This window comes from Pygocentrus nattereri, chromosome 3 (genome assembly GCF_015220715.1).
Source record: "Pygocentrus nattereri isolate fPygNat1 chromosome 3, fPygNat1.pri, whole genome shotgun sequence".
NCBI lineage: Eukaryota > Metazoa > Chordata > Actinopteri > Characiformes > Serrasalmidae > Pygocentrus > Pygocentrus nattereri.
Window position 1 is genome coordinate 44,256,021 of NC_051213.1, and position 72,089 is coordinate 44,328,109.

Consider the following 72,089-nt stretch of genomic DNA (forward strand, 5'->3'; position numbering starts at 1 on the left):
ATCGGTTTTAAGGTAAGGTATAGTTAAAACCATGCAGAGCAAAACAGGGTTTATGAACACTGACATAAACAGCTGCAAAGCTCACCTAGTTAGCCCTTTGGGTTAGTTAGCATAAACAGCTGCAAAGCCGAAAGGTGCTACAGCTTTGTTCAACATGTAATATGTTTATATAATAATTCTGTATGTATCTTAATGTGTGTTTGGGGTCATTATCTTTCTGAAAGATCTATTCCCAGCCACATTTCAGCCTCCTGACTTATTCAGGCAGACATCGGGCTTCAATCTCCTGGTTTTAGTGGAATTCATTGTGCACAAGATTTTTTTATGTGATCTGACCACATCGCACGTTCTTATCTGTAGTTCCAGTGAAGCTCAGTTGCTTGTTCTTGTGGCTTCTTTCATGATGGGGTAATTTTAGTTGCCAGTAGTCTGGGGTGTTTTCCACTCTAAACTGGGTTTTTGTCAGTGCTACATCCTTTCCCACAACCCACAGCACCTCAGATTCAACGATTTCCTGACCCAAAATAGGTGTATTATACAGAGCGACACAGGACCCTGAGTGTGTGTTATAGTATTAATAAATATAATTAACGTTGCTCATAAAGTCAAACATGTCAGTTCAATCTTCTCTGGAAATACTACACTAGTATGAAGTGTTCCACTATGTTCGAGGCAGATCATAGCTCTCAGAGTGGGCATGTCCACATATTCAGAAGTGCTGCCACTCCATATCAGCTGCCCAATAGAAAGTGCATGTAAACACCCTCCTTTAAAACTGTTTATTTAGAAGCAAAAAAATATAATCAGCAAATAAAAAAGTATAGACTAACCAAATAAGCCATAAATTTATGTCGGAATGAGAGAAATTGAGTAGTAAATTAAAGGCTGTACACAGCCACTGGACTCAGTGGTGTAATGAATAACACTTCACTATCTGGTAATATGAAGGACAGATGTGGATATGGCACATACCAGGAGAATGCTGCATACTGGAATGCATAGTGCCAACAGTAAAGTTTGGTGGAGGAGGGATAATGAGCTGGTGCTGTTTTTCAGGCCCCTTAGTTCCACTGAAGGGTAATGTTAATGCTACAGCATGCAAAGCCCTTTTAGACAGTTATATGTTTCTAACTTTGCAGTAGCAGTTTGCGAAAGGCCCTTTCCTCGCCGTCTCACTTTGTGCAACAAGAGGTCCATAAAGGCATGTTTTGATGGGTTTGGTGTGGAGGAAACCCAGTGGCCTGCGTAGAGTACTGACCTCAGGACTCTTTGGGATGAACTGGAATGTCGATTGTGAGCCAGGCCTTCTTGGCCAACAGCAGTGTCTGACCTCACAAATGCTCTTTTGACTGAACGGACACACATTCCCACAGACACACTCCAAAATCTTGTGGAAAGCCTTCTCAGAAGAGTAAAGTGGGGCCAACTCCATACTTCAAACTCCAGCTGCTGATGAAATTTGTGTGAGCTTTTTAAATGATATACCAATAATTAAGGACCAGTGTATTTATTTTTGATGTGACCATTCAACAGACAGATTGTAATGTCCATCTGATTTTTTCTGACATAAATTTCAAATGTGTAGTTAAAAGGGGGCTAGATCTGGGCTTGATCCACATCATAGTCTAATGCAGTTGCTTCCTCTTAAGATTCTTAAGTGGAGATGCAATGGTGTAGATATTGAAATTCTTATTCTACTAGCAGATTTGCAGCGTTTTAGTGATGCTCCTCCTCATTCTCATGTGTTTGTCAGAAACAACCATTTTCATTTTACATTATTGCCTCATTAAGTTTATTGCATTAATAATTTAGCCTCAGTCAACAGAGCCATTCTCATCAATCGAATAATTTAGTTTTTGGATGCTTTCCACAAACAAACAACCTCTTAGCCAGATGTCTAGAATGGAGGTAATTGTTGTCCTGCGATAAAGTCCTGTAGGTATTTTGGTAGCCGCCCTGATCAGTGCCTCCCTTTCCTGTGTTTTTTACTTATTTAACATCTGGTCACGTTAAAGATGGAAAAAGTCTGATACAAATGACTTCTGCTCTACATCAGATAAAACATTGCAATCAAAAGGATTTAAACATTTCACGTTTACTGTTAGAATAAAAGGCCAACATTTCATTGCAATGAGATAACAGGTAAAGCACTGAGTCTCTAATGAGTCAAGCACCAACACTGTAAAGTGTACAGGGCCTGACTATTTGCAAACACTTGTATTAGAGCAACAGCAAAGCTTTTATCAGAACGCAAACCTGTTTGAAGTTAAGACCAATTGGCAACCTTCTATTTGGAGTTGGTCCAGCTTGCAGGAACACATACTTGGCTAATATGACAGCTTGACAAGTCACACTGCTTGAACAAAAAGCCAGGCGTTCTCAACCTTTTCCACCTCAAGGTTCACCTGTCTTGAAGAGATGGAAGCAAATTATTTTCATTCATATCACATACATTCTGCTTAAAATTTCAGCCCCCCAAACTTAAAACGCTTCCCTGAATAACTTTGATTCATACCTGTTTTCAGGCAAAAATGGTTGCAAAGTAAGCAACATTTTTCACTCGCAAGTGGGCAATTAAAAACTTGGCCAGGAGAAGTGTGGAGGAGGAGGAGGATAACACCCCTGCCTGCCACCGGAGAAATCAGTGCGACCCTTGGCTTCCCTGACATGCTGGCCTCCAAGACTCACGACCAGCCACTCATGGAGTCCCTACCCAGGTAGTGGCTTTGTTCTCTTCCCACCGTCCTCACCAGGGTTCGTCACCGCTTGATGTTCGGGCCCTGACGCTGAACATCAAGCGGTATAGATAGATAGATAGATAGATAGATAGATAGATAGATAGATAGATAGATAGATAGATAGATAACTTTATTGATCCCAATTCTGCCCATATGCATGAAAAGCTCCATGTCCATCGTATATACAAAAACACTCTCATACAAAAATATGCTAAACATGTCACATAGTTTTTCGAAAGTGGTGACTGAGCCTTTTGTTAATGCTTCTAATATACTCCATCATGGTAGCATCACCTGTTACCAGGTTTGGGAGGGTTATTTTAAAGTGCATTCCATTAAAGATTACTGACTACCTGCTGAAAAATGGAACCTAACCCAAAGGATTACTATATTAAAGTAATGTAATCTGACCACTTTCATTTACTTTTGGAATGACTTTTCTTTTTAAAGTCATATAATTAAAGACAGAGAACGATCATTTTAATAAGACTGTAGCTTAACACAAGCCAAGCATAAACTGCACTGTTTTAAGAAACAGAATGGTAGATTTTAGATGACATAAATATTGTGCCTCACAGAAATGCCCACTGAGCTCACATTTAGTGAAACAGCCACATATGAGTGGAGTATACATGTGTAACCCAGACCCTCTCCCAGCCTCACTGTGATTTGTGTTTAATGAAACAGGACCATGACGGAATCTGCGTCGGTTTATTCTGCACAGAGCTACCTCACACGCCCATTAATCCTGCTACACATGTCTATAAGTTTAGACATGTATACTCATCGGCAGGGACGGTTCCAATGAAAAAAAAAAAGAGTAATTTTAACAAGAAGATTAAAAAAACATAGTACACTGAGACTAAGGGAAATACCCAGGGAAATAACACGGTTAAATGCTGTACTGCTCTCCTGGACCCATATGTGGACAGAGAAGTGAATGGTACATTTTAAACTTAAACTCTTGCTGTGATTTACTTCAATATTCACTTAAAAAAAAGCGAAGGAAATTCGGTTTTCCATTCTGGGACCTTTTAATTAACGGAGTGTGGGACACGGTGGCATGTACTGTCCACGGAGGGAAGGGGGCTTTAAAAAGTTTGAGATCTGTTTGATTGATTTACACCAATATATAAAACTTTGTTCGTTTTTGACTGAAAACAATGTTTTCCAGTGGCCTCCTAATGCTCTATTCAGTGTGAAATAGTATCATGGGGCACATCCTGGCTCTCAAACAAGCTGTCCAGACAGTTCTAATAACTCAAAGGACCTTAATTACGTCTCCACTGGATAATCATACCTGTCCACTGAGCTACACACCCTACAGCTGTGCCATTTTCCAGATTCCTGGACGTCACCTTAACCCTAAGGGCCGCTGCTAATGCTAGTGGGCATTGCATATGTTTTTTTTCACTTGGCTGTGGCTCTTAAAGAGGCAATCTGGCCAAAAGGAAAATTGTAACCATTGCTACATCTGTTGTAAACACGCTTCCTCGCCTCCTACGTGGATGCCTAAAGTAATTGTATCTGATTTAAAGACGAGGAAACCCCCTTTCTGTTGGAGGCAGGCTGTTTTAAATGTCCTTCTCCTTCTTTCTGGCTAAAGAAGGAATCCAGCAGGGCTGCAACAACTAATCAAGATTATCAACAATGCTGATAATCTGTAATTTCCCTTCTGGATCGATAAAGTTCTATCTATCTATAACAAAAAATTATATTCGGTTATGGTGCTGGAAACAAATTGCAGACCCCATTTTGTCTAACCTGAAAAGCAACGCAATCCTTGCTGTTGCTAATGTGCTTACGTCTACAGACCTGCTTGTTCTCATGGAAATGGACATTTTTTTTGAAAGCACCCTTTTTTTCTCATGCCATTGGCCTCCCACTTGCATGAAAACAGTGTTTTAGGCCTCTGAAAACCATACTGTTGGGAGATGATCTACTTGGTGGTTAAAAGCTCGTTTTTCTTTGTCATCATGATGATGGATGTTGTTGAAAGTGATAATATCACGCACATATTTACTGCTGTTTGACCATAATCATGCTTTATGGTCCTACATGTCAGACATGGCTAATAACTGGGTGACAGCACACTTTCATTAATTCATCTTTGTGTTATTGTTAAAGGAGAAGTCATTTGAAAAGCAATGCATGATTCTTATAGAATGTAAGTTTTGTAGTTTTTTTTCCATGTATTGTACCTTTCTTGCATCTGCTCCTCTAAAACAGCATGTCTGGCAAGGAAGAAGTTCCCTTGATTTCAATGAAACTATCAGAAAGACGAATCTCATCTGTATCAGTGGCTGAGCTAGCGGTCAGGATTTCTTCCTGGCTGGACGAAAAATAAATGGACGATAAAAAAATCATGAATGCTGTCAAAGAGATGAGGCTGAATTAGCAATGCTGCGCTACAGAACGCTACATGGCACAACAAATAACATTAATGCTTTTAGGGCAAAAAGCCCCTTTGACTGTTATTTGGATGAAAACGACTGGTTGTAGATAAGCAGCTAGAATTAGTTTAGATTCAAACTGTATTTCAGTGTACAATATCCTGCTGTATTGTGCAGTCCACTGTTACCAGAAAATAATAACCTCCTTTTGAGCCCTGGTTCCTCTCAAAGGTTCCCTTTCATATTCTTGGGAAAAAAAAACCCTTCTGCTTTATTCAGGGTCAAGCAAAGTTGAAGTTGAAGTAATGAATGTTGAAAAAAAAATCCTCAAAATACTTATTCAAGGTTTTTTGCAGGATATTTAGGATATGGCATAAAATCCAGTAAGAGCTTGTGAAAAATAAGGTTTGGCATGGCAACCACAACAAGATGGTATGTCCGATAAAGACCTTTGCACGCCGTTTCCTGTCTCCTTTCACCAAGAATGCCCAGAAGGAAATTCATACAGTGTCATTCATTGTGCCTGTAAGGTTCATAAACATGGATCACTTCACAAGGTGGTTTCTTGAAAACCAGCCAAGGTGCAAAGATGATGTGATGGATAACTTAATATGGTGTTAGTGTGCATATGAAGAGGGATTGCACTGATTTTTCATAATTAAATGGTTAGGATGTACAGAGTGGTTTAAAGAGAAATGCTCCATTCTAGAGAAGCTCAGAATTACAGAGCTTAATTGTGTTGTAAAAAAAAATAATATTAAATTAATGACATTGAGTTCCCTCGCAAATGTTTTGAGTTCCCTTGGAAATAAAATGCATTCCCTTCCAAATGTTCAGCGTTAGGATGCAACCGGTCTGCACTCCCTCGCAAAAGCTGTGCTTTGCTTAAGCTCAGACATGAAGCAGCTCATTGAATTTTGCGTTGAGCTTGGGTTGAAATATAAAGACGAGTTGCTTCTCAAAATCAAACATGATTCTATTCACACGAAGTCAAATGCTTTTTTAAGATCGAGTGCCCTCGTATAGTAAAAGCTACACTTACAGAGACGGCAGAGAACAACTGCTGAATAAACTCAGCACAGACTGGCGAAACTGGGGGAACAGCAGATATACAGACAGACATATAGACAGACATATAGATAGATAGATAGACAGACAGACAGACAGACAGACAGACAGACAGACAGACAGACAGACAGATAGATAGATAGATAGACAGACAGACAGACAGACAGACAGACAGATAGATAGATAGATAGATAGATAGACAGACAGAGACAGACAGACAGACAGACAGACAGACAGACAGACAGACAGACAGATAGATAGATAGATAGATAGATAGATAGATAGATAGATAGACAGACAGAGAGACAGACAGACAGACAGACAGACAGACAGACAGACAGACAGACAGACAGACAGACAGACAGACAGACAGACAGACAGACAGATAGATAGATAGATAGATAGATAGATAGATAGATAGATAGATGATGGTGATAATATCTATATCCTGAGATGAGAGATGTGGTGATAATATCTATATCCTGAGATGAGAGATGCAGTGCAATAATGACTGTAAAAAATTTACAGGTGACAGCATATAATGACCACAGAATGAATAAATAAATATCTGCATATATTGTACCAAATAAAGTGTCTAGTGTCCAGATGTGCAAGATGCACAGTGAGGTATGCAGAAAGTGCACTATGTGCACAGTTTATCAGTTTAGTCTATCCATTGTGAGGGAACGCAAACCATTTATGATGTAACACATTTTTTGCGAGGCAGCGCTGTGATTAACTGTTCTTTCTTTAGCCACAGTCCCTTAGAGGCTCTGTACAGAATTGATCAGCTAAATGATAAAAGATGATAGACATAAACCGTTAAACCAGAAATTATTTTGGATTTTTTCCAGTTAGGATGTTTCTGGGATACTGTGTCTTATCTGCAGCTATGGACAAGACGTCCTAAATTCAGTCCTAACTGAAGCTGACAAGGAAGATAAACAGATCAGAATCAGAACCAGAATCAAGCTTTACTGGCCAGGTATGCTACACGCACACGGAATTTGATTTTGGTTACAGGAGCTCACAGTGCACAGTATCAGACAGACATTCACATGTAGGGAAGAAGATAAAATAAGTCGTCTCTATTTTCTGAGGCGCCTGAGGTCCTTCAACATCTGCCGGACTATGATCAGGATCTTCTATGAGTCTGTGGTGGCGAGTGCTATCCTCTATGCTGTTGCATGCTGAGGAGGTAGGCTGAGGGTGGCAGAGGCCAACAGACTCAACAAACTTATCCACAAGGCCGGTGATGTTGTGGGTGTGGAGCTGGCCTCGCTGACGGCCGTGTCGGAGAGGAGGGCGCTGTCTAAGCTGCAGGCCACTGTGGACAATGGCTCCCACCCACTCTACGACACGGTGATGAGACACAGGAGCTCATTCAGTGCAAGACTCATTCAACCGAAATGACCACAGAGCGCCACAGGAGGTCATTCTTACCTGTGGCCATCAAACTCTATAGCTCCTCCCTTCACAAAGTGTGATTCATCTGTGCAAAACTCAATACCAAACAGTTCATATATGTAATAATAATAACTCAGCAATAACTCAGAGGTACAATAATTTGAACTGCTTTATACTAATGTTTAATACTTATTATCACAGTCACCACCACTTTACTGTATTCATAAGAATCTTAATCTTAAATCTTGTGTACATCTATTGTGGGGTGGGAACTGGCCCTGTGACCGGAAGGTTGCCATTTCGATTCCCAGCGCTGACAGTCCAAGACTGAGGTGTCCTTGAGCAAGACACCTAACCCCAATTGCTCCCCGGGCACCATGGATAGGGCTGCCCACCGTTTTTACTCTTTTACATAAATGGTTGCAACTGTAACAACTGCAATTTCCCTCTGGGCTCAATAAAGGATTCTGATTCTGATTCTAAATACAAAATATAACCAAAATAAAATCAAAACCTGCATTCCTGCCTCACTCAGACACACACACACACACACACACACACAGTCATACCATAACCTTACATTGTGCAAAGTATGAGTCTAAAGTTAAAGTGCTGAGTGCAGCAGCAGATGAGATGTCAGGGTTTAGATGTTTCTCGTCTTTTTTCAGCAGGGTGGTGACTTTACACCAGCATTTTTCTAAATGTTTGCAAACAGCGAGGAAAAAAGGAGAAATCAACGTGAAGCAAAGAAGTAAAAAAAAAAAAAAAAAAAGTTAACTAATTAAGTATGCGAAGATGCGCGAACTGATTGGTTGGCCCGCCCGTGACGTCACAGGCGCGGAGACTCGGAGAAGTTTACTAAGTAAAAAAACTTTTCGGAGCGCCGCAGAGAGGAAGAGCCAGGATGCAGCTCGCTGCCCTCCATCAAAGCGCTGTGCTGAATGAGGCGTAGCTGAGCGGGACGTCTTTGCAGGAGTTCTGGGGATTTATTAGCGCTAAAGCGGAGGACTATAACGGTAAGTGCTGTGACTGGACGGAGGAAAGCGCCGGGTCGTGTTTTGGAGTCTTAGCGAGTAAAACTTGCGCGTTTCTGCAAGACGCTCTTCTGTTTTACGCCCAGCTGTAATGTGAGTCGTTCATACTGTACATGTCAAAAGTTTGGAATCAACCATTTCCTCAAAAATATGATTTATTTGGCTGAGAAAAGCTTGAAATGATACTAATATACTAGTCCGGTTCAGCTTCATATGAGGAGCACTCTTAAAAAGGTGGTTCTTCAAGGGTTCTATTTAGAACCACGAGGTCTAGCTTATATAAAACCATTTGCATGCTGAAATGGTTCTTCAAAGTGATGCAAAATGCACTGTATGGTTCTAGAACATATTTTTATACATAGTTAAAGATGGTTCTTCAAGGGTTCTTCAGTAAAGAAAATGTTCTATATAGAACCATGAGGTCTGTATAGAACCATTTGCATGCTGAAATGGTTCTTCAAAGTGATGCAAAATACACTGTAGGGTTCTCTATCGAACTTTTTTTTGAACATATTTCTAAACATATTTAAAGATGGTTCATCAAGGGTTCTTTGGTAAAGAAAATGGTTCTATATAGAACCATGAACACAGAAAGAACCTTTTGCATAATTAAAGGGTTCTTTGCATCACGAACCTGATGAGAATGTGTCATGCATGGTTCTGTTTCGCTGCTGTTGGAGCAAAACCTTGTAACTCCAAAATGACAACTTTACAGGAGAAGGAAAAAACAGGCTTTGCTTTTAATGTAAGTCAATGGAACCAGAATTTTTTCCCAAGTCATTTTGGGCCGTTTCTTGTGATCCATTCGTCATGAAATGGTGCAAAAATGGAGATATGAAGTTAACAACCCTTTTTAGTGCTATATGCAAAGAACCATTTAAGCATGGTTAAATGGTTCTATATAGTACAAGTGCATTTATTAAAGAAGTGCAGGACAAAAAGTAAAATAATTCTGTACAAAATGATGAACTGAGCTGTATAAAATTTTAAATGACCGGAAAAAAACAGTTTCGCTTTGAAGTTACAATAAAAATGAACATCCATTCATCAAAAGTGGTGATTAAAATCTGGAGGCAGCTAAAAGGCAAATAGATAATAACGGTATATTATTTATTATTAAGTAACATTTTATTCACAGAATCCCTGAAATATGGAATAAATCGTAAAAATTATGTTGGTGAATAGTTTGGAACAGTTATATCCAGATTGTATAATTTATTGTTGTATATGAAAATAATAAATGTGGGAAACCTTTGTGTGCTAACATAGAGTAAGCATTAACATATACCATATGATTGAGGCTGTTATAAATGCATTATTGGTGACGTTTGCCACTTATTTTTTGTGATTTTTTTTTTTTTTTTTTTTTTTTGTTCTGTAAAAAAACGTAATCATTTAATCAAATGTACAACAAACATATCTGATGGAATAGGTAGGGAAGCAAACCAAATGGCACCAAATATGTTGAATACAATAAGCAAATATGTGATTTACAAAGTGTTTTTCCATTATCTTTAAAAGCTGTTTGGACGTATGAGTCCCACCCACACTGCGGTGAGGGAAAATCCAAATGCCCATGAGTTTCAGAGAACCCACTATGATTTAGGTCTGTGTCAAGGAGACCAAATGCATTATTGTTCAACCCTTGAGTGTTTAAACTTGTAGTGTTACACCTGTGACCTCTAGTGGACAACAGTAGAACGGCGTGTTGAAGTATGTTTACTTACCGAGTACTCACTCATTCATCATCTAAGCTACTTATCCTCTTGTGTCGGGGGCTGCTGGAACCTATCCCAGCGCTTTTTGGGTGGAAGGCAGAAAACACTGTGGATAGGTCGCCAGGCCAGACAAACAGACATGCACATTACTTGCTGTCTATCACTGAAAAATTCCAGAGGGTCATTCCACTCTAAGTTATCCAGAGTGATCTCAAGGATTTCCATGGGAAAATAAAGCAAAAATGTCAAGTCATGTCAGCATGGAACATCTCAAAATTGTGCTTCAATGACGTTTCAGCTCAACAAATGTCTAAAATGTTCCCCTTTTGGTTCGAAATTGCACTGTGAATCTAAAGTTTAGCCCCTACCAGAATGACTGAACTGATTTGAAATATTAATTGGGTATACATATAACACTAAGAATAATATTAGGCTTTAAATCAACTGCTAATATGTTCCAAAAATGGGTTCATTTATTGGAAGATTTGTGTACATTTCATCTGAAATGTACGTTTTTAGGCAGAACTGTAGGTTTTAGGTTAGTATTATGCCGAAATCCTACATTTCTACACAGTTTGAAATAAAGTTTTTGTTCAGGTACATTTTTTCGTTCGCCAAGGTACAATGTAAATGTTCCCTCAAATGCACAACAGTGGTCTTAAGGCCCAACTGTGTAACTGAAGCAAGTTTTTCCAGGTGAAAAGTACATATTTGTACCTTTTCATATTGTAATTTTTAAGACTAGAACAGTAAAATAAATGTGCTATGACTTATTCATGTCATATGAAGCCCATGATGTAACTGTAAGTAGGTTTGCTTGACACTGTGATGCCTTGATCAAATGTATATTATCAAGTTACAGTAACTTCTGCATATTATTTCTCTTCTACACTAGGATATACAGAGATGTCTCTCCATAACAACTCATCTGCCGGTAACTGGTCAGACGAAGAATATTATGATGATGACTATTATGATGATGTCCATGCAGAGCTCAGGAAGTCCCTCAACATCATGTCACTCATAGTCTACTGCCTAGCCTTTGTGCTCGGGGTCTTTGGGAACGGCATAGTGATCTGGGTGTCTGGATTCAGGATGAAGAAGACGGTGAACACAGTCTGGTTCCTCAACCTAGCCGTGGCAGACTTCCTTTTCACTGCCTTCCTACCTCTCAGCGTGGCCTACACCGCCATGGACTTCCACTGGCCTTTTGGCCGCTTCATGTGTAAACTCAACAGCACTCTCAGCTTCCTCAACATGTTCGCTAGCGTGTACATCCTGGTGGTGATCAGCATTGACCGTTGCGTATCTGTGGTGCGCCCCATATGGGCACAGAACCATCGCAGCGTCAGTCGAGCGTCTGTGCTGAGCTTAGGTGTCTGGGTGTTTGCTCTGATCTTGAGTTCTCCCTACTTCGTCTTCAGAGACACTGCGCCAGAGGACGAAAACGAGAACGTGATCAACTGCTTCAACAACTTTGTCTTCTCCAACGACAACGAGACAGCAGAGGTGGAGGACCTCCGCCTTCTACGACACCGTGCCATGATCATCACACGCTTCTTGCTGGGGTTTGTCGTGCCTTTTTCCATCATCGTCTCCTGTTATGCGGTCATCATCCATCGGCTCAAAAGAAACCGATCCATGTCTGGCCGTACTGGGCGCCCATTTAAGATCATCGCTGCCGTGATCACCGCCTTCTTCCTGTGTTGGGCTCCGTACCACATCCTGATGCTGATCGAGATGGCTAACCACTTGGCATCTAACTACAGCCCCACCCTGGAGCATGTCACCACCATTGGCATTCCTATAGCCACCAGCTTGGCTTTCCTCAACAGCTGCCTGAACCCACTCTTGTATGTGTTCATCGGTCAGGATTTTAAAGACAAGGTGCGCAAATCGGTCCTGAAGGTTCTGGAAACGGCTTTCACCGAGGAGGTGTCTCGCACCAACACCTGCACAAATTCCATGATTACCAGCCGCTGCAAGGAGCAAGGGAGTAAATCTTTTTCCGATGCCGAGGTGTAAAGACACGCAAATGCGTATAGAAGAGGACATACTATAGGGTTGTTTGGTCTGTGTAATGCACCATCATAAGTAACCTGGAAAAGCCATGCCTTTTACCAAACATCTGAGGTACAATTTTATTTGGCCAGTGGCCCAAAGACATTGCTTGATGACTGCTTCTGTTAAAGCAGATGAAGATGTAACTGGAAGATGAAGAAACATGACTGGATCCTGCGATGGACTAGGGCATGTCCTGCCTTCCGCCCAATGACAGCTGGGATAAGCTCCAGAACCCCCCGCGACCCAGAAGGAGAAGCAACTTAGAATATGGGTATGACTGGATCCTCTTAATGGAGCATGAGAGGTATAATATGCATGAGAGGTATAATACATATGAAGGATGCATAAAGAACAGGGCTGTTGAAAAGTGGCACTGTCAGTTGCAAATATCCAAAGTGTTGGTAGTAAACAGCAAGGCAATTCATGTCTCACATTCTGGTTTATGGAACAGTGCCTATGGTAATAAATAACACATGAAAAATACTACAAATGTACAGTGTTTTTTTTTGTTTGTTTGATTTTTTTTCTTTTCTTTTCATGTCTGGTCATTTTTTCCCAGTCTTATAACACAAAATAACACAAAGGATTCTTTGAGTGAAGCTATAGAAGAACCACTTTTAGTTCCTTAAATAACATCATTCATTAAAGCATGCATGTTCTGTAAAATTTAATTTTTGATATCAAGAATTAAATTTTTACCTGCAAGAATTTAATTCTTGATATCAAAACTGAAATTCACTAGTGAAATAAAATTTCTGCTATCAAGAATTGACTTCTTACTAATAAAAAATATTTTTACATGTAGTAATTCAATTAAAACTTGTAAAATTGTATTTTCTACTAGTAAAAATAAAATTTTTACATGTGAAATTTGTTATTACTAGTAAAAATCTCATTTTCACAAGGGAAAATTCCTAGTTTGTATTTTTTCTAGTTCTTTACAAGTTTACATTTCTACATGTGAAATTGTAATAATTATTACTGGTAAAACTGTTTCCCCTGGTAAAATGAATGGGGAAACTGATGTCTTTTCACCAGTAAAGATACATTTTGACTAGTAAGAAAGTGGAAATTAAATTTTCACATGTAAATCAAATTCCTGATAGAAAGCTAAAATGGCTTGCCATAATTCTTACTATGCTAATTGAGTTTCTACTTCTTGAACATAATTCCTACAAATAAAAAAATTATTTTGGACGTTTTTCACATTTCAAATTTCACTCCTACTAGTGTTGATAACATTTAACAATGACCAAATAAGAAATGGATTAAAAACCCAAATGAAAAAAAAAAACAAATTTGGAAAATGTGAAAAACATTTTAGAGACTTAAAGAACCTTCACATAATATAAAAGTTTACTACCGATTGAAAAACTTTTTTCTAGAACCTTTATGTTGTGTGGGGGTTCTTTAGACTTTTTTTCTTTTTTCTTTTTTTTACAAAACGTATTCTCTGCAGAGCCATCCATTCAATATTTTGAAGAGCTACATTACATTATGTGGAGAACCATGTTATAGAATGATTTGTGCAGAACCTTGTAACGGTTTAAATAAAACAATATAAAGACTTGCAGGCTCTTCCTTTGCATTCACAAAATCTAGAGAATGATTTCTAAAAAACAAACAAACAAAAAAAAAACGATCCATTCAAACTTCGAAGAATCTCCACATAATGTGAAGGTTCTGTACCACTTATAGATTCTTTCTAGAACTGTACATCCAAGATCCAAGAACCATTCAGGAACCTTTCTCATTAAGAGTGTAGCAGTGATGCCGGAAATTAAAAGCAACAGTTTAAACCAGAACTATATTATTTTCTGTGTGTGACGCACCATATAGATTTTATTACTGGAAATTATATTATATATAATGTAGCTCAGTATGTTATATATAGTATAGTGTATTAACTTGGCTGCAGGGTGCCTTCTGCAAGTCATTATGATGCAGTATGATGACGTAAATTTAGCACTTGGCATGCATTTGCTGAATTTACCCTGTTCAGACTTTGTTGTATCACGTATCTCGTAGTAATGCTGTATATTCTTTGCCTGTCTTGTCAACCTAATATTGTTGTTTAATATATGTAACCATCCATTTACATTACAGCATTTGTAAATGTCTTGCTTTGCATATATTTTCTTGTACTTTGGAAATGTAAAAAAAAAAACCCACTAACAACATTAAATGGACCAAGTCAAAATAAAGTAAAAACATTATTAACCATCTTTTCACATTTGGGTCACCACAAGCTACATGAAAGGATACAAACTTGCGTCAAAGCCCCTTTGTGGTACATTTCAACTGGCGTGTTTGTTCACCCACTTTTTATTCAGATACAAATTGGACTTCCAGTGGAAATAACTGTGTGACAAGTTTTGTTTTATGTAATTTTATGAACCTCTTGTAAAACTGGAATTTTCTGCTAAAAGAAGTGTAGGTAAATAGAACTAAAGGCTGGGAGAGAAGAAGACAAGTAACTGATGTAGGAGTGACCGAAAGCTAAAATCAAACCTATTCTGTGATCTTTGGCACAGAATCGTGTGATCGCTTAGCTGTGATCGCTAAGCTAACGATAGGTTAGTTAGCAGGCCAAATGGGTCACACACACCATAACACGGGCCTTTTCCAGCTAACTTCGGCTAAATGACATCCATTTAGAAGATGTCTCAGAATGTAAAGACAAGTGACTGGTGTTAGAGTGAAAGCTGAACTGTGGGTTCCATTTTTGCGCAGTAAACACTGTTGTTTCGCCCCTCATAGTGATACGTGATTGACCACAAACGTTGACACGGTGCTAGCATTACTCGTGAAAATGGATGGCTATCAGAGGAGAGCTGTGGAAATTATGCACAATGCTCTGTACTCTTATTTTGAGTTGAACAATACTGAGTTCATCTGGAATTCAACAATTCCGCATCCATGGCTCCTAAAAAAGTCAACATCTGGTTTATTTCACCTCTTCACCCCTCAAACCTTTGGAAAACGGAACTCGATAGAACGTTCTGCTTACCATCACAGTCTACGAACACTGCTGCTAGTGGTGGAAGTATTTTCCATTGTGGCTACTTTGAAAACAATGTAACAATGGTTTGTTGTTATCCATCTACTGCCAACATGAGAACACAAGATTAGCTGTCAGCGAGCCACTGTCGTGCTTAGTTTTTCCTGGTTCTTTATTGTCTTTAGCCATTACCCACTGGTGAACCTTCCACACCAATGTGTTTATTTGGCCATTTTGACACAAAATCATTTTGAAATACCATCATTTTTAGTATGGTATACCTTATTATCCGAACACCAGCTCTAACCTAGTAATTACTTACATTTATTAATGTACTTGGGTGATGTTTTAAGAGTTCTGTACTCTTAAGTGTTTTAAAATCTCTTAAGTATTTTGTGTTACACAACAGTTAATTCTGACTGCTGATTTGTTGAGAAGCGTTCTAACTGTGCTGTTATTTGGTCATAACAGCATGTTTTTTCATAAACACGGTATCACTCCACTGAGACACTTTTGCTAAGCGATGACTTTGACAGCTGTAGGAGATGCTTAAGCCATTTGAGTGTTTTTACTTGTTACTTTGCCACACACACAGAAAATTGATACTTTTAAGATCGCATTTTTTCACGACCGCCGATTTAGTCAGACTCTGAAGACGAGACTACACTAAATTCCCAAACTGTCATCACCACTGAGCAGCTCTTCACTCGGCGGCTGTGACAGAAGAACAGCTAAACAACCTGGAATCAGCCAGAAATGAACCCAATACCATTCGCATTTACATTTACATTTACGGCATTTGACTGACGCTCTTATCCAGAGCGACTTACAATTTGATCGTTTTACACAAGTAGGCGAAGGTAGTGTTAGGAGTCTTGCCCAAGGACTCTTTTTGGTATAGTGTAGGGTGCTTACCCAGGTGAGGGACTGAACTCTAGTCTACAGCGTAGAAGGCAGAGGTGTTAACCACTACACTAACCAACCACTTCGCCCATTTCGCCAAACTAAATGGGCTGTAAGATGCTTTACAGACTGGCTGGAACAAAACATTAATATTGATCTGGCAAAAAAGACAACACTGAGCTAAACTTGATATTGTGGCAGTTTTATATCTCAGTCTGTAGTTCAAAAGGCGAGGCTTACAGCAGACTGTGCAGCGAGTCAGCAGAGCTTGTTACTCTGACGTAGTAACAAGCTGCTTGTTAAGGAACTATAATTTGGCAGAAGGAACTGCGAGCATTAAAACATGTTAAACGCTGTTCACAACCCAATTTAGTAATTCCTTATTTTATTTATTTAACTGTTGTAAAAAGCAATAGAACACTTGAGGTCGTGTGTTATCTCAAATAACATCACGGCTGTGGTACGAGCCAATAACACACTATCTCATATGTTATATTGCTTAAATAAAGGGCTCTACTTTTTACTCTGTCCCACTTAAGCCATTCACACATAGCTTCTAATTTTTGCTTTTATTTCATTCTGTGCTGCTTGCAACTCTAACTTTGAGGTTTTAGGATTTTCTTTTAGACCAAAAGAAACCAACAGTGTTTTCTTTTGAGTGTGGTTTTTCAAGGTTATGTATTTTTTGCACCACAGGAATGCACAAAGCACAAAACAAGAGTGCAGAGTGCTGAGCACAGAGTTTTAGAAAGAAACAAATGTTATCCCCCAAAAAAACAGAAAGCATTACAGTATTATAAAAGCAGTGCAATCCAAAATAAAGAGTCAGACAGCACTAGGATAAACCGCTAAATGTTTTATGACATGAACATTTTTCTCAATGTTATTGTTAATGGTCATCATGAAATGTCCACACAATGTAAAAGTATTATTTGATCATTAAGATATAAAGAACGTCTTTTATGGTAATCTGATGTGAAAAGTTCCCATGTAGAGAAATTGTTTATAGTTGTAGTGATAGGAACCAGACATCCAAAGTGTTTAATTCCTGCAGTCCAGTCATGAAATTTCCTCACTACTAAATATTCCAAAGTCAACTGTCAGTGGTATTATCACAAAGTGGAAGCGACTGGGAACGACAGCAACTCAGCCACGAAGTGGTCGGCCACGTAAAATGACAGAGTGGAGTCTGCGGCTGCTGAGGCGCATAGTGCGCAGAGGTCGCCAACTTTCAGCAGAGTCAATCACTGCAAACTTCCTCCAAACCTCCAAACTTCATGTGGCCTTCAGATCAGCTTCATGGAATGAGTTACCAAGACCGAGCAGCTGCATCCAAGTCTTACATGATCAAGCTCAATGCAAAGCATTGAATGCAGTGGTGTAAATTGCCGCCACTGGATTCTAGAGCAGTGGAGACGTGTTCTCTGGACTGACAAATCATGCTTCTCTGTCTGCCAATCTGATGGATGAGTCTGGGTTTGGAGGTTGCCAGGAGAACAGTACTTGTCTGAATGCATTGTGCCAAGTGTAAAGTTTGGTGGACGGGGGATTATGTTGTGGTGGTGTTTTAGGAGTTGATCTTAGCCCCTTAGTACCAGTGAAAGAAACTCTTAATGCTTCAGCAGACCAATAGATTTTGGACAATTTCATGCTCCCAACATTCTGGGAACAGTTTGGGGACGGCCCCTTGCTGTTCCAACATGACTGCGCACCAGTGCACAAATCATGGTCCATAAAGACATGGATGAGCGAGTTTGGTGTAGAAGAACTTGACTGGCCTGCACAGAGTCCTGACCTCAACCTGATAGAACACCTTTGGGATGAATTAGACTGGAGACTGTGAGCCAGGCCTTCTCGTTCAACATCAGTCTCTGACCTCACAAATGTGCTTCTGGAGGAATGGTCAAAAATTCCCATAAACACACTCCTAAACCTTGTGGAAAGCATTCCCAGAAGAGTTGAAACTGTTGTAGCTTGCAAAGGGTGGGCCGACATTGTATTAAAACCTACGAATTAAGAATAAGATGTCACTCAAGTTCATATGCACATGAAGGCAGACAAGCTAAAACTTTTGGCAATATATTGTACCTGCTGCACCGTTTAAGGTTTGAAGGATGGGAATGAAGCCACTAGCAGCATTCAGCTGGCACATACACACAGAATTTGATACATCTAGCAGCTTTATTGGACTATATAGCCATACATGTCTGAGCCACCAGAGCCAGAATCCAGTTCAGAGCCAGAGGACACCGACCTACCAAAGAACCAAACTCAATCCTCTCAGTCGGCAACCGAATGGTAGTTTTTTCTTCCCTTTATGCAAGTTAGCAACAGGTAATAGTGACTAGCATTATCTAGGTAAATAAAGTTAGGCTATCAATAAATAACACAGAACATATTCTGTGATCGAGTGGGAGCACCTCTGATGCTAAAGGTTGAGATATACCTTTGCAGAAAAGGGTCGCACAAGACTCTGAAGTGAAAAAGTTAGCACTTCCATTGCTGCAGTTTTCTCTGTTATATAGTATGATAGATGTATCACACCAGGGCCTCTAGAGGCAAACCTGCTCTAAATTCAAAATCAGGGTCGCACTATTAAGAGATAAAAAGTCGTACAGTGACATTTTTAGAATAAAGTCATAATATTTTGAGTATAAAGTTGTAAAGTTGCAAGAATAACGTTGTGATATTTTGAGAATACAGTAGGCTAATTGTAGGGGTGCTGCCATAACGTGTTGAGGTCTTGGTTGCTGTACTGGCAACGATGGAGATGGCGACCATGCATCAGTATCGATCAATTTGATTATCATTCTCATTGTCAGCTGTGAAACTACATGCCCTCTTTGAATGGCATGGCCATTTACAAGGCTAACTACCGACACTGCCTGCGAGTTCTCCTTCAACAAAACAGTTACTCTGGAGTCTGCCTGGTTCTTTATTCTAAATAAACAGTTACCTTCTTAGTCGTTTCTTATAGTAATAACAGTCTGATGCTGATGTGTCGATACAAAAGTATAACTCTACCAACTCCCCAAGGTCACTTATTTTATCAGGAGGAAGGCTACGATATCATGACTTTTCCTTGTGATATCTGACTTTAATGTTGGAATTCTACAACTTTTTTCTTGAAGTATTACTTTATTCTCAAAATATTATGACTTCCTTCTTGACATATTATGACTTTATTCTCGAAGTATCATACCGTACGATATTTTATCTTGAAGTATCTCGTCTTTATTCTCAAAGTCTACAGCATTCTAGACTCTGACATTAAAAACTGAATAACGATTCTGGATTTGAAATTTCATTACCTCTTGGTCATGCTTTAGCTTGCCAAAATGAAAATGTATTTGCAACTCTGTTTGCACTTGCCCCGCGACCCTGACGGAGAAGCGGCTTGGAAAATGGATGGATGGATGGATGTTTGCACTTGCAAAGAGGCACTCGCATCAATCAAATGCTGTGGGTGGGGCTTTTTAGTGTGGCGCGTTTTATGAGGAAGTGAAGAAAAAAGTCAAAACTTTGGTGGCACTGGAGCGTCAGCTACCGCTGCTAGTGAAATGTTAACACTCCTCATCCAGGCTGAGGACAATTCTGTCCAAAGTGATTTCCTGTTATTTGGTGTGGAAGTGATTTTTGACTGACTAGTAGAGCTTGTGGCTGCACAAGCACTAATGTAAGTGGCATTGTCGGGCAAATGTCTTGGTTTTAATTACCAAAAACAATGGCTATAATCTAGTTGCGGACATTGTAAATTCCTATCGCCACCACTGTAAACAAATCTGAGTCAGTAAGTGTGTACAAAGTCAAAGACACACCACATAAAGCACCAGCAAACAGGAAAAAATAATATCAACCAATGATATCATGTCACTGTGTGAAAGAAAACATGATTGTTTTCCAAATTTCAGTTGAATTTAATTTATAGATTTCGCTACTTACATTTGCATGTTTATTAGATTTGAATTATAGGACACAGGAGATTTTGCATTGCTCTCTCTGTAATGCTACAGGTATAATATGATGGCCAAAATTGAACAGGTGAGTTCTGGGAATGGAACTATCAAATATTTTCATTTTTGGATATTCTTTCAAATAGAAGAATAAGAAAATAAAATACAGAAAACTCAAGCTATGAATCACATTAATGAGTAAATTGAAGTTGAAGTTACTTATGGAAGTTGAGATACTAAATAACATCAATACTGTAATGAAAAATATCACTAATAAACAATTATTGACAAAAACCATATTTAATGAATAAATAAATACAAACAATACAATACAATGCGATACAACACAATAGCTGTAACATATACAAATACATGCAAATCATTCATTGAGGATTCGCTCGTGTGTGCACTATGGTATTTTGCAATTATGTTTTTAATATAATGGGAGAAATAGGAAGTGGCCAGGCTCCCCTTAAACCAGGTATTCATATTGATGTTAGATTTTTTACTGTTTTAATTATTGAGTTCTATTGAACATTATTTGCAGACAAATCAGTTTCTACATCTTTGTGGAAACAATAAACCTCTCAGGCCTGTAGCACTGCCATTAATTTGGCTTAACCTGAATAAGTCACATAGTTTAATTTAAACTTCTTAAACTGCATTTTAAACTGAATTCAATTGCTGAGTCATTTAAAAATCTCTCATCTGCCACTAGATGTCACTGTATATGAGCTTTAACTGAGGTTAACCGGTCGCTTAAATGTGCACACTTTTTTGAAGCTAAAGGACGTTTTGGATGTTATGTTATTAGTTTTTTCCCACAGTGTGATCATCTTTCCTAGAAAATTTTATGATATGATCATTCTATAAATAATTTTAAATTGCACAGTCGTATGCAAAGGTTTGGGCGGCTCTGTTCCAATTATATAGCATGCATTTGCTGAAAGTTACATATGGGGAAAAAAATATATATTTTATATTATGGTACATATTTATCTATATGACATATTAACAAGTTTAACCATCACATATACATACATACATACATACATACATAGGTGTTACATACATGTATATACTTTTTTTTGTTCACTGTAGAGGATGTGATCACTTGATTCTCAGTGGATGGATGCTCTGTTCTAGAGAGTCAGAATTGTTCACAGTGGTGGTGATAGGAACCAGACATCCAAAGTTAAATACCTCTGAAAGCGCCCTGACAGAAAGCTATGGCATTTTCTGGTTAATGTGTTTTTACTTATGTTCCCAAGCAAGGATTTGGCCTAAAACTACTGCACTGGTATTCAGGGGGTCTCATGTTGGCTGGGTACCCCAGCACTGAGGGGCTGCTAACTCACTCGCCGTCGCAGTGCTTTTGGAAATGCCCTTTGGAATTTGGCAGCTTGGTCTTTCACACATTAACTGAGATCTTACCAATTTATTTTGAGAAATGAGTAACAATGTATTATTTCCAATAACCTCTTAAGAAATGGACCACCAGAATTTTGATGGTGAGACATTCAGGGGGCCCACTGTATTTTGAAAGCCATTCATGGCAGAGCTGTACATGTAGTTAGGGCACTGTGAGGAAAAATACTCCCTAAAGAAACCTTATTTTTCCCAGATTTACCACTTTTTAGCATGACCAACATTCCACATAAAAATCAAAAGACACGTCTAGGTTTGCTGGTCGTTTTGAATAGTAAATAATATTCTTGAAGACAACAGGACCCCCAGGTCTAAGTTGGCAAGGTTCTCTAGAATGGACCACATCAAACCACCATGAATAACTGTTTACATCTCAATGACTGAATTATACAGACGTTTGGAAAAATCGGTGAAATTCCCCTTTAACTTGGCTGTATTTCTGGACGTGAGGACTCCTGGTTCCCATCACCACCGCTGGAAAGAAATGGAAGTAAATTTCTCTGCAGTGCACAATTTCACGTCAAATCACTCTGAATGACTTTGTTTGCATCTAAACGATTGGAAATACGTGGAAAAGTTTGGAAAATCGTTTAAATTCCTTCTGGACGCCTTTCCAAATAGTAGAGTAGAGTCGAGGGTGAGTAGTAGGTGGAGCGTCTGGGGCTGACTAGCGGGTAGTTGGAAGACGCGTTAGGATTTACCGCTTTCACTTCCTTCAGTGTTTTTATATCATGTTTTTATTACCTACAGCGATTGGACGTGTGTTTGTAGTAAACTGTGAACGGGACCCGTCCGACGACGTGCAACAACGGTGCAACCAAGGAGAATAAAGCGCTGAAAACGCCGAGGATCCACGCGGTTAGTTTCCCCCTTACGCCTCGAGTGTCAAAGCAAAGCACGCAGCTAGCTCAGCACTGCAGCCGTCCGCCGAGCTAGCTAACCTGGCGATTAGCTGACATTTTGATTAGCCTGGCTAGCCAGCGAAGTGGGGCGCAAAAGTCCACGAAGGCGCCGTATAAACTGAAACAATCCATTTAATTGTGAGAAGGGATGCAGGCTGGCGAAGACTGCGTGAGCTTCCCTTGACTTAACCTTTTTACTGACTAGTTAACGTTAGCCAGTTAGCGAACGGAAGCTAGTGTAACAATAGCCAAATTATGGCTAGCTAACGTGAGCTAACCGTCGTTGTGGATGTCCAGTCCTTGTTTTAAAGACGCATATTATATGTTAATTAACTGTAGTGTCTCAAATGTGGCCAGTCCTTGAAATTAGAGCTGTCGTCTATTTAGCCTTAGAATCCTTGGCTAGACAAGGCGACGAACGCAAGTTTGCTTAGTTAGCTAGCGGTTAGCTTTCATAGCTAGCTAACGCTAACTGTAAAGTTAGCTGGGTGGAAATGTTCGTTTTGGAAACCCGATATTTGTCACTCACGCACGGTCTGCAAGGTACAGACCCCAAATTATTAGCTAGCCTACATCTTACTGTCAAACAAAATCAACGCGTGAGGGAAATATACGAATTGTAGAGGCAACTGAAGCTGTATACTTGTGTGTGTGTGAGTAATATCTATCTATCTATCTATCTATCTATCTATCTATCTATCTATCTATCTATCTATCTATCTCTATGTACGTATGTATGTGTATATATATATATATATATATATATATATATATATATATATATGTATATATATATATATATATATATATATGTAATCTTCTTGTCTATGTATCTATCTACGTATGTATGTATGCATCTATCTATCTATCTATCTATCTATATATCTATCTATATATAGACAGACGTGTGTGTGTGTGTGTGTATGCTGTATGTATGTGAAAATGTTTTATTGCATCGAGCAACACAAACATTATCACTCTATTAACGTTCAGAAGCACAAAAAAAAGACGTTAAACCAATGAGGCTAATGCACAACAGGAACATATTAATTGCTAGTTTTAGGCTGCAGTGTCATTTTTAATGCACAGTTTAGCTACAGTTTGATTTGATTCAGGTAGTTGTACCTCAATTCACTTATTTTCGACCTAGAAGCCTTGCAAGTAGCCCTAAATGACCACTGGGACCTGGGTCTTACCGTTTTTAAAGGGACACCCTGCCCATAGTGAAAAATTCGGTGTTGGGATGCGGCAGTAGGTTTCAGCTTTTATTTGTGATCACTACAGCAGCGAATCAAATCTAGGCATTGCGCTCAAATATATTGGTTAAATGATATTGGTCACTTTTTAAAAATTGGAACGCGAGACATGTTTAACAGTCCAGCAGCTCCAAAGACTTTTTCAAAAAGAAAAATCTTGCAGTGTCACTATTTGCAAGACTCCAACTAGATTTTTGAGAGAATTTCCCATCATGCACCCACTGGAAATGGACACCTTTCCTCCTGCTCTATAGTGGTGTAGATGGGGAAAATACGTTGGCTATATGTATATGGCAGATCATCACAAACTGTGCAATAAATTAACCTGTAAAATGTGCAGTTAATTTTTTAAAATTTGACAAAGATTTACACATCAACAAAACATACAACGATTCAGTATTGTTTACATTTATGGTGTTTTAGCAGACGCTCTTATCCAGAGCGACTTACAATTTGATCATTTTACACAGGTAGCCCAAGGTAGTGTTAAGAGTCTTGCCCAAGGACTCGTATTGGTATAGTGTAGCGTGCTTGCCCTGGTAGGGGATTGAACCCCAGTCTACAGTGTAGAAGGCAGAAGTATTAACCACTACACTAACCAACCATTGTTGATTGGCTGTTATGAATCTATCTGTAAAAAAAAAAAACCAAATAAAATGAGAAACCACTGTAATAGGAAGCATCACTGTTACAGGTTCAGTGAACCTGAAATCATAAAACAGGCACTTTACATTTAAGTGAATGATTATTGTTTTAAAATGGAGCAGATTTGCCTTTTTTAACAGAGATTTCGGTTACTCACGCATGGATTCTCTCATTCTCTCTTGCACGCGCTCGCCTGCTTGCTCTCATGTCACTATTTGCATGAGCTAAGACTTAAAACTTATGATAATATTAAACACCGTTAATTTTGCTGCAGCCTTAAGACGAAACAGAGACTGACCTTAAGCCGCCGTCCTGACCACCTTACACTAAACAATCGAGATGACGAGAGTGCAACTCAACTCCCGCAAGACTTTCTTGATATTATACCGACAATGGAAATTTGTCTGGCACAGTGAAACCGCTTGAAATGTCGTTTGGTGTAAGGCCGGCATAAGAAGCCGGCTTTAGCCTTGTACACCTGTGCGGTTTTATAATTTAGGAGCCTCGGCCGTTTTAAGTGTCATAGCAGACTTTATCTGAAGTGTCCCCATATAGTTTCATCTGTTCTGTGGTCATTCTGGTCTGCAGGGTTGTAGCGTAAGCAGTAGATCTATTTGTAGTAGATCTATTTGTAGTAACTTTAGCTCTAACAAGTGTATGAGAAGTATAGGATCTTGCATATCTCACTGCTGTCAGAAGAAAACCTTGTATCTCCATTTTTGTCGTTTTTCAGTTTTTGATATGATTTTTTTTTTTTTTTAAAGCCTGTTGCTCTTTGTAATTTTCGTGAAGAATGGACCAAAATAAACAGCTCAGAATGACTTGAAAACATTTTTTCCTTCTCCGGTAAAGTTACCGTGTTGGAGATACAAGGTCTTCTTCCGAAAACAGGGATATGATGCAAAACACAATTTTTATTTCTCTAATAAAGGCTGTATCACTCACAGTATAGCACTGGTATATTGTGGATGCGTACGTGTCGATCCCATTCACATATTCAAAAATGTAAGAAAATTAGCGTGTTATACGGCTGTAAACTAACAGTAAACAAGTAGGTGATTTTACAGTACTGTAGAAACATCCGTTCATCATGTTAACAGCATTACAACACAAAGCAGCTTTAAAAATTCAAATGGCTAAGCACTAATCATATGAGGCTACTAATAACGTGCTGCTACTCCCAACTAGTCTACAGCTGAGAAAGTGAAACTAATTTGAATATGCTGATAACAATCAGCATGCATGCCTTTTCAGGAGGTATACTTATTATCTGAGGACAGCAAAACGTGCTAAAGCATTAATGAAATGAAAGAGCTCTAGCATCGCATTTGCTTTGGATAGGATAAAAAAAAAAGACCCAAAATAACCATATTTTCCCACTTTAAACTGCATCCCAGCATTAATTTGTCACAAAAGAAATATGATTGTATACCATTGTATTGTAGTTGTTGTTGCAGTAAACACTTTGAATCTGCTTGACAATAATTTGCTTATATCCAGGTTTACATGTCGCATAACTTTAGTGCATGTTATGGTTGTTCTGATTGGGGGAAAAAACACTTTTAAGCCAGAATAAATGCATGAATATCAAATAATATAGGTTGCTAAAATGCCAAAAAATACTGATTTCAATCACCCAGCCCTAGTGGTGTTGCATTTCTGTACACGTGCATCTTCTCTGAAACTATGAGTCTGTTATCTGAAGCATCTTCTTTCGGCTGCTCCCTTTAGGGGTCGCCACAGCGGATCATCTGCCTCTATCATGCCCTATCCATTGCCTCCTCTACTTTCACACCAACCATCTCCATGTCCACCCTAACTACATCCGTAAACCTTCTCTGAGGTCTACCTCTTCTCCTTCTACCCGGCAGCTCCATCTCCAACATTCTTTGCCCAATATATCCACTATTCCTCCTCAACACGTGTCCAAACCATCTCAACCTGGCCTCTCTGGCTTTATCTCCAAACTGCTCCACCTTCACTGTCCCTCTGATCTGCTCATTTCTAATCTTATGTTATCTGAAGCATACAGTTGTCAATTTTAGTGGCAGTGCCTTCATTTTAATCATCTTAATAAAGTACTTCTGTTTTTTTGCTGCTATAGAAATCTTCAAGAAGATCTATTGTATGTGTTGGTGTCAGTCAACTAAGTGGATAAACATCAGCACAGAAACGTCAGAGAAATTGTAAGTAACTTGAATAACTATTACTATTGAGTACAAAATTGATGCCTATGACAGCTTAGAAATTACACTAATATTTTTTGTTGAAATCCAATCATCAGGTAGGTTTGCACATCTGTACCTCTTCATGTTTTCTCTGTTTAAGAAATTATTGTATTGCAAATGAGTTTTATGGTGGCCCTAGCTACAACTTTTTACATTGATAATGATGTAGGTTAGAGATGCATACTATTTGGTTTTGTTTTTTAGTACTCACTGATACCAAGTCTGATACCATAACAAATTACCTACTTAGAATGAAGTATTTGTTAGTGTAAATAAGTGCAGCATACCTTAGCAGTTAAATAATGTCTGATTTGAAATGACATGTATTAGCTAGCTATGCTACATTAGCTACCTTAAGTCAGAGAAGAGCGGATTTTGCTCCACATTGCTGGAGAGGGGTTCAGTCCATCACTGGCATCTGGCTTTGACTGCCACTTTCTACAACTCGTCACTGTAGCACTGTATTAGTGGGATCTGCATCCAACACTAATCCAAGTAGGTTACTTGTGGAGTTTTATGTTTGAAGTTCCTTGTTAGGGCTGGCGGACGTGTAGTGGCTTCTAAAGCCAGGCTTATACCATGCGATTTTAGAAATCTTGTTCTTTGGTGACAACACTAAGGCCCAATCCCATTTCATCCCTTGCCCCTACCTCTTAGCCCTTAGCCCTCTGTTTTGCGTGTTTACATCTAGGGGTAGGGTGTCCCCGTTTTTGTTCAGATAGAAGGGTAGGGCGAAGTGTTAGGGCTACATGGCCCTCCAAACAGAGGTTTTTCAGAGGCACTCTCCAAACGGAGTGTTATGAGGAGAAAAGAAAAACCAGCAAGATGGCTGCGTGAGCGACCAAAGAAACCCACAAATGTTTTCTTTATTAAAAAAATACAATAACCACTGTATTATCTTAGTTTAATGTCGTTTCAGTGTATTATGGTCATTTTTTTTTCATAACAACCATAAAAAAAATCACTAATAGCCTGCTATCTCTCGGTAGCTAGCTAGCTGACTTTCCTGTTCCACCTTAAATAGACCAGAAGTATTAACACCTGAAGCGCCAGAATGTAATTGCTTCACCATTTAAGGTGGAATGGGAAAATTCAAACAAGAAGCTGGCAAATCGCTGACTACAGCTTCATATCACCAAAGAATTAGCGGTGGGTGATAATAAATGTTATATCTTCTTTGAAAGCATGTGATGCCCTAAATGTAATCAAAGCTCAGCAGCAAGGTTGCTGAACGTTTCCCTTCTTTGCTATCATTGAAGACGGGCCGGGTTACCTACAGAGCAGCGCTAGTAGCCTTTTAATGATGTAATGTATTTTTTTATTATTATTATTATTATCATTATTATTATTATTATTATTTGAGGTTTGTCCCATTTTTGTAGGGCTAAATTTAAACCACTACCCCTTGTAACTTAGTTCCAAGGGGTTAGGGTGACACTCAAAAACAGGGGTAATAAGAACCAATGGGGTTGGGCCTAAGTTTAAACGGTCCATCATGTACGGACAAAGCCTACGATTTATATAGTCGCACTGTATGAAAACGTTGCTACGTGAACCCAGCCTTTACAGACAACTCTGTTCATAAAATATAATAAATAAATAAAGCTTCTTTATTTAAAAAAAACACGCTGAGTACTGTGTAAACATGCTGAGCTATAGCTGCTCCCCTAACCAAACTGCATTGAAATGTACATGGTAGGACAGTATGGTATATCGACAGCCTATTTTCCGAAGTTTTAAAAAAATGTTTATACCTCACAGTCCTAGTCAGCCAAAAAGAGTAAAGTTGGTATATATGAACTTCGGTAAGAAATGTCAACCGTTTTGCCTCCATTTTGTCTTCACTCATATTGGGGAAGTGTTTGTGTGAGTTTAAAAACCACGCAGTGTATTCCTGTTGGGTATTTGCCGAGGCAGAATGTTTAAAGTGACCAACAGCTTTGTGGCCAACCCTGAGTCACTAACGCTGAGCAGACCCTTCTTTACTGCCAGCTTGAGTCGTTTGTTCATTAGAGCTGCAGTGTACGCTCTGCTTATGTCACATGGTATCAGTGAGTATTGTGTTTTAGCATCAGTTATTTTTTACGGGTTTGATTATGAGCCAATATGTAATACTTGTATCAACGCATTCATAATGGAAATACACTACCTACCAAAAAAGAACAGTTTATATTTATAAACTGCAATTATAAAAAGATTCTTTATGCGTTGTTTTATCATAGTAGTGTTAGTTTTTTAGTTGTGTTAGCTAATTCGTTAATATCTGGGCATATAGGCATACGGTCGGGTTTGTGGGTATTTGGACAGTGACGCAATTTTTGTAATTTTGCCTCTGCACACCACGAAAAAAATGGTTTTGAAATGAACAGTCAAGATGTGATTGAAGTGTAGAATTTCAGCTTTGATTCAAAGGGTTTTACAAATATTGCATCACCAGTTAGGAATTATAACCATCATTTACACTGTCCCTCCATTTTCACAGGCTCAAAAATAACTGGACAGTTGACTGATGAGCAGTTTTGTGGAGAGGTGTGGCCTATTCCTTCATTATTTCATGATGAATTAAAGATCTAAAATGTCTAGAGTTGATTCCAAGTGTTGAATATGCATTCGGTAGCTGTTCCTGAGAATTTGCAGTATGCAGTCCAAAGATGTGTTTATGCAAATGAAGGGTGGCCATCATTAGGCTAAAAAACAAAACAAATCAACTTTTGGTATGGAGCCGAGTGTGTCATTGCCGAAATCTGCAATCAAGATATGCCTTCATGAATGTAAATGCAGAGGGTTTACTTCAAAATGTAACTCTCTAGAAAAGAAAGGCCAGATTTGACTTTGCTGGAAAACAACTAAAAAACCTGCCCAGTTCTGGAACAAGGTTCTTTGGACAGAGGACACCAAGAATAACTTGTACCTGAATGATGGGAAGAGAGGAATATGGAAAAGGAAAGGGAGGTCTCATAGTCCATAGCATACCACAGCTTCTGTCAAACATGTTGGAGGCAGTGTAATGGTATCTGCATGTATAGTCACTGGTGTTTCTTGTGACTACTGATGTAGGTAGCAGGATTCATTCTAAAATGTGTAGAGCTATACTTTCTTCTCAGATTCAGTCAAATTCTGCAAAACTGATAAGATGGTGCTTCACGATACAGATGGATAATGACCCAAAATGTACTGTGAAAGCACCCCAAGAGCTTCTTATGGCAAAGAACTGGAATGTTCTTAAATATCTGAGTTAAGGCGTCAGCAGATGTCTTGTGGAGATGACGTCTGGAGATGACACATGGAGGCTCATGGCAGATGGGCGAACTTTGTGGACGAAGATGCTCCGTAGCAGAGCCGGTGATTGGTCAGTCAAAAAAGGCGTGCCATGAAACATGGACAACTTTGAGGAGATTCAGCTTTGGGAGACAAAATACTATACAAAAAAAATACAAAAATACTATTTAAATGTAAAATGTGCATTTGTTAAACAAACAATGAATATCTCCTAAATGTAAGGTGTTAAGTTCCTAGTACCAAAACATGGAGGTTAACTTATGTTTAGGTTCACAAGAGGACAAGGCTGAAGTTGGCTTTCTATTCACCAGCTTCTTGTTTAAGTTTCCCTGTTCCACTTAAAATAGTGGCAGTATTTTGAACTGAAGCGTTGGCATAGTTAAAACTATGAAAGAATTGTTTTCCAGCAATCATGTAACTTATCATAAAATGTGGAGCGTCTGCGATAGTCAACATGAAACTGCAGAAAGTATGCAAGCTTGTAAACTCATGAAGGCGCTTTTGGCTTCGTACAACTGTTGAGAATTTTGTTTGTTGCATATTAAGTATGCCGAGGGCTTAAGTCTCCTCACCTCATCCCAATTGAGCATGCTTTTCACTCATTGGAAACCAAACTGAAGACAGAAAGACCCACTAACGAAACAAAAAAAAAGTAGAAGCCTGGCAAAGCATCTTGAGGTAGGAAGTTTAGCAGTTGATGTTTTCCATGGGTTCCTGACTTGCATCATTAAAAATAACCCTTGTATTTGTAATTGTTTTTGTCCAAATACCTTTGAGCCTGTGAAAGTGGAAAGACTGTAATCATAGCTGTATTTCCTAAACGATTAATTATTTTTATTAAAGCTGCAAGTGTATGCTTTAATCACATTTTGATTACTTTGTTTCAGATCTGTTGTGGTTGTGTACAGAGGCAAACTTGCAAAAAATGTGTGGTCCAAATACTTGGAGACCTGACTGTACGTTTCCGCATCTAATAGGTTAAGAATGTTAGATGAAAAAAAATCTTTGTTCTTCATCACATTGTGAACAGTGTTGCCAGTAGTGTTTACATTTCATCAAAATTTTGGGGACTTTTGGCTAAGTTCACATTGCCAGGTTGAAGGGGCAGAAATACAATTTTTTTGCTCTAATGTGACTCAGATCTGATGTTTTCAGAGCTGTGTGGACACACAAATCAGATCTTTTCAAATCCGACCTCCTGATCCACTTTTATATGTGGTCCTAGATCAGATATGTATCCAATTCTAGGCTTTGTGAAAAATGTAAAAGTGCGTTTACATATATGATGAGCTTATATTGTATGTGCATATCAGTTTAAAAATGCTAACACTTTGTCACACGAGCCCCACTCAGGACACCAAACAACCTGGACTACTTTACCATGCATTCCTACACTATAACAATACCTCTACCATGCTTGATAGATAAGATGCATGCTTTGGATCATGAGCAGTTCTTTTCTTTTTACATATTCTTCTTTTCCGGTCATTCTTGTACAAGTTGATCTTTGTCTCATCTGTCCATGCGATATTGAAAAGCTTTAGAATTGGGTGATTATTAGCCAGTAAGGATCAGCATTGGTTTTCTTGTCTTTTATTGCTGACAAATGATTATATCACCCTATTGCAAAACCTAGATTTCAATCCAGCTCTACTATATTTTGCCAAGGGTTGTAAAAGGTTTTCTTTGGTAAAAGCAGCTAAGGCGTATTTAGCGTCCCAGCATTTCAGGATATCCTTGACTATCTGGCATTTTTAAGTGCTCTTTAATGCTGGTCGATAACTGCTATGAAGGTAGCTTTGACTGGTCAACTTTGTGCTTTGTTTTTTTGCCCAAGTCAAGACAGTTAACAAATTCTACTTGCTAGATTGTTTACAGTTACACACTGGGGCTTAATGATTTTATTTTACAGTGTTCTGTTTAAACCTTTAGCCAGCACTTGGGCAAATGTGTAATAGTGTAATTTTGGATTTTAATATTCATTACAGAACATGAACCTTACATTATAAAGCAAGATCATTTGTTTTCTGAGCCACTGCCAGTGATTTGGTGCTCTGCTATTTTGGCAGCCTGCTCAGGACATGAATCGGCCTGCTTTCAAAGAAGACTGTAACTGTATTTTAAGTGGATAAATTGTATTTACCAGTTGCATGGAAACGCCTCTGCTTTTACTGTGGTTACTGCTTATAGCTGCAGCATAATTTAAATACCTTTTGAGCAAAGTGCAAAAAACCCTAATGAAATTTAACTACATACAGAACAACTGCAGACATATTTTGTGCATTGTATAAGGCTGTTAGAAAATCATAAGCATTCTCTGACTGGCTTTTCAATGTACAAATTTTAAATAGTTGTGGAAACATTTTTTTCTAATAGGTCTACAGCATTACAAATCCTGCCTCGTTATCCCACTGTCTGACTTTTCCGTGGTTCTTCAACCATCTGGGGTCTAAGGACATTTTCTCAGTTTTTATATTATCTTAAATTTGTCTTTAAAGACACTTAATATAAGATAATCCTTTACTAGTCCCACAGCAGGAAAATTCACTTGCATATAACATGATACCCATGTGCCATATTAAAAAGCTTTGCTATCTTTGTCACTACTTTACAAAACCTACTTGGACAAAGACACCAATAACACACAGAGAGGCATATAACGTGTTTCTCAACCCCTCATTCAAAGCCTCATATCTCTGGATGGGTATCACGTGTGATCTCACAACACGCAGGTGGGTTTGTGGACCCCAGATCGTTAATATAAAACCACCAAAACAACCAGCATTCCTTACAATAATGTTCAACATCAGTGCAGTCTTCTTTGTAGAAATGTTAAGCTTACAACTCTGTACCAACCAACTAAAACAAACAAAATGAAAATTATAATCTCTACAATGTGAATTCCTCTTGACACCCACCTTAAATTTTCTGTCAGCTCATATTTATTTGCATGTAATGGCACAGTGTTTTTCAATATCAACTTCTTTTAGAAACCTTTCAGGTTTTGAACAAGAAAGCAAGTACCATGTACTTTACTTTGGTTTTCAACGTGACTACTGACAGGTCAATACATTCTCAGAGACATTGAAGTCTTTCACAAGGTATGGTGGTAGCAAGCACACAAATCTACTTCCGGACTGTCTTGCAAATCCAGTGCACCATCACCAAGCCAAAGACTCTCCTATTTGTACTATTTGTTAAACTATTTGTACATTCAGGCATATGCAACTTAAAGTTCCTGACTGCTGACTGTTTCGTCTTCAGACTTAAACTATGCAACCACGATTAACTTGTTTTGTAACAGCTGTTAAGAAGTGTCTCAACCTTAAGATTGTTTAACCCAGGTTTAGATACACAGGCTTTGATTAATCCTTCTGCGTGTCCATATGAAATTTTAGATGTTTACGATGAACAGCAAATCATGTGAAACATGAGGAGGAGCCAAGCAACTTATTTTCAGAGTGGAAAACACGAATCACTGTGTTGGCTACGTAACTACAGTAGTAGCTGCTTCCTGAACTGCACACCCCATTTCCGGAAAAGTTGGTACATTTTAAAAAATACAATAAAAACAAGAATATGCAATTCTCTTGAACGTTTGGTTCAAAGAAAGTATGTCCAATGTTTTAACTAATAACTTAATTGTGTTTTGTAAATATACACAATTTAGAATTTGATGCCTGCTAATACTCAAAATTGGGACAGAAGTATGCTTACCACTGTGTTACATCACCTTTTGTTGTAATGACTATCATTTGGGAACTGAGGACACTAATTGTTGCAAGCATGGGCAAAAACTCCACTTGATACAAGACTCCAGCTGCTCAACAGCCCGTGGTAGTCATTGCCTCCTTCCCCTCTTCATGATGCGCCATGCATTAACAGTAGGAGACAGATCTGGACTGCAGGCAAGTCAGTCAGGCACACACTTTGTGTCTATGAAGCCATGCTGACATGCAGAAAGAGGCCTTGTATTGTCTTATTGAAGCAACATGGATGTACTGGGAAAAGATGTGTAGCAGCAAATGTCTCTCTAAAATCCCAATATATGCCTCCATGTCAGTGGTACCGTCAAATATGTGCAAGTCACCCATGCCATGGCCCCTGATGCACCTCTATGAGAGATGTTGGCTGTTCCAAATTTCGCTGATAAAAGCCTGGATGGTAACTTTCGTCTTTGGCACAGAAGAACTCAGAACTCACTTTCTTCATAAAACAAACAAATGTGGGCTCCTCTGACCACTGCACACATTTCCATTCTTCCTGTCTTTTGGACCGTCCAAGGACCAGACAACTGCGCTGCATTTCTGTGTGAATTGTTGTATGGCTTTCTTTTTGCGTAATAGTTTCAAGTTGCATTTCTTGATGCAAGGGTGGACTGTGTTAAGTGACAGTGGTTTACTCCTGAGCTCTTGTGGCTATATTTAACACGGTAGCAGTGGAAAGTCACGCACATTCAACAGTGGTATCCAGCCTTGCCCTATATGGACTGTGATTTCTCTGGATTCTCTGAATCTTCTCACAATGTTATGTAGGGAAGATGGTGGAAGACCTAAATGTTTGAACTGTTTTACCATTCCCTCACAAAGTGGTGAGCCACAACCCACCTTGCTTGTAAAGACTGCACCTTCGGTAGATGTTCCTCATATACCCAGTCATGTTAGCCTCACCTGTCAGCAATTTACCTGCATATTGTGGAATGTGTAACTTGAGTATTCTATAAACTTTTCACTTTTATTTTGTCCTTGTCCCAATTTTTCTTAATTGTGTTGCAGGGATCAAATTCAAAATCTGTTTATATTTACAAATTAAGTTGGTCAGCCAGAACATTGTCATTTCTTTGTACTTTTTTTTGTTAAATAAAGGTTCAAAAGAATAAGCAAGTCACAGATTGTTATTGCATTTAACAAAATGCTCTATATTCCACTATAGGTAATTAAGTCTACCAAAAATGACATGGTCAGAAGCTCATCCTGATTTGTCGAAGAGCTGTTTATGATTTGAAATCCTAAAAAACCTAACCTGTCCTGGAGCAGGCTGGGTTTTCATCATAAGTTTGCCATAGTGAGGTATCCTAGTGGGAAAAAAAAGTGATCCATTAGTGTGAGAGAGAAAATCCCGATTTGGATCGAACCAAGCTTGAAGTTATCCAAGTATGAAATTCTTCATACTTCTGAGCTAGGTAATGCAATTATGCTTGGTAATAAAAACACCGTTCAAGGTAGGTGTAGTCCTTTAAGGGCAAAGATGGGTCAAGACTTGGCACCAAAGTGAGTATTTTCACCATCTGTGACATGTAATATCATCAAAGTATTCAGGGAATTTGGGGGAATATTCCGCATAAACAGAAGGCACTGCATTTAAAATCGGCATCTATAATTTAAGACTGTACTACGCATAGCAGAAGCCATATGCCAAGAACGTCTAGAAACGTTTCTAAGATGTAGCTCATCAATTGACTGATACACAGTGGAAATACTGTGGTCTGATGAGTCAAATCTTTTTGCTTGTTTTTGGAAACATTGCATGTTGCGTTTTATGGACAAAAGAAGGAATGGCTCTTTCAAATTGTTGCCAGTGTAAAGTTAAAATGTCATGGTTTATCAGTTGTATGGGGGTGAACATGACATGGATAACTTGCAGTAACTTACATCTGTAAAAGCACGGTCAACCGGGAAAATTATACAAACATTTTGGAGCAAATATGCTGCCTTCTAGAACAAAACATCCATGCTTGTTTCAACATGATGATGCCGAGCCATATTCTGTAGAAGTTAAAACAGCATGACTGCATAATCAGAGAATGTGAGCGCTAGACAGCTTGCAATGTGTATAATGAAAACTTTACTATGTGGATAAAAATGACTCACTGCTTCACTGGATCCTACTTTTGCTTCCTGCTCAGATCATTGAGTAGCGCACCAACACATTGCAATTTACTACCACAATGCTTCCTAGATGACTGATGATGGAAAACATCCCTAGACCTCTTGGTATGTGAAGAGAATTGATAGGGTTTCTTCACTACACCTTGTTCTTCGCAAATATGTCTCCAGGCTTTAAAGATCTCTAATTCACTTTAGGTTTTCTTAAAAGGGGGGCAGATCTTACACAAAGATTTTTGTTTTTGAGCCAGCAATTACTGTTTTATACCACAATGGTTATGTTGCTGTTTTGCACAGGCTGCAAGGCGTCCCTGTGGTTCTGGCTTGAATATACACTGTGTTCAAAAGTTTGAATTGAGCATTGAGCTGTGGAGCTGTGGAGCAGCTCAATCACTCTGGAGCATTCTCCAGAGTGATTGAGCACCAACCAGTACCTTTGTGATGAGTTTGAGTGGCATTTGTGATCCAGAATTGATCATCCAATAGCAATACCTGATGTCTCTAGTGCTCCCGCTGCCGAATGCAATCAAATCCTCACAGCAGTGTTCCACCGTTTAGTGTAAAGTATTCCCTGAGGAGTAGAGACGATTACCTTTTAATTCTCTTGATTTTGGAAGAAACATAGGATGAGCAGGTGTACCAAATTGGGAATGTACTTTCTTGTTTCTTTTCAGTACTGGCTAACACCAGAAAGACATTTTAAACTGTTCTAGACATGGCATGAAAGGTCATTTTCAGGATCACTCCAACTCAGCCAAAGTTGTAAAGTGCAAATCAGTTCAGAGATAAGTCACCCCTAAGTAAAGCCTTCACCTTTGTTTCATATGGTCATCTGTTTTGCTTTTGGATATACAGATGGGTGTCTTGGTGTGATGTTTGACCAACATGAGCCACCAGAACAGTGTTCCTGTACCTTGGTATAGGTTATAAACATCTCTGGAACTCTGCCAGAGGGAGTGCACACCATTCTTGCAAAAGATATTCCTTTAGTTTTTATTTTGATGACTTGTGTTCAGAGCATTTGTCAGACAAATAGGTACTCAACTAGGTTGAGATCTGGTGACTGTAAAAACCTTTAATCAAAGCACTTGTTCCATGGGGATGGGAGCATCGTCATCCTGGAAGAGATCACTCCCATCAGAATAGAAATATTTTATAGTAAGGTAAAGATGATCAGTAAAAATAACCTTGTATTGTATTGACCATTCTGTCTAACATCATGTTAACCAAAACCATGACATAAAAATGCATTCCCACAGTATAACAGTGGCAGTGGTGGTTGAGCATTCAGGCCTGTTCCATTCTCTTGGAGTATGCCACTAGCCCCCTTGTGAATATGGTGATTAATCTGAATGTCATCGTTTTTCCACATCTCTGTAGATCAGTGCCTAAGGATTTTGTACCACTGAACTCTTGAACGGTTTATGCAGTGCACCCCTACTACATAGTTCTTCACCTGTATTGTTACAGATGGATTGTTCTTGCTGCCACAACCTGATCATGACCTGCACTGACATTTTCAGTCACCTGAGGAATTGCACTAATGCACAAGCAACACAGTCATTGAATGTGTGCTTTCAACCACAATTTACAACCCCGTTATTACTGATGTGTTCCCCATAAGTCTAAATGTACATATCACTGTAGTCATCGTTCCTAATAAAACACTAGCCAGTTGAGCAGTCTCTGTAACTAAAGGTCCTATGATTTATCAATTATTAACTCTTTCCAAAAGTCACTTAGTTCTTTTCCTCTTGCCAGCATGATCCAAAATCAAGGTCATCTCTAAAGGAATTGAGCTTGCCAACAACTTGAGTGAACCTTTATCGGTCTTAGAAATGCAGGAGGTGACATCTCTGCAGGGTGTCAGATCTCATTTCTCATGACGTTCATGGTGGAGCTTTATAGAAAATTTTTTGCATAGAGCCAGTCTTTGCAAATATAGTTGCTTTTTCAAGAGGCTTGCTGCCAGCATGGTCTGAGGCATTAAACTTATCACTTAAAATTAGAAAAAAGGTCTTCTCCTCCATAGTGAATACAGACCAAAGTCCTGCCTTATCATCTTCAACCAGTGATGACTAATCTGCTTTAACCGACCATGTTTTATGTAAGGGCAGCAGTTTTTCTAAAAATACCAAAAAAAAAACAAAAACTTGGAAACATTCTTTCCTTTCCTAGTTCTGACTCCTTTGAAGTTTGGGCATCTCTGGTTGTTGAAAAGGTACTAGAAGGGAAGGTTTTGTTGCTATATATGACCGATTTACTCACTAACAGTGTACAGTCAGTCCTTTTCCTATATGCTTTATGGCCAAAAATGGACAAAAGAATTCGAGTGCCTACACATTACACCTACAGGAGCTTTACACCCTTTGCAGCTGTAACAGCTTTCAATTTTCTGGGAATGCTTTCTTCTTTATCTTATGGAATTTTTGCCTATTCATCCAGAAGAGCATTTTTGTGAGGTAAGACACTGATGTTGGATGAGAGGGCCTGGCTTGTAATCTTTGTTGTAGTTCATCCAAAGGCGTTTTGATGGGGTTGAGGTCAGGGCTCTGGGCCAGTCAAGTTCTTCCACACCAAACTTGCACAGCCATGCCTTTAGGGTCCTCGCTTTGTTCACTGGGGCACAGTCATGCTGGAATAGAAAAGGGCCCTCCCCAGACTGTCCTTACAAAGTTGGAAGCATAGAATTGTCCAGAATTTACGTTCACCTAGGCCAACCCCGTTAAACAACCTCATTATTACTCCTCCACCAAACTGTTCACTTGGCAAATGAGGTCAGGCAGCTAACATTCTCCTGGCATTTACCAAAGGCTACCTGATAGAGAAGCATGATGGGCTACCCCACAGAATACATTTCCACTGTTCCATAGTCCAGTGGTGGAGTGCTTCATACCGCTTTATCCAATGGTTGGCATTGTGCTAGGTGATGTAAGACTTGCATGCGGCTGCTCGGTCATGGAAACCCATGTGCACATGCATTATGCGCCTCAGCACTTGGTGACCCCGTTCTATAGCTTTACATGGTCTTGACACTTCATGCCTGAGTTCTTAAATTCTTCCGTGTTTCAGTAATACCTCTCATAGTTGATCATGACATCTAGGAGGGAAGACCTCTTGCAAACTGACTTGTTGCAACAGTGGAATTCTATTACAGTACCATGCTTGAATTCAGTGAGCTCTTTAGACTGACTCATTCTTTCACAAATGTTTGTAAAGACAGACTGCATGGCTAGGTGCTTGATTTTATACACCTTTGGCAATAGGAATGAATGAAAAACCTGAATTGTGATTAAGAGGCGTGTCCTAATGCTGTTGTTCATATAGAGCATGTGGACGCTTGACCACCTGATGAAATTCTTTGATATTCTGTTCCAAAACCATGGGCGTTAATATGGAGTTGCTCCTCCCCTTTCTAGCTATAACAGCCTCTATTCATCTGGAAAGGCATTTCACAAGATGTTGGAATATGTCTCCTGGAATTTGCGCCCACTCAGTCAAAAGACTGAAAAGAAGTCAAGCAGGCATAATAAATGGGAAGGTCTGACAACAGTCAACTTGTCTTGATGGGGCTCACATTATGCACATGGGCACAGTCATGCTGGAACAGGAAAGTTGGAAGCATATAATTGTCTACAGTGCCTTTCTATGCTGTAGATTTAACATTGCCCTTCACTGGAACTAAGGAGCCTAACCCAAACTCTGGAAAACAGCTCTAGACCACTATCCCTCTGCATATGTAATGTTCCTGTGGCATCTGCAAACCCCAGATTTGTTCAGATCAGACTGCCAGATTAGTGATTAATCACTCCACAGAACATGTTTCCACTCCTCTAGAGTCCAGTGATGGCATGCTTTATACCTCTCTGATTGATGCTTTGCATTGTGCATAGTGATCAAAAGCTAGTGTGCAGTTGTTTGACCATGGAAACTCATTTTATGAAGCTCTCCGTGCACAGTTTGTGTTGATTGTTACTTCCAGAATGGAAGAATGGAATGGAACTCTATAGTAAGTGATTCAACAGAAGGGAGGTGAGTGGTCTGCCACTTCTTTACTGCACTCTTGTTGCTCCCGATTGCTTTCATGTCACAATAATAGTACTTACAGTTGACTGGGGCAGATCTACGGTACTACAAAAGTGTGCAAACGTTTTAGGCAGATGTGGAAAAAAAATGCTGTAAACAAAGAATGCTTTCAAAAAAAATGGAAGTGTTAATAGTTTATTTTCATCAATTAACAAAATACAGGGAATGAACAGAAGAGAAATCTAAATCAAATCAATATTTGGTGTGATCACCCTTTGCCTTCAAGACAGCATCAATTCTTCTAGGTACACTTGCACACAGTTTTTAAAGGAACTTGGGTGGTAGGTTGTTCCAAACATCTTGGAGAACTAACCACAGATCTTTTGTGGATGTTCTGTCTCTTCATGTAGTTCTAGACACACTCGATGATGTTGAGATCAGGGCTCTGTGGGGGCCATGCCATCACTTCCAGGACTTCTTGTTCTGCTTTACGCTGAAGATGGTTCTTGATGATCTTGGCTGTATGTTTGGGGTCATTGTCCTGCTACAGAATAAATGATGGTATTGCATGATGGATAAGTATCTGCCTGTATTTTTCAGCATTGAGGACACCATTAATCCTGACCAAATCTCCAACACCATTTGCAGAAATGCAGCCCCAAACTTGCAAGGAACCTCCACCATGCTTCACTGTTGCCTGCAGACACTTATTATTGTACCACTCTTCAGCCCTTTGGCGAACAAACTGCCTTCTGCTACAGCCAAATATTTCAATATTTGACTAATCAGTCCAGAGCACCTGCTGCCATTTTTCTGCATATTTGAGTTGTTTGGCCTTGTTTACATGTCAGAGGTATGGCTTTTTGGCTGCAACTCTTCCATGAAGACCACTTCTGGCCAGGCTTCTCCGGACAGTAGGTGGGTGTACCTGGTTTCTGCCAGATCTTAGTTGATGGCACTGCTGGACATCTTCCGATTTCGAAGGGAAATAAGCTTGATGTGTATTCCATCTGCTGCACAAGTTTCCTTGGCCGACCACTGCGTCTATGATCCTCAATGTTTCTTTGTGCTTTTTCAAAGAGCTTGAACAGCACATCTTGAAACACCAGTCTGCTTCGACATTTGTCTGGGTGAGACCTTGCTGATGCAGTATAACTACTTTGTGTTTTGTTGCTGTGCTCAGTCTTGCCATAGTGTATGACCAGTGACATGAAATTCTTCCACAACCTCACCTTGGTACCAGAGTTTGGCTGTTCCTCACCCAGTTTTAAGCCTCCTACACAGCTGTTTCTGTTTCAGTTAATGACTGTGTTTCAACCTACATGTGACATTTATGAGCATTAGCACCTGTTTGGTATAATTGGTTGATCACACACCTGACTACAATCCTACAAAATCCCTGACTTTTTGTGTACCTATAAGAATTGATGCTGGTCTGAAGGCAAAGGGCAGTAACACCAAATATTGATGTGATTTTAGATTTTTTTGTTTACGCACTTTGCATTTTGTAAATTGATTTTAAAAATCATTATTTTATATTTTTGAAAGCATTCTTAGTTTACAGCATTTTTTATACCTGCCTAAAACAGTACTGTAGCTGGGCAGAAATTTCATAGGCTGACTTGTGACAAAGGTGGCGTCCTGTGACTGTACAACAGAGCTCTTCCTTATGTCCTATTCTACTGCCAGTGTTGTCTAAGGATAGTATAGCTATGTGCTTAGCTATGTGCTAGATTTTTGTCCTGTTAGCAGTGAGTATGGAGGAAACACCTGAACTTGACAACCAAACTAGCTGTTCACATAATGTCGGCCATAAAGTGTGTTTCAGAATTTTGCCCTGGGTACAAACTAAATCTCTAACTTTACTCCCTTTGTCCAATTTTTTTTTTTTTTAATCCAAATTGTCCCCACCCTTTGCAGCTATAACAGCTTCAACTCTTCTGGGAAGGCTTTCCCCACAGTTTAGGAGTGTGTTTAAGGGAATTTTTGATCGTTCTTCCAGAAGCGCATTTGTGAGGTCAGACATCGATGTTGGACGAGAAGGCCTGGCTCGCTGTCTCCACTCTAATTCTTCCCAAAGGTGTTCTATCGGATTGAGGTCAGGACTCTGCAGGCCAGTCAAGTTCTTCTACACCACACTTGTTCATCCTGGTGCGTAGTCATGCTGAAACAGGAAGGGGCCATACCCCAACTGTACCCACAAAGTTGGGCGCATGAAATTGTCCAAATTTTTTTGGTATGCTGAAGCACTAAGAGGTCCTTTCACTGGAACTAAGGGACCGAAGTTTCCAGTTCCTGAAAATGACCCCACACCATAATACCCCTCCACCAAACTTTATACTTGTCTGTCTGCACTGTGGCAAGTACTGTTCTCCTGGCAACCGCCAAACCCAGACTTTCAGATCAGATTGCCAGAGGGAGAAGCGTGATTCATCATTCCAGAGAACATGTCTCCACTCCTCAAGAGTCCAGTGGCAGTATTGAGCTTGGTGATGTAAGGCTTGGATGCAGCTGTTTGGCCATGTAAACTCATTCCGTGAAGCTGTTTATGCACTGTTATTGAGCTAATCTGAAGGCCACATGAAATTTGGAGGACTGTAGCAATTAACTCAGAAGAAAGTTGGCAATCTCTGCACACTATGCGCCTCAGCATCTACTGACTCTGTCATTTTACATGGCCTACCACTTGGTGGCTGAGTTGCTGTCGCTTCCACTTTGTTATAATACCACTGACAATTGACTGTGGAATATTTAGTAGCGAGGAAATTTCCGACTGGACTTGTGGCATCCTGTCACGGTACAATGCTGGAATTCACTGAGCTCCTGAGAGTGACCCATTCTTTCACAAATGTTTGTAGAAGCAGTCGGTATGCCTACGTGCTTGGTTTTATACATCTGTGGTCATGGAAGTGATTAGAACACCTGAATTCAGTGGTTTGGAAGGGGTGAGTGAATACTTTTGGCAGTATAGTGTATATCCAGAGGCAGATCCTTCAGTGCCTGCCATAAGGGTGTGGGAGGCCTTGTGTTCGCTTGAAGACAACGTGGCTAAGCCTGTCATGTCCGTAAACTCTGAGTTTACTTCAAAACATGGGTTGTGCAGCTTCATTGGGCATTTGTGGACATGTCTGCACAAAGCTTAGTCTACTCAGCTGCCCTTTCATTGACAAATACACCAACACAATTTGGACTTAGTACTTAGAAAGCATTTTGGCTTTCATAGATCACTGTCTCCTCGATTCCATTTCTACGTTATTTCTGACATGTTGCAGAAGTATCCTTCATCTGGTGTAATAATAAAAGCTTTAAAGACCGCTGAAGTAAAGAGATTTTCTCCTTTGCTCTGTTGCTGTTAAATTGTGGATTCCTATTACACAGCTTCTTTGCTCTTTTTAAGCTGGTATTACAAGGCATCCATGTGCTCTTCTATACCTATTAGAAGTGGTCTGTTACAATGTAATATCTTGCAAAGAAGATCTCAGTAATTCCAGGCTGGCAAAGATATACCTGAACAAAAGTGACACAACAGGTGCAGTGATTTGCCTGTAGAATCATGTTTTTATCCTGCTAAGGATGGTCAGAATTCTGGTGTAAAGTGTTTGATGCCATGTGCACCTGACTGGTTTTAGATTACTGCCATGCTACACCTATAAGAGTCTTTGGGCAAGGCCTAATGCTACATTCTCGTAAATCACTCTGGATAGGAGTGTCTGCCAAATGCTCAGGTAAATATTGAATACAAAAATTGTTTGTATTAGTTTACTTAAAACTCATAGATAGTCACTTTGTGGACTTTTCTTCCCACAACTTGATGGTTGATATGTTTCAATGGTTTTGAAAAGGAGTACTGTTGCCCATTTGCACTGTCTCCCCATCTCGTTTGCAACGACTCCTCAAGTAATATTGTTGCCTGGATATAGAGATGGGACTGCCACAGCTGAAAGGGATAGTGTTCTATACATCAGTTCTTTACTCCTGAGGCAAGAAACTCTGCTTTGTGCCTTTTTATGTATGTCTGACATAGGACTGTGGCATGGTTTGTTACTGCTCTGGAAGCCCGTTAAATGTCCACTGGTTTACTTCTGCTTGGCAAACTTTTTTTTTTTCCAATTTTTCTTTAACTTATGGAGTCTTCATTATATAGCCATATGAATACTGGTAAGCAAGCTAACCAAGCCAAAATTACACCAAGTTCAAAGCAGGTACTATAACTGTTAAGCTACATTTGCTTGTAGCACACCAGAAGTACAATAGTTTAAGAACATTTCTAATATACTTACAGGTCCAGCTTTACTCAGAGTTTTGCTTGTGGTAACGGGATTGTTAGAATTAGAATTAAGAACCATTTGTCACTGTGCTTGCACACTGTGAAATTAGACCTCTGCATTTAACACATCCGTGCAGTGAATCACCCATATACATGCACACTAGTGAACACACACACTAGTGTCAGTGAGCACACTTGCCGGGAGCAGTGGGCAGCCCTGTCCACGGCTCCTAGGTGCCTTGCTCAAGGGCACTTCAGTCATGGAATGTCAGCCAAGGGGATCGAACTGGCAACCTTCTGGTCACAGGGCTCGTTCCCTATCCGCCAGCCCACGACTGCCCTGTTATGACTGTATGCCTGTTTGAAGGTTATTCAGTTTAATCTTCCTTTTTGTATAGCACTTTTCACAGTAGATGTGTGTATCTTCTCTAAGTAGCTTTAGAGTGAGTTGTGTTAAAGAATTTTTCAAAAAAACCTTTGTTAAAACTAGATGTATTTATGCAACACTGTTTATATTTATTTAAATACTTGACAATGAAAACATTATTATTTAACCTAGTTTACCTCCCAATTTAGACATTGCCCATTTTCCACCCTTCAGACTCTGTCCCTCCCAACCCCCCATCCTCTGTTGCAGCTTGAACAACCTCCACTGTTCTGGGAAGGTTTCCCACAAGATTTTCACAGTCATTTCAACAGTCATTCTACTTCCAGTGGTGCAACAGGTAGCTGCAGTGGCCACTTCAGGAATAGCAAAACTGTGCTTTTTTGCTATTTTTGTTTACTGTCTGTCGTGTAACCTGACCAAAACTATATATCATGACTGTTTCAATCAGTACCAGCATCTACCATCGCCAGAGACTGCTACAGCTGAGAAATCAGCCACAGTCTCTGCCAAATCAGACCAGAAGCAAGTGAGAACCTGGCCGCCAGGAGCTATCTCTGCTCTTCAGAACTGTTTTGAGCGCACTGACTGGGAGATGTTCAAAGTAGCAGCAACTACTGGTGACTCCATCAACCTGTAGGAGTACACAGAATCACACACACACACACCGCAGTGGGGTGCTGGTAGCCTATCTCAGCGGTCATTGGGCGGAAGGCAGGATACACCCGGGACAGGTCACATAATCAGTGTTACCATACACAGAATCAGTGACTGGCTTTATCAGCAAGTGCATTGATGTTACTATCTCCAAACCAGTCACAACTCACCCCAACCAGAAACCATGGATGACTACAGAGGTGCGCAGAGCTGCTGAGAACCCGTGATGAGGCTTTCAATTCAAGGGACAAAGCAAGCCTCAGGGTGGTCCATCAAAGAGGCTATAGCGTACCTACTCAAAGAAAATCCATGATCATTTTCAAATCACTGCTGACACTCGGTGCATCCAGGCCATCACCAACTACAAGTCACCTCCACCTGCTTGTGACAGTGATGCCTCCCTTCCAGAGATGCTTAACAACTTCTGTGCTCGGTTTGAGGCACAGAACGGCACGACAGTGAGGAAAACCAAACCTCCTCCAAATGAGCCGGTACTGTGTCTGTCCAATGCTGATGTGCGGAGAACTCTACACAAAGCCAACCCACGAAAAGCACCAGAATCCGACAGCATACCTGGCAGAGTGCTCAGAGAATGCGCCGAACAGATGACTGATGTTCTCATGGACATATTCAACATCTCTCTGAGCACTGCAGTCGTTCCAGTGTGCTTCAAGTCCACCATCATCATCCCTGTGCTGAAGAAGTCTCCAGTGTCCTGCCTCAATGACTACCGTCCCGTTGCACTCACTCCCATCATCATGAAGTGCTTCGAGAGGCTTGTCTTGAGGCACATTAAAGACCAGTTTCCTCCTTCACTGGACCCACTGCAATTTGCATATTGCCCCATCCGCTCAACAGACGACGCCATCTCCACCACACTCCACCTGGCTCTCTCCCACCTAGACAATAAAGACACCTACGTCAGAATGCTGTTCATAGACTTCAGTTCAGCATTCAACATCATCATCCCTCAGCAGCTTATTGGAAAATGGATCTGTAACTGGATCCTGGATTTCCTAACTGAGAGACCTCAGTTGGTCAGGATAGAAAATAAAATCTCCAGCACCACCACACTGAGCAGCGGTGCCCCTCAGGGCTGTGTGCTCAGTCCACTGCTGTTTACTCTGCTGACTCATGACTGTACTGCAAAGTACAGCTCAAACCACGTTATTAAGTTTGTTGATGACACGACTGTGGTGTGTCTGATCAGCAAGAACCACTAGTCAGCATACAGAGAGGAGGTGCAATGGCTAACGGACTGGTGTGGAGCCAACAGCCTGTCTCTGAATCTAGACAAAACTAAGGAGATGATTGTTGACTTCCAAAGAGTGCGAGGTGACCACCTACCACTGAACATCACTGGCTCTTCTGTGGAAATCATCAGGAGCACCAAGTTCCTCAGTGTCCACATCATAGATAACCTTAACTGGTCCCTCAACACCATCTCCATAGCCAAGAGAGCCCAGCAGTGCCTCTACTTCCTGCAGAGACTGAAGAAGGCTCATCTCCCCCCTCCTATCCTCACCATGTTCTACAGGGGGACTGTGGAGAGCATCCTGAGCAGCTGCATCATCGCTTGGTTTGGGAATTGCACCGCCTGCAGACTGCAAGACTGAATGTAGACAAAACTAAGGAGATGATTGTTGACTTCTGAAGAGTGCGAGGTGACCACCCACCACTGAACAACACTGGCTCTTCTGTGGAAATCGTCAGGAGCACCAAGTTCCTCAGTGTCCACATCATAGATAACCTTAACTGGTCCCTCAACACCATCTCCATAGCCAAGAGAGCCCAGCAGTGCCTCTACTTCCTGCAGAGACTAAAGAAGGCTCATCTCCCCCCTCCTATCCTCACCATGTTCTACAGGGGGACTGTGGAGAGCATCCTGAGCAGCTGCATCATCGCTTGGTTTGGGAATTGCACCGCCTGCAGACTGCAAGACTGAATGTAGACAAAACTAAGGAGATGATTGTTGACTTCTGAAGAGTGCGAGGTGACCACCCACCACTGAACAACACTGGCTCTTCTGTGGAAATCGTCAGGAGCACCAAGTTCCTCAGTGTCCACATCATAGATAACCTTAACTGGTCCCTCAACACCATCTCCATAGCCAAGAGAGCCCAGCAGTGCCTCTACTTCCTGCAGAGACTAAAGAAGGCTCATCTCCCCCCTCCTATCCTCACCATGTTCTACAGGGGGACTGTGGAGAGCATCCTGAGCAGCTGCATCATCGCTTGGTTTGGGAATTGCACCGCCTGCAGACTGCAAGACCCTACAGTGTATTGTGAGGACAGCTGAGAAGATCATTGGGGTCTCTCTCCCCTCCATCATAGACATCTACATCACACGTTGTATCCAGAAAGCCACTAGCATTGTGGACGACCCCATCCACCCTTCACACTGACTTCATCATTGCTGCCGTTTGGCAGAAGGTACCAGAGCATCCATGCCACCACTGCCAGACTGCAACAGCTTTGCTCCTCAAGCAATCAGGTTTTTAAACTCACAAGGACTGAGCTAACACTTTGTACTTTGCACTCGCACTTCATACTTTTTGTTCCTTGTTGCACCATGTTGTTCCTGGAGGAACGTAATTTCACTCCACTGTGTACTGCGACTGGCGAGCTGTCCAGGGTGTTTCCTGCCTTCCGCCCAATGAGTGCTGGGATAGGCTCCAGCACAAAGACTGCCACACAGTCATCATTCCAGGTAATCCCAAAGTTGTTCACTAAGGTTGAGATCAGGGTTCTGTGTAGGTCACTGGAGTTCATCCACACCAGACTTGTCAGACTTGCCATGTTTTATGGACCTTGCTTTGTGCACAGGGACACAAGTCTTGCTGAAGCACGGTGAAGCCTTCTCCAAACAAGCATGTCATGGTCTAATATGTATTTGTATGCTGAAGCTTTAACATCACGCTTCACTGGAACCAAACGGCCTTACCAAAACCCTAAAAAACAGCCCCAGATCATTGTTCCTCTTTAACCTAAATTTATTGTTGGCACTATACTTTCTGGTAGGTAGTATTCTTCTGCCATTTGTCAAACCCAGATTCAAAAATCAGACTACCAGATAATCAAGTGTGATTCGAGAGCCCAGTGGCGGCTTGCTTTACATACCACTTCATCGGACACTTGGCATTGCACATAGTGATCTTATGCTTTTGTGCAGTTGCTTGGCCATAGAAATCCAGTTCATTAAGCTTCGGACACACAATTCTTGCGCTGATGTTGGAGTGCAGTTTGGATCTCTATAGTGACTGATGCATCAGAGGATCAGCGATTACATGGTGTGTGATTCAGTACGCGTAGAGGGACACTGAATTTATGTGGTCCCTTTGTAGCTGAGCCTTTCTTGCTCCTTGATGGTTCATTTCACAATAAAAGAAATTTACAGGGAAGAAATTTCACAAACAGAGTTGTGCAAAGGAGGCATCTTCTGAAAGTGCCACATTTCTAGCATTGAGCTTTTTAGTATGACGCATTCTACTGCCACTGTTTTGCGTGGCTATGTGCATGATGTTATACATCTGTAGCAATGGGATCGCTGAAACTCCTGGGGTGTCCACATACTTTTCTCCATATAGAGAATGTCGTCCAAGACATGTGAAGCCGACCACCATATCTTTTCAAGCTTCTGTTCCCTTGACGTCACTGAAAGCTTGAAGGAGGGCACTAACTTCCCAGTTCTGATGTGTGAACTAAGACAACCTCAGGGTAGCTTCACAAAGAACAATCGAGGGATAGGGGAAACAGTCATTCATCATTTGCGTCCAAAAAGCAGAGCCAGTTATTCTCTCCTAAACTATTGTCCATGGATGGCTAAATTACCAGAATCACCAGGATTATCTACCAATTATAAAGTGAATCCTTACAGAATGATACCACTCAGGAGCTCATTATAGTATAACCTTAACATCTAACAAGGTATTCTGTAGCAATTCCCAGAGATGTAGGACACTTGAAGGGTCCTTTTCTTTTGTCTTGTTTGTCCCATAGAAATTGTGTAGAGTTAAGGTCTGGTGATTGAGCAGGCCAGGTCAGTAGTTCGGATTGTCCAAATAAATTATCCTGCATTCTGTCGAGTCCACGTTGCTTTGAATAGCATGTCTCTAAAATCTGCTGTGATGGTTTTGCTATCATATGATGGCTGCTATGTGATTGTCAAGGATCACCAGAAAGGAAATGTTATGGGATACATCTTGTACATTTGCCTGGCTTTGGTGAAAATGTGATTGGGTAGAACGTACACTTGCCAACATCATATAGAGGCTTTGCTTGCAATGTGGCACACGTGGCAGCTGGGCGAACTTCATGGACAAGCACACTATGCAACAAAGCCTGTGGTTGGTCCATGCAAAAGAGGCACAGAAAGTATGAAAGCTTCATGAATCCCTCATAAGTTTAATTTCACCAAGCCCTTAACCCCCTCCAAGCTTGACAGAGGGAGGTCTCTAATCTTTTGGTGGGTCTCTTCCCATAGCCAGCTTTACACAGTCCACTGTGAACAATGGAAGGTCTGACATCTGGTTTCTGGTTTCAGGTTTCTGTTATTGTTTGGTTGTGATCAGTTACAGGCACTTGCAAAGCTCTTGGTATTTCTAGCTGTGAGTTTTGCCAACTAAGTGATTTGTTCCAAATGGAAAGGGAGAGCCAGCAAACCTAGATGAACCAGTCTGCAAGATTTGCCAGAGAGAGAGAGAGAGAGAAAGTCCAAAATTCCCATCTGAAAATTAAGCTCCCTGTAATTGCTTCAGAGACTTTTTTCAATCTGATGTGTAGCTAAATTAGTACCAAGAAATACCTAAGAAAAACTGTACACTGCAGAGGTTCATAGATGGTTAACAGCTGCTAAATCAGAAACCATTGAATACCTAAAAAAATATGCACAATGGAGTCTCGGAACTGTGTGTGCAAGAAGTGTATAAGTAGTTACTAACCCATTTTCCACCAAAGAGCTAGACAGTTCTCATGGCCATATCATGCTTTTCTGTGCTGACCATAGACATTTGTTCTAGGATTTGAGACTTTATCCTCTAAATGTATGTTACTGCAGCATTGTTTAGCAAGAACTGGACCTGTGCTGTGGTGTGTGGTGCTGTAAGCATGCTAGCTAATGCAGTGCTAGCACCATTCTACTATTTAGCACTGGTGCAAACTGAGGTGAAATAACTGATGTTGCTGCTGAATTGAGTTGCCGCTGACACACTTGGGCAAAGATGCGATCTGTAATATATTTCTGTAATGTGAAAATGTCCTTTGCCTTTGTATAATCTTGCAGTCTGTGTTAAGAGAAATGGTACAGAAATTCATTTGGCAATATTTTAACCAAAGGTTTAGTCAATTCAAAAAAAATTTTGTAAAGGTAGTTCTCTGCATGTAGGTTATTACCTATATCTATATATATATATAACTTTTCTCTCTTTCTATTTTTAGATGCTGACGTTGTAACTGAAGACAACAAGCTGGAGAAAGGAGGCCATATCTTGTATGGTTTGGGTCCCTTATATTATGCCCAGATTCCATCTTTTCCATCTGCACTTCGGGGATTAAAGACACTTGACATGCTTTCTTCCCACTTTCAGTTTAGTGGATTGAGTTGACAAAGGGAAGAACCTCTGGCAACTTAAAATAATCATGGAAAAGATTATTTTAAAAAGAATCAAATGAAAGGGTTAGATATTGAAAGGATTTGCATATGTACAAATTATGTTTGTCAAATTTATTATTGAGGAGGAAATCACTTGCTGCAGTATTTCCCATAATCAATGTTTTCCCCCCTCACCTGATTTTATTTAATTATCTCCTAGTGTAATAGTTTCTTCATCAGTTTCCTAGTTAGAAATTCAGTTTGCATTCTGAGCAAGCTTTTGGTCAGTGGACATGGCGTACCCTTTACTTGATTTTTCTTCCCAAGCCCCAACAGGGGATGATTTTATCTGCACAGAATGTGGTGAAGGGTTTGTTCAATATCCAAAATTGATCAATCACATGGCTATTCATGGACCCCTTGACCCTTTATCTTCTAATGATGAAAGTGGCATTAAGGGTTGTGATACACCCATTGAATTTGCCCTCCATGAAAATGGAACACTCACAGTAGTTGATAAATCTGCAGTATCTAACTTCTCGTTCTTATTTGGAAAACCCACATCAAACTCGTCATGGAATCAGACACCTTTTCAAGAATCACTGCCTTCAAACAAAATGGCAGAAGCAGAGCATACTCAGTGTAGATGTGAAAGATGTGGTCAAGTGTTCAGGAGCCAGAGAAGTTTACAACAACATCAGCGATACCGCCCCCTTGAGCAAGGTTTCAAATGTACCCTATGCTGCAAGGTTTTTTATGATCGAGAGAGTCTTCGGGGCCACCTTCAGAGCCATGATCATGAACGTTTTTACAGCTGTGGACACTGCGGAAAACGATTCTTAAAACAAGAGACTTTGTTCTTGCACCAAAAAGAATGGCACAAGTGTCTGGGATCAAAGAGTTCAAGTAAATTTGAAGATGACCGTGAAAATGGTATGGATAAATCTTACCCTTGCAAGATTTGTGGCTTGCGTTTCTTTTGGTTGTCTGACTTGCAGAGCCATCTAATTAATCATGCTCATGTAAACAAATCAACTACTGATGCCAAACAAAAAGAGAACTTGCAGGACCAGGAGGAAAGTAGCCATAAGAAAAATGTCTTGCCCTCTACTGATGTTTCTGTTGATCGCTCGTATCGCTGTGGCTTGTGCGGGGGGCGTTTCAATTCCTTGTCAGATTTGAAAGCACATCATGCTTCTGAGCATCCAGATGAGGAACATGATGAGGACCCCTCCGAATCAACATCTCAGATTAAACGACAGCCTGTTAACTATTTTGGTATAATGCGTCAAATGGTTTCAAAGCACCAAATGCAACGCATGGATCCATTGAGGTCAAGAATGAGAGGTAGACCTAGAGGAGGTGCTAACAGAAGTCTCAACTCTAAAGTGTTCCCTTGCAAACAATGTCATCGCGTTTTTGTCCACTCTAGCAGTCTATCTCGCCATATGCGTTACCATAAGGGTACTCTTCATACATGTGTTTATTGTGGCAGACATTTTCCACAAAGATGTGATGTCACCAGGCATGTTGCTATGTATCATAGTTCAGATGTAAAGGTCAAAGTTGAAAGTGAACTTTTGGAGGGTGAAGAAGAAAATGGTATGCAAGAGTTATCAAAAAGGCAGACGAGCAATGATTCTGATGATCAGGAAAATCAGGAAAATGAAGACCAGCAGTCACCAAAGCCAACAGATAAGGAGAAATCACCAGATACACAAGAAATGTCTCCTGTCAAGCCACGAATGACCTACAAATGCAAAGAATGTGGTAGAGTTTTTGGGCTGCTGAGTGTATATCAGCGACATGTGCGTTATCACAGAAGAGACCCTTCCCGAGTACTACTAAGCTGTCCTCGTTGTCCATGTCGTTTTACTTTCCGCTCTGCTCTTGATCGCCACCTAGAGAATCATGATAAGGAAGGATCTGAGAAGAATGGTAAGGAAGGATCTCCAACTCCAGAGGCTCATACAGATTATTTACAAAATGAAGATGAAGATTTAGGTTTTGAAAGGAGTGAGTCAGAAGTTGAGTCAAAAGAGAATACAGCAACAGATGTGTTGTATGAATGCACTGAATGTACCCAGACATTTTCAGACCTGCAGAAGTTCCTTCAACATCAAAGTGCACATGGTTGAAAAATCTCTAATCGGATATGATACCAGGCATCTGATAGTAATAAAATGTCAGACAAATGCATTCCATATGTTGAATTGTGAGAGCAAATTGAGCACTACCTGATCTGACCTTATCTAATTTTTTTATGTATGTACATTTTTTCTACTGCTGAATTTGTTTCTTGATTTGTAATAGCACCAGGTTGACATGCCTTCCTGTACTTTCTCCTCTTGAATAATAGCATATTGCTAAGATGTCGTGTGGAATCTTCAAGAATGCTCTAATAGGTACCTCAAGGTGTTTTGTCATTTTTTCTCATTATGCAAATTGTTGACTGTCAAATTTAGTCATCTTTGTATTTCCCTTTTTGCTCATTAACTGTGGAACAGGCAAATGCTGTACTGTACAGAGTCTTACAACATCTCATAACTGCCTTCCGAGTGTATTTCAAATTGATGGCATTAGTGAGCATCATTAACATAATAAACCATATTTCAAGGCAAGCCCATTTACTGACCTTGACTGTGAAGTGTCATATGGGTTCATCTTGACTGATTTGAAGATGCACCCCTAGTGGGAACTAGATTTAGGCAAATAGCATTGAATGGTGAGTGAGATTTTATAACTTCAGAGTATGTGTGTTGGTCTACTTTGCATGGAATTGTCTGGGGCTGTTAGTGTTTGATGTTTGAGGGTACAGGGGTCATACAAATAAGTGCTGTGATGTCTGAACATCAATAAAAAACAAGTTTTCAGTAAAAAAAAATCTTGATAACCCTATGCATGATATAAAACTGTCATCTTTTGTTTTATGTGTTTTGTTTACCTACACATACATCTTAAGCTGTGTCACAACTCTTGTTTAGTTTTGAGGTTCCATGCTTCCCAACATGGATTGGCTGCAAATCAGCATTCTAAACCAGAGGTGGGGAACTGTGATCGTGATTGGCCAGATTCCTGTTGTACGGTGATTTTTCTTGCTCAAGCACCGCTGGCTCAACTCCTCAGTAAATTGCCTGGTTACTTGATGTACTAGAGCAGGGAAATCACCCATTTGTACTAGACTCTGGCCCTCAGTTCTGCACCCCAGGTTTGTCTTTTTCAACAGGTTTTCTTGCACATGGTGCAAAAGACAAAAACAATTTTAATACTATAACTGTCACTCAGAAACAACTCTCCAATAAACAGTCCTTTTTGGTGCAGCATTTGGTTTAGTCATAGGCACAGATAAGGCACAGATAATTCGAAATGGTGCAGTCCAGAGTGTACTAGTTTAGATCAGCAGTTCACAGACTGGTCCACCGGGACTCCTGTTAGGTCCACCATTTTGCTTTATGTCTCTATTTCAAATTATGTTTTAACAAAAATCTGGATTGTCAGGGGTTACTGAGGACCGGTTTAAGAAGATTTAAATAACAAGGCCACTGGTTATTTGCTTCAAGGTTTGTTTCAACCCATAGCAACAGTCCAGTCCCTAACAGTCCAGTCCTCCAGTTTTAGTTCTGAGGCTGTGGTCTACTGGACTGGCTCCTAGAGAGCTGAAGAAAATGCATAGCCTACATACTCTATCATTCAGTTGTTCATGTACAAAGAAATTGAATCCCAAGCTTCATCTACTATGGGCCTTGTCCATACTTGGTATTAACATTTGTCTTAAATGATGGGATCATAAATGGACAAGACCTGACATGTCCATATGTTTACATTACAAATATTTTATACACCCTGACCATGCTCAGTGAGAATTGGATCCCATATGTTAATGCAAAGCGTAAATGGGGCTATTGCCCAATCGCTGCTTCCATCAACGATTTGTGTTTTTTTTTTCCCCTCATCGAACAGATAGGGTCATGGTGTTTCCAATGTTAGTTACATTGATTGGTTGTCAATAACTTCCTTTAAACCACGGGTAATTGCACCCCTGCACCACACTGTTGGAAATAGACTCCTGTGTTAATTTGTGTTGCGGTTTATAGAGGACATGCAGCAAGCAGGCACAAGAAGGGCAGTTTCATGTTTTGAGTCTGTTTTTGCCACTTGCCGCGAGCTTGGATGCTAGGAGTTCTAGCTATATAATACTACAAAATGCAGCATGTTACTTTGTGCATTCATGTTATACAGATAAAGTTGTTGTGGTCTATAATCAAAGCAGCATCTTACTGCAGCAGCAGTACCCCTGGAGGCTCATGTAGGCCAAGCTAGCGATAGTCATGACAAATGTACCCATGTTCCCAGGGTGAGAACAGGTTATGAGCAGAATAAGAGTTCTTGTAATCAACAGTCCAACCTAAATTAATACTACAGTGGCCTAGCACTTTCGTTCAGTGTGACCTTTGCCATCTGGTATGGATGTTTTAAAAAGTTACTAATTGATCATTTATAAGTCACCAATTAAAGTGTAGCTGGCAAGATGTACCAACATTACCATTCTGTAAGTTTTGTGGTAGCCATTTGAGCAGAAGTTGTCCGTCAGTTTTCTTCACTTCATCCTGCGCAGCATGTGTAAGGGTAGTGTACCCAAAGCAGTTCCCATGTATACTATTAGATTTGTAACTAAAAATGCTCTTTAGTGATTTTAGGACATTCTTATTTGGCCTTCATTGGAAAATGTTTTCTGGGTTATGGAACAGCTTTGTGCCATCATTCTAAACTCACCTTGTGTGCAGTATCCTTTGGATTTATGGACATCAGCAGATAGGAATATCCAAAACCACTGCTTAGTTTGTCAACACCATGGTTTAGTGTTAAGGCCATGCTTGCTTTGAACTAAACTCTCTAAAATCTCTAACATAAAAGGTAAAGATAGCTTAACTAACAAATATACCATGTTCCTTTAAGATTTGTGTCTACAAATTTATGTTTGTTCAGTATGTTGAAAATGGAAACACAGTGTGGCATTACTTAAAGCCACTGGTACATGACAATGTACTAGCTAACCACTGTACAACAGCACCTGATTTCACCAATTAACTTTTCGTCATGCCAAAGGGGTATAGTGGTACATGAGCACTATGCCATTGTAAATTCAGTCAAATACCCTTAGTTAAAAGTGAATTGTAGACAAACGGTAATGTGGTAGTTTAGGGTGACTTGACAGTCAAGTATTTAACCGGTTACCTATGGCAGAATGTAGTCCCAATCTTTAAGGAATCTTTCGCTATAGTATCCTGTGTTCTAGAATCCTTTACCTATGGTTCAATCTTTCTGGGGCAGCTACTCATATTCCAGATTCCCACACCCCTTAGGCATGATTAGACCACTTGCGGCATACAATGTAAAGCTTTATGCAATTGTTCATTTAATCCAGTTGTACCATTTCCTCTTCTTGGCAAATAACTGTTTGGGACCAATGGAATTTTGTGAGTTAAGTTGTCCTTGGTTCGAGCCTTGTATATTTAAGCAGTTGAACTTTGTTCTTAAAATGTATCCTCAACCAATTCTAATCTGCTACAACAGCTATTGATTTGAATTGTTGATAATTGCCAAAACACTAACACTATACAATTATAAAGTTATAGAAAAATAAATCCATATCACTAATCCAATCCAGTTCTCCTGGCTTTTGATGTATAGGAGACAAGCAATCAAGAACATTAAGAACCTAAACAATGGGTCTGTAGTTCCTAATGGTTAGATTGGGAAACTTGGGGCCTCTTCCAAATGGCACCCTAGGCTAAGGGCACCCTAATGCATGTTAGACATGAAGGATTAACTGCGCTGTTGCTGCACTTCTTGCAATACCAGTGAAGCATTTAATACCAACCACACCTGGCAAGTGTTGCAGCAATGTTCTTGCGAGCACAAAGTGCAGTTTTATGCCTTGGGTTTACGCACTGCACAAGGCATGCCAATGGTTTTTGGCTAGAAAAACTACAAAATACAGCATTCCTGCTATATTATGCAGCCTAAGCTTACAATCAAAACAGTACCCACACCATAAATAACTTGTAGTCCTTTTAGTCTGCAAAACGATTGGCCTTGAGACTCAAGGAGGTGTCTTAGGGCACCCACATTTAAAAAGCTCATTCCTTTGTAGGTAAATAGATTGACAACTATATTACAAAAATATAAATAAAACCCTTTTTGAAAGGTTCAAAAGATTTTCCAGATTGCTGGCAGACAGTATTGGCAACCCTACCCAGGAGAGTCATGCTGGGTCGGATTGTGTCACAGTGGGTTTGTGCACTTTCTTTCAAACAGTTAATGGTTGTGTTTAAACACTGAAATATATTTTATTAGGTATATGTGGTGACATGCTTCTGCTGACTTGATAGTAAAGACATTTAGATGTTATTTATTACAAAAAGATACACTCAAATTGCTTGAATGAGCAAGAACCACAAAGCAGTTCTGGCTAACTGTTCACGCAGCGTCGCTCCTGATTCGGACTCCAGTCCTGGGAGGGTCACTGCACTGCAGAGTTTAGCACGGTACTTCATTTAGTATGTAGTATTCAAGCTATTAGCTAATTAGCAAGACCTTCCTGGGACTAATTTTGAGCATTAGTGGCCTGCTTGGGAGTTTTGACACAAAGCCATAGTCAGACCAAGTGCAAGTGAAATTTGCCTGGCGAAAAAGGAAACAACTTCCAGTAGAAGTTATTTTCAGTTTACGTTCAAGTTCTAGTTTTATGAAAAAGCACTAAATGGAGTAAATGCTGCTCAGCCGACATCATTTCGCATGTCGTTTACATATAAACGTAGTTAGCAAGCTAACATTACCTGTGCACTGACCTGTATGTTCCTTCCAAAACCACATCACAATATACATTAGAAGCATAATGCTATTCAATGACCAGGGTTATCATTTTCTCATTTAACACCTGATACAACTAGTCAACTGATTAAGAATGCCTTCATGCGACTATGCAGGAATTAGCAGGATTATAGCCCTTTGGGACCTGAGTTTGACAGCCCTGCTATGTGGCCTTGGGTACCAAAGGGGATCGCAGGGCCAGAAATTCCTCAAATGGGACAGGGCCACTGGTCATAGGTTACACCTATCAGCAACAAGACCGAAGAAACCCATCACTCCCGTTTTTGTATACTAAGGTGCTAACCTGCAGAGTGATCCAGCTAATCCGTGGGGTTTTCAACAAGAGCTGCAATCCAAAACAATGTGAGCATAGCAGTCCTGTATTATATCCATGTATATTTTGTGGTTTTCCAAGCCCTGAAACAAATAGATGGAACACCAGCTAGGTTACTTGGAGTAACCGTAGCAAGCTGACAGCCTTTGATGAAGATTTCAGGAAATTGATGACTCAAATGAAACGGCAATAATCTCAAATCTCATTGCTTGGTTGTAAATAGTTAAAGTACTGCTTTCAATCACTGAACGTTACAAAATAACAATTCTTCCTGAACAATGGTAGGACAGGCTAAAGGAGTGTAGAGTAAGGATCCTTTAAAACACTTAAGATAATCTTAACCTTACAATGCTTTTGGGAATATGAATCCTATACTTCCTGTACTTTAAATACCTTTTGCTCTTTTCCTTCTCTTTTTCAACATTCTGGCAGCAGGCAAAAAAAATCCCCTAGTACTAAAAGAAGGCCTGAGGCAAAAATGCTTGCTTTCACCATCAAGGGATTCAAATAAGCAATCTTCCCTTCAGAGTTCACATGTGAGATTGTGAACACCTTCCTGACACATTTTGGGACAAGAACTTGAGTTGTCTGTTCTTCTGGGTATTATTACAAGGTCTCATAGACATGTACCTTGCGCATCTCTATCAAATGTGTTATGATCTGGTCTAGGGTCAGGTCATAACCAAAAAAGGTATATACCCACTTCAAGTTATCTGTAGCTAGACAATTTAAAGCTGTATTCTGTAATACCTGGTGCCGATATTAGCTTGCCCTGGTCCAGACCACTACCACTGCATTCACACCTTTCTATGCTTGTCTCAGTTCTAAGAGGCCATGATTTACATTTTAAAGAACAGGACCTTAAGCATGCTAGATTACTTCTTTTGTTAGCAGCATACTACAGTCTGGCTTCCCAATGGTTAAAAGCAATACCTTACACTGGTAGTCATCAAGTACATAACAAGAACCTAGAGAGGTGATTCCCAACACAGTCCTCGAGGACCATGTTCTCTATGCAGTAGACCTGGAGCTGGGAAACACTGACCTACTGTACCTCTTACTAGAAAAGGTTGTTTTAAGGTCTATTCAGCTATTGTATCTATTGGGCAAGGTTGCTAGAGCAAGTGTGCTTCTTAGGGTGTCCTATCACTTCTGCACCAGCTTGGGGTTAGTAGTGCTCAATGGAGGGAGCAGGGCTGTTCGAACTTAAAGGCTGCCTTTGAAAATCTGATGGTATTAGCTATGATTTCAATCAGTAACCCTAGTGTGGGACCTTTACTTCCTTGCCTGGACAGCTGATTGGACCCCTGGCTCAAATGGTCTGGTTGAAGTGCTAAGACATTTAGGCATTAGAATCAAACTCATATAACTTAATATTGGTAAGGTTAGGTTGATAATGATAGCCAAACCAACAGCAAGTGCATGAATTGTAAACCTCGCTGCTAGAAAAACCAACATAGACCAGTATGCCTGGTCACCAGCAAAACCAGCATATGCTGTGTTTTGGATGACCATGCTGGGTGACCAGCATGGAATGTGTGGTGTGGTTTTTTTTTTTCCCCCTTTCTTTTTCAGTAAGGCTTCAGCAGAACAAACAGGAGGGGAATGTGAAGACTGCTGGGACATGCTCTGTAAAAGTTAACCTGCAGCAGAGCACCCTTAAACAAGCTCTCCAGACGTGCAGAGAGGCACAAAAACAGAGAGGAGTCACTGCCACTGTTGCCCATGGTGGCCAAACCCTGTACCAAGCCAGCAGCCATCTTACGGTACCTTAGTCAGGAACCATGCGCAAAGGCAGCATCGTTTGCGCATAATGGACGTCGATGTGGAAGCCCCGTAGAACTTGGGGCGGGTCCTTTCACGTTCTTACTGTGCAGCGATTGGTTCACGCGGCGGTGTCACGAACTGTCCCGGGCTTCTGCACATTGTTTGGAGGTTGTGCTGTTGGAAGGAGACGAGCGACATATTATCGGCGGTTCTGCAAGCGCGACGTTGCACCCACATGTCGCTTTGGACGTTGAGGACCTGACTGCGTTCTCTGCACCCATCGGCGGACTGCAGGGTGCTGGGGGCGCGCTGAGGGGTAGCAGGGAGAAGACGACACCTTCCTGAGGACGACGGTGAGTAGCTAGCCACGGGGTGCGCTCTGACAAGGAATGTGCTCTTGCGGAAAACGGAGGCGTGCTTTGCTGCATTTCAAAATGAAGCACGTCCAGAGCCAGGCGCCTGGGGCTTAGGTCGCCCGTGGTGGTAATGCTGTTTAACATCATTTCTGATTCTGTTTAGTTGAACGGTTTCGAAGGAGGGTTACACCGCTTGAGTTTGAGGGGGAGGGAGGGGGAGGGAGGGGGGGGGGGGGGTTCGGTTTGAGCCCAACCCTGTGGTCCATTTCTGGACTGGTAGCTGTGTTGCTAGCTTGCTGGCTACTACCTTAGCTAACCTAACCTAGCTACTTAGCTAACTAATAAGTAGGTGATTTGGCTGCTAGCTGCCCGCTAGCTTGTTTATGATTAGTGATGCTAATGCTGCTACGGCGGGCTCTGTTGTAAACAGTGGTGTAACTAACGGAGCAGATGAAATGTGCTGTACAAAGCCACTTGCACGAAATATATCTGTGCGAACTCGCAGTGGTGACGTTATACCATCGATACTGTTCAGTTTAACCACGAAGTTGAACGGGTTTCTTATTCCGCAGCGTGTTGCTAGAATCCAGCCGGTTCGCCTTAAACGGTGCAGCGCTTAGGTTCTGGTGCCTGAGCCGCCTGAATGAAACCGCTGCGCTGTTCAAGGTGGAACGGGAAATTCGAACAACACGAGGAAGCTAACTTCAGCCTCGTACTTGAACTGCATTAGCTAACGTAGCCTTGCTGGCTGCCTGGCTGCGAACTTTTCCTTGTCGTTTGCCAGCTGGCTAACTACTCTTGTCATAGCTCATTCATTCTCTGGCTCCTGGACACGATACGTGGTCACTTGCTTGCGCATAGGACACGTTATGTCTTAGTAGCGGTGGTTTGCTTATCAATACTTGTGGCTGGCTGTGCAGCAGGAGCGTAAACACATCAGTTTAAGCCAATTTGTGCTGCTTTTGTTCATTTATTTCAGTGTTAACCATGTCAAAGTGATTTCCCCCCTGTTTAACAAGTCGTTTCATCTTCATTGTCTTTTTGCAGAGACCCTCAGAGCTCTATGGCAGTAGCACGCAGATTACTATGGTGAAATGGACCATGGAGCTGTAGGCATACCCAGCATGGTACGTTGCTTAAGTGGTTTATTTTGTACTCTGTGTTGTTTTGTGTCCGTTTTCCTCTCAGAAACGCCTGTCAGAATGGTAATATAGTGGTAAGTACATTGTTTAACACACAATATCCCTGATTTCAGCTCCCACCAGAACATGTGTAATGCTGTTTACCCACTGTAAGATTTTCCCACTATTTCTGAGACCGGGAGAATCAAGTGTTATCTGCATGCTGTACAGTTTGATGTGAGAACAGCCATCAGAAAACAGAAAGTGAAAGTATTATTGTATACCTGAGAAATCTGACTGATATTACAATGTTAGATCATTTCAGTGGCCTGCGATATCAGTCATGTCAATAATTCTTTATAAAAACATCAGAACGAATCAGTTTGATTGTTACATTTGGCATAAAAATCCACATGGTTTACTGGCGAATCCCCCTAGCATTAGTAAACTTTACATAATGGCAAAAGCTTTAAATTCTTTTATAGATGATTTTTAGAAAAATGCATTCCATTTACTTTTGTGTAGAAAAGTAAATGGCTTTTCATGCAGTCAAGTGAAATTAGCCCCCATGAGTGTAATTCTCTAAGATGTAACATTGGCATGCCAATGTTAGATGAATCAACAGTCAAGATCACCATTTATGCTTGTTCAGCTGTAGACAGCTCTGTAACTTTCATGTCATGATTGCATAAAATCATTGGAGTCTATAAATTGACAATTTAGTGCATAAATTCCTGTGAACTCACCTCAGTCACTATTGCTTCTAATCAACTCTAAACAGCATTAACTAGCTGGTCATGTGGCCTGGCTGGCTCCCTGGTTATGAACATTTCTTAGTTGTTAGTTGACAGTTCGAAGCTATTTAGTCACTTGGATTTATGCCTTGAAATTAGCCTATTGGTAGTTGTGGCTGGCTTTACTACATGAGTCCACAAATTTGAAACTCAACTCTAGTTTAACTTTCGCATGCTCCCCTTGATAACATTAATGAAGTTCTCACTTATTCATATATTTTTCAGTAATTTACTGCAGCATCAAAAATGATCATGCATTTTGACAAAGCAGTTGTAATTTTAGCCATGCTCATGTTAATGCTTTCAAAATAGACATTTTTATATTTCCTAAGCTTGAAACTGGTGTTGTCAAGAAAACATCACCCAATGTTGACAAGGAAAGCAGTTTTTGGGAGTTATTTCGCTCTACGACTGAGTGGTTCAGAGTGCAGAAAGCAGCTTAAAAAAATGATCAAACCCAAGGGCAAAATGCCCCATCAACTTTTTTGCTTCTTAAAAACATCTGAATGCACATCTAAATGTATTAAACCAACGTTGGCTCAACTTTTAATGCAAAAAAGTAGTGCAGTTTAATGTCATGTAATTAATAAAGCACTTACCATGGCCCTTAATCTGCTGACACTAAACCCAGTGTGAGTAGCAGAGCAACATTTTAGCTTTGGGAGTTTGCATTTTAAATATCTTTGCTGTTCAATTGTCCAAATATTTAAACCAATGTAATTATTTCCAATAAGAAATAAACATATTGCTATGGATCACTGTGAACGCTTGAGAGCTCTCAAGATGATCTCATCACAAATTAACATAAAATGGAAAGGGATACTCACTTGTTTCATTGACATTTATACTTATACATGCGCGACCACACGTTTTAAATTGCTCTTTAATGTGCAAACCTTTTTAATCCACCCAGCGCAGCTAATGGTGGTTTACTTTCACAATCTAGGTTGAGTTTAAATGAGGACATTTGAAGCTTGTAAGACATCTAAACAATATAACTTTATAGACTGTAGTTTTACAGTTTTAGGCTGTTGCCAGCTCCTGCAATAGAGTTGCTCACTTTCGCACAGTTTCATTAACTGTATGCATGTTGTGTTCAGCGTGTTTGCAGGAAATGAAAGGCGACAGTGAGTTGACAGAAGGCAGTCATATAGTACATAGTTGATGCTACTTCTGAAACGTCAGCTTGATGTGTCCTGAGCCTTGGATTTTTTTTTTATTTCCAGGCCATTTTGTAAGCAAAATAGTTTGTCAGACTTACCACTGTTACCGTTGTCAATGTTAACATGAAAAAAACTTGGAAGGCAAATGCTGGCTTATGTAAGTTTTTGTTAGTAAATAAAATGGCACTGTTTATATTGTAGGCATCATGATCCCTAGTTCCCAACACCACGACTAAGAAAATTAAGCTTCTTTGCCTTTCTACTTTTTATGTTCTCAACTATTTTACATTAAACTGCTCTGAATTGCTTCTATTTACATCTCAATTGAATTACACAGAAATTTTTCATTGATTTTGCTCTATTAGAGTGCCCTGATCCTCACTCTCTGCTTTGAACATGTTACTGCCTTTATGTCCTGTTTGGTGGGACATGTTTTTGCTGTGCTTTTGTTTTTTTACACTAGTCACAGCTCTGTCACGGTAATGTGTTAATGAAGTGTAATACCCATGCACTTACATTTAATGCGCAACTAACTTATCACCTTTATTTGGTTACAGCACATATTTAACCGCATGTTTTCCGTTCCCCTCACTGGTTATACTTTATTTTAAACAGCTGAAATGAAACCGTTGAATCTGATTCTTTGGCTAATCATCACATGGAACACTAGCTGAAATTATCTTTGAACTTGTGGCAGTTAGAAAGCAAACTTTACTTGGGACATCAAAGTTCTGAAAGTTTATCAGAAAAGTCGCTGTGTAACTGCAGTTTACTAGAAATGTTAGCTGAATGTCTGTTGTAGTCAGTCGATGTCTGTTTTTTAGCTGGAGTAGCTATAACATGTTTGTGCACCTCTGCCAGGTTGGTGTTAACAAAAAAAGTTGTGACCCATTAACAAATAACCCAATCAGACTTTTGCCTGTTAGGGCAGGAAGTAGTTGAAACTGTACATATTTATTAAGTAAGAAGTGTAACTTTTTATATTGTCGCTATTTAAGGTTTCCAATGTGCATTGTCATTCTGAAAAAACAATTGTTGGTCTTTAAATAGTAACATGACGTAAGCTTCTAAACTATTTAAGTGGTTATTTATTTATTTATTATTGCTGATGTAATTGGTGATAAAATAATCTATAGATTAATCCCATTTGGAAATAACTATGAACAGCAGACCTACAATAATTACATCCGCAGTGGTAGCAAACATTAGGGATTATACATGATGGAGACATTTATTTACTAGCAGCTTGTGTTCATTGCTCAGTAAGCAATTATCAAAGGAATGGTTCAGTTGAAGGATGGCCTGTACTATACTGCATGTTTGGATATGAAAAATTTGAAAGGGATCATTCAAAAGTTAAGGTGGTTGGCAGGGGTCGTACATATGGCAGGGGTAGTGTGTAATGCAAACTTCTTGCATGTGGAAAACGAGGTTTCAGTTCCCTATTCAGACAGGTGTGGTATTGACTACATTCTCTTGGAGGAAGAATTCATAGCGCTTGACCCAAAATATCCACTCCACTCTTACTATACTGCCTTTAGTAAGGATATGTAAATACACACACATACACACATCATCTAAGCTACTTCTACTGGGTCACGGGGGGCGGTGGAGCTTATCACAGCTGTCATCGGGTGAAAGGCAGGATACACCCTGGACAGGTCGCCAGTCTATCGCAGCGCGATATGTAAATATCAAAACAAATTTATTTGTAGCGATTTTTACAACTGATGTTGTCACAGGTGAGCAAGCCAGGGGTGACAGCGGCAAGGAAAAACTCCCTCAGAGCTGAGGAAGAAACCTTGGGAGGAATGAAGGCTCACAAGGGGGGGGGGGGGAGAGTGAACCCATCCTCCTCCTGTTCAGACTACCTACTAAATTATAGTAGTAGTAGTAGTTCATGAAAACTTAAGTGTAGGGTGGGCAGCTAGTCCAAGGCAAGTGGCGGTAGCTGGGGCGGGGGCAGCTGGTCTGAAGCGAGTAGCAGGATAGCTTGACAGTCGTCCATCAATGTCCAGCCAGACATGTGGGCAGTTGTTTACTCAGAAAAAGGTAGGGAGATGGAATTAGTTTTGTTCTGTTTGGCTGTATGTAAAACGGAGAATGTGAACGTTTCCAGAGTGTGGCTAATGAGAGAACCAGAAGGACACGCAGACATGGGAGCACTCGGAAACAGTTTGGCATCCCTCTGCTCCACCGTCCACAAACCTGAGTGATCGCGTGCCTGTGTCCATGGACCCCTAGATCTGCCGCCTTGATCAAAGGGGGAACATTAGCTACCAACAGCTAAACGAACAAGTGAGTTTTCAGCCTACATTTGAAGATTGCGAGTCTGAGTCCCGAACATTTTCTGGAAGATCATTCCAGAGTTTGGGGTCTTTATAAGAAAAGGCTCTTCCCCCAGCTGAAGCCTTATGAATTCTAGGAACTATTAAAAAGCCAGGACTCTGATCTGAGTAATCGCGATGGCTTGTTATAGGAAATAAGGTTTTGCAGGTACTCAGGAGCGAGCCCACGTAGGGCTTTATAAGTCAATAAAAGAATTTTGTTATAAATATGTAATTTAACCAGCAGCCGATGAAGTGATGATGGAACTGGACTGATAGGCGAATTTTCTAGTTTTATTGAGGACCCTGGCTGCAGCATTTGGAACTAGTTGAAGTATGCTTAAATTCCTGCTAGTGCATCCTGACAGTAGTGCGTTACAATAGTCTAGTCTTGAAGTTATAAAGGCATGTACTAATGTTTCTACGTCATATGGCATTTCTTATTTTAACTATTTTGTGAGGATGAAAAAGCTGTTCTGGTGATACTGCCTATGTGTTGTTCAAATGATAAATCTGAATCAATTATGCAGAGATTTTTTGCTGCTGAACCAGTTGTAACTGGAAAGTCAGCGAGATATAAAATTAAATCTCAATTTATTTCTTGCCACTTTTGGACCCAGAAGGAGAACCTTTTGTTTAGTAGGGGTAAGTTACACAACATCCAGCCTTTCACATCTTTTACACAGTGCTCCATTTTCTTTATCCCTTTACCTAACGGTAACACGTATAACGTAAATAATAATGGTCCTTAAATAGGCTTGCAGAATTCCACATCTTACTTTTGAATAATTGGAAGATGAATCGTTTACCTTTACAAATTGATTTCGTTGTGTTAAGTAAGATGTGAACCATGATAGGGCTGTCCCTGTGATTCCAACCCTGTTTCCTAACCTTTCTAGGAGAATATTGTGGTCCATCATATCGAAAGCTGCGCTGAGGTCAAGTAGCACCAACAGGCATACGTAGCCTTGATCAGATTGTTATCTTAACTAGAGCTGTCTCAGTGCTGCTATGTGGCCTGAATCTAGATTGGAATTTTTCATATGTGTGGTTCTTATGTAGATATGAACTAAGTTTTTGGGCCACCGCTTTTTCTAAGATCTTGGATATAAATGGTAGGTTAGAAATAGGCCTGTAATTAGACAATATGCTAGCATCAAGATTTGGTTTAATAACTGCTACTTTAAAAGCTTTGGCTACATGGCCCAGGCTAAGGGATGAGAAATTTTGAAGGAATTGCATCAAGTGTGCAGGTTGTGCAATTTGCAGAGGAGACAATCTTCTCTAGGCAAGCTTCCAGCTTGGTTGATCGTCCTTTCCACTCTAGTTTCCTTACTGTTTGTTTTAAGGTACAGGTTTTATCATTGTACCATGGGACGAGCCTTTTCTGTCTCATCCTTTTTTTTCTTTTTTTTTAAGTGGCGCCACATTTTCTAAAGTAGATTGAAAGGTATTTTCTAAATTCTAGCTCCATTGGGTCTGATGGAGTGGAAACTAGGGTCGATAGTTCTGGGACGTACATATATTATGGCTAAGGCGCAGCTCATATGAAATCATATGATCAGAAGTTGCTGAGGTTTGTGGTAGGATATTAATCCTGTATATGTTAATACCTAGTGTCAAAACTAAATTTAAAGTGTGGCTACTGTAGTGTGTAGGCCCTGTTACATTTTGGGTAATACCAACAGAGTTTAGGATTGAAATAAATGCCTTTTTTAGTGGGTCATCTGCCTTTCAAAATGGATATTAAAGTCCCCTACAATTATTACTTTATCATTGCACACAGCTAGGTTTGCAACAAAATCACTAAATTCTTTTAAAAATTCTGAGTAGGGCCCTGGTGGTTTGTAAATGTTAAATAATGAAAGTGCTTTCTTTTTTGTGACCAGATTTGTAATGCGGATGGAGAGGAACCTCAAAAGAAGTGTAGGTGTCACATTGTTTCTGACTGATATTTAGGGTATTTTGGTAGACTGCACATAATTCACCTCCTTTGCTTAATAATCTTGGGCTGTGTACATAATTATATCCTACATGGGTGGCTTCATTTAGTGCTGAATATTCATCTGGTTTAACCCAAAACATCAAATTTATGATCACTTATAATTTCATGCATGATGACTGCTTTTGAGTTTAGTGATCTTATATTGAGTAACCCAAACTTTAGGTCTGATGTGTTGCTGCTATCATCTGAATATGAATTAATATTTTAGGTTGTTGAAACAGGCTGATTTGAGTTTTTCTACGTTTAGATTTAATTCGGGGCCAAAGACACAGTCTCAATACAGTTGAACCTGGGTGACCCCTTAAGGTGGTTCGCAGACGGTTGGTTTAGCTTGTCTGTCTGCCTGTGATGTCATTATCTAGGCTTTTCTGACACAACTTGTGGAAAGAGTTTCTGGCATTGGTATGCAGGGTTTTGTTTCATTGTTGCAGGATATTATTGTAATATTGTCTTTAGTAAACTTTGAAATTTTTTTAACCTTCTAGGGTTACGTGGAGGATTGTCTACTTTTGTTACTTGGTAGCTTTTCTAGAATTGCTTTGCACAGATTTTTTTGTAGAACTGTCTCTGCAGGGGAGAGCACCTATGGTGCAAAATTTCTTCCATTCATAAATGGCAAGAACGTGGACAGCGGAACATCACATCCCCTTGTGTTATTTGAATATATTGTTCCAAAACCATGGATGCTGATATGGATTTGGCCAACCTTTGCTACTGCAACAGCCTCTCCCTTTTGGGAAGATGTGGTTTTGTAGCAGGGATTTGGGGATTTGCTTCCATTTAGCCACAAGGAGCATCACTGAGGCCATTCACTGATGTTGAGCAGTAAGGCAAGACCCGCTGTCACTGTTCCAGCGACATGACCGATGGCTGGGTTGAAAGAACATCTGCAGCTTCATCCACTGTAAAATCCAAATCTCCAGACTAGCTGCTTTTTGCTCTGCCTACCAGGCCCGCTAGCCTCTCTTGGTAATGGTCTCAGGTGTAATAGCACAGGCATATAGCATGCATGGGTTAACCAGCGCTTCACGGACATGGTCGAACTCGAGGTACGAAGGACATGCATTGCGGCCCTAGTAGGATCTAGTATGGCAGGCCACTGTTAGCAGCCGTGCTGGGAATAAATGCAGTGCTACCATGACATTCATTGCTTTGAGTGGGTGGGATTCACATGCTCAAAATGAAATGGTATATATTTCTACATTTTAACAGTACGGATAAAAAGTATAAATATACACTATTTACAAAAGAATTGGAATCCCATTCTTAATCCATAGGGTTTAATATGATGTTGGCCCACCCTTTGCAGCTATAGAAGCTTCAACTCTTTTGGGAAGGATTCCCAAAGGATTCCCTTTTCACAAGGTTTAGGAGTGTGTGTATGGGAATTTTTGACCATTCTTCCAGAATTGCATTTGTGAGGTCAGACACTGATGTTGGACGAGAAGGCCTGGCTCACAGTCTCTGCTCTAATTCATCCCATCGGGTTGAGGTCAGGACCATCAAGTTCTTCCACACCAAACTTGCTCACCCATGTCTTTATGGGCCTTGCTCTGTGCACTGGTGCGCAGTTATGTTGGAACAGGAAGGGGCCATCCCCAAACTGTTCCCACAAAGTTGGGAGCATGAAATAGTTTGAAATCTCTTAGTCTGAAGCATTAAGTGTTCCTTTCACTGGAACTAAGAGGCAGAGTCCAACTCCTGAAAACCAGCCCCACATCATAATCCCGCCCCCACCACCACCAAACTTTACACTTGGCACAATGCAGTCAGACAAGTACCGTTCTCTTGGCAACTGCCTAACCCAGACTCGTCCATTGGGATTACCAGATGAAGTCTGATTAGTCACTCCAGAGAACACGTCTCCAATGCTCAAGAGTCCAGTGCCAGCACGCTTTACACCACTGCATTCGATGCTTTGCTTTGAGCTTGGTGATGTAAGGCTTGGATCCAGCTGCTCAGCCATGGAAATCCATTCCATGAAGCTCTCTCTGCACTGTTCTTGAGCTAATCTGAAGGCCACATGAAGTTTGGAGGTCTGTAGTGACTGACTCTGCAGAAGATTTGGCGAGCTCTGCCCACTATGTGCCTCAGCATCTGCTGACCCCACTGTCATTTTACATGGACTAGCACTTTGTGGCTGAGTTGCTGTTGTTCCCAGTTGTTTCCACTTTATAATACCACTGACAGTTGACTGTAAAATATTTAGTAGCAAGGAAATTTCATGCCAGCTACCCATTCTTTCAAAGATGTTTGTGGAAGCAGTCTGCATGCCTAGATGCTTTATACACCTGTGGCCATGGCAGTGATTGGGACACTTGAATTCAGTGATTTGGATGGGTGAAATATTTTTGGCAATATAGTGTAGTACAAGAACGTGCTGGTGAAATGTATCTTGACATCACCACACTGAATTGTAAGTAGTTCAGTTTTTTTTAAAGATAAGAAATCTTTGGGGGGGTGTGGTTAGTTGCCTTGCTCAAGGGCACTTCAGTCACATACTGTTGGCTCAGGGGGTCGAACTGGCCCATGACTGGATTTTCATATTGAAGAGCCTGAATATAGGTGGAGTGGTGGGTTTTTTGCAGTAGAGCAGGGAGCTGTATAACTGTTGGTGCTGAAGAGGCTGGGTTTCTTCTCGCCATGTTTGGCACCGTTTTCATCAAATCCAAAATAATGCTAAAGTATGGATGTTAACCTACAGTCATCTTAAACTCTAATATTTTGCAGGGCACATTGCTTAGCCTACATTTTGCAAATGAAAAATAAATATTAGAATCCCAAAATTCCGAATACCTACTCAATAAATATACGAATAGTCTCATGTTCAAGCTCCACTCTACTTTTCACCAAACTTTAGAGTTCACACTGTATTGAGGCAGGCAGTGTTGTTATGGCATCCATATTATTCATCAGACGGCCAGATGGTGAAGCATGATTCATCTCTCCAGAGAATTGGTTTCAGCTGCTCCAAGGTGTGCTTTACACCAATCCACCTGACTGACACTTGGTATTGCACATGGGGAACACGGGGTTGCGTGATGTTACTTGATCATGGAGACCTGATTTGTGACGCTACCAACAAATGTTTCAGTAGGCATGGGTAGTATCTATTTTTTTCATACTTCCATACCTTCCTGATATTTCATCAATCCACTTCAACATTAGTTGGCTAACGTGCAGTTTCCATCTCTCAAACACATGGTGGGTGATGAGCCCAGCGGTCAACTGTTTGAACTTCATGATTGCTCCTGTGATGCTGGCGAAGATGACCCTGGAAGTTCTGAGAGCGACTGTCATGATTGAGCCACATGAAGCAACGTGATGCATTGTTCTTTTGCGCTTGCGGGTCAGTTTAGACACTGATGAGAGGGGCAGTTTCAGCTTTACTACCATCACAACTGCAACAGAAACCTGCATCTGGGCAATTTTTGTCCCGACCAAAGTCATATACCTTCTGTGTAAACATCACACAATTTTAAATTACTGAATTAATGCGTTCTGTGTTTTCAAATGTTTGTACTTCACAATAAGGGCGAGAATTTGACAGACATACTTGAAAGCCAATGAGTTTTTCATTGTGAACGATTCTACTGCTAATGTTTGTCTGTGAAGATTTCAAAAATGTTTAGAAATTCAGATTTCATTTTTTTTTTTGTGTGTGTGTGTGTTGTCTGTATTGTTAACTGCATATATAAACACTACAATTTAATGCCAGGGTTTTTTGTTAAATCGGACCAGTCCAGAGTCCAAAACCACACCTATTTCATAAACTTGAGTAATTACATAAAGTACTAGATAGATTTATTCCAAATGAAATTATCCAGTCATTGTAAAACTGTGTTGACTAGGTTGACTTCCCAGTAAATAACTACTTCCCCAGTATTCAGAAGATTAGATCTAGTAGCCTTTCTGTGACTAGCGTAGTTTTCAAATATTTTAAAATGCTTAATCAGATTTTTCTCTTTATGCAGTCCTTCAGACAAGTGAATTGCATCCTTCCCTCCCACTGCTGTACACTGGATACAGTTGGGTGAGTACACTGTTCTTTACACTGGTGGTGGTGGTGGTGGTGGTGGTGGTGGTGGTGATGATGATGATGATGATGATGATGATGATGATGATGATGATGATGAAGAATAATAATAATAATGATAATAATAATAATCTTCTTTCAGGACTTAAAAAGATCAGGTGATCCTTACTGAACACCTAACTCCTAAGGATGGCCCATGAATCCAGTACATGTCACCACATAACTCCATCTGATTCAGAGACTTTGACCATGTCCTTGGAAACTGAGGAGAACTTTGAACATCATATTGAGCAGCTTACGGGAGAAGAGAAACTTTCAGGCATGATGGTTTCTGAAGAGGTCCCCACATCAGACCTGAACTGTTTGAATTCAGAGGCCGATTCTCTGCAGGACACATGCCATGAACCACCATGGTCAGAGGACAGGAAATCAAATGAGTCTGCGGGAGGTCAGTCTGCTGATATCAAAACAAATCCGGTTACTATCA

General features: G+C 40.3%; 3 protein-coding genes across 6 annotated transcripts in view; all 3 read left to right on the plus strand.

Annotated features, from left to right (window-relative positions):
- The first annotated feature begins 8,498 nt into the window (after positions 1-8,498).
- On the plus strand, positions 8,499-12,905 carry fpr1 (formyl peptide receptor 1). The gene is made up of 2 exons (XM_017702003.2): positions 8,499-8,622; positions 11,254-12,905. Exon 2 carries the CDS (start codon positions 11,265-11,267, stop codon positions 12,381-12,383), a length of 1,119 nt encoding a protein of 372 aa, XP_017557492.1. The 5' UTR covers positions 8,499-8,622; positions 11,254-11,264; the 3' UTR covers positions 12,384-12,905.
- A 9,281-nt stretch (positions 12,906-22,186) lies between these two features.
- On the plus strand, positions 22,187-53,724 carry si:dkeyp-84f3.5 (uncharacterized protein LOC334144 homolog). 3 transcript variants are annotated; one of them, XM_017702066.2, is made up of 4 exons: positions 22,187-22,344; positions 22,458-22,565; positions 26,615-26,696; positions 50,673-53,724. In XM_017702066.2, exon 4 carries the CDS (start codon positions 51,120-51,122, stop codon positions 52,962-52,964), a length of 1,845 nt encoding a protein of 614 aa, XP_017557555.1. In that variant the 5' UTR covers positions 22,187-22,344; positions 22,458-22,565; positions 26,615-26,696; positions 50,673-51,119; the 3' UTR covers positions 52,965-53,724. The 3 variants fall into 3 exon arrangements, with proteins under 3 accessions (XP_017557555.1, XP_017557556.1, XP_017557558.1); XM_017702067.1 differs by lacking the exon at positions 22,187-22,344 and adding an exon at positions 29,221-29,267 and having other exon boundaries at positions 22,366-22,565; XM_017702069.2 differs by lacking the exons at positions 22,187-22,344; positions 22,458-22,565 and adding an exon at positions 22,773-23,262.
- A 5,963-nt stretch (positions 53,725-59,687) lies between these two features.
- Positions 59,688-72,089, plus strand: part of znf1035 (zinc finger protein 1035) — a 20,912-nt gene continuing 8,510 nt past the window's right edge. The window contains exons 1-4 of one of the 2 annotated variants that reach the window (XM_017702070.2): positions 59,688-60,153; positions 61,204-61,283; positions 71,541-71,599; positions 71,745-72,089. The exon at positions 71,745-72,089 is cut by the window's right edge and continues 8,510 nt beyond it. In XM_017702070.2, the coding sequence (XP_017557559.1) occupies positions 71,792-72,089 (298 nt within the window). In that variant the 5' untranslated portion in view covers positions 59,688-60,153; positions 61,204-61,283; positions 71,541-71,599; positions 71,745-71,791. Of the gene's footprint in view, positions 60,154-60,210; positions 60,284-61,203; positions 61,284-71,540; positions 71,600-71,744 lie in introns of those variants that run through there. The other variant, XM_017702071.2, reaches the window with a different exon arrangement.

What these genes read in the sequence shown, in the direction of transcription:
- fpr1 (XM_017702003.2), top strand. Translation starts at nt 11,265, where the DNA reads ATGTCTCTCCATAACAACTCATCTGCCGGTAACTGGTCAGACGAAGAA.
- si:dkeyp-84f3.5 (XM_017702066.2), top strand. Translation starts at nt 51,120, where the DNA reads ATGGCGTACCCTTTACTTGATTTTTCTTCCCAAGCCCCAACAGGGGAT.